At 38.5% G+C, this 60,948-nt stretch overlaps 5 protein-coding genes across 16 annotated transcripts; 3 read left to right on the top strand and 2 right to left on the bottom strand.

Moving 5' to 3' along the window:
• Positions 1-1,199: 1,199 nt before the first annotated feature.
• Positions 1,200-13,154, top strand: hps1 (HPS1 biogenesis of lysosomal organelles complex 3 subunit 1). Of its 6 annotated transcripts, none has more exons than XM_053621219.1 (18): positions 1,202-1,420; positions 1,963-2,079; positions 2,198-2,332; positions 2,660-2,802; positions 3,336-3,444; positions 3,897-4,057; positions 4,513-4,615; positions 5,079-5,148; positions 6,305-6,360; positions 6,457-6,624; positions 7,730-7,909; positions 8,049-8,125; positions 8,866-8,997; positions 9,106-9,174; positions 10,048-10,189; positions 10,343-10,456; positions 10,638-10,720; positions 12,337-13,154. In XM_053621219.1, the coding sequence occupies exons 2-18, from the start codon at positions 1,963-1,965 to the stop codon at positions 12,497-12,499; spliced, it is 2,022 nt and encodes a 673-aa protein (XP_053477194.1). In that variant the 5' UTR covers positions 1,202-1,420; the 3' UTR covers positions 12,500-13,154. The 6 variants fall into 6 exon arrangements, 4 of the variants coding, with proteins under 4 accessions (XP_053477197.1, XP_053477196.1, XP_053477194.1 ...); XM_053621220.1 differs by having other exon boundaries at positions 1,205-1,289; XM_053621221.1 differs by lacking the exon at positions 10,638-10,720 and having other exon boundaries at positions 1,201-1,420; positions 12,337-12,490.
• A 99-nt stretch (positions 13,155-13,253) lies between these two features.
• Positions 13,254-18,271, bottom strand: st3gal7 (ST3 beta-galactoside alpha-2,3-sialyltransferase 7). Of its 5 annotated transcripts, none has more exons than XM_053621226.1 (7): positions 17,577-18,270; positions 17,233-17,411; positions 17,000-17,123; positions 16,207-16,532; positions 15,273-15,459; positions 15,032-15,172; positions 13,254-14,819 (listed from the first exon to the last, which is right to left on the bottom strand). In XM_053621226.1, exons 2-7 carry the CDS (start codon positions 17,361-17,363, stop codon positions 14,583-14,585), a joined length of 1,146 nt encoding a protein of 381 aa, XP_053477201.1. In that variant the 5' UTR covers positions 17,364-17,411; positions 17,577-18,270; the 3' UTR covers positions 13,254-14,582. The 5 variants fall into 5 exon arrangements, with proteins under 5 accessions (XP_053477201.1, XP_053477203.1, XP_053477199.1 ...); XM_053621228.1 differs by having other exon boundaries at positions 17,000-17,120; XM_053621224.1 differs by having other exon boundaries at positions 17,000-17,411; positions 17,577-18,271.
• Positions 18,272-18,735: 464 nt separating this feature from the next.
• On the top strand, positions 18,736-22,217 carry ankrd2 (ankyrin repeat domain 2 (stretch responsive muscle)). 3 transcript variants are annotated; one of them, XM_053621217.1, is made up of 10 exons: positions 18,736-18,827; positions 18,948-19,017; positions 19,616-19,723; positions 20,238-20,384; positions 20,537-20,641; positions 20,713-20,811; positions 20,897-20,995; positions 21,194-21,292; positions 21,401-21,499; positions 22,134-22,217. In XM_053621217.1, the coding sequence occupies exons 2-10, from the start codon at positions 18,949-18,951 to the stop codon at positions 22,215-22,217; spliced, it is 909 nt and encodes a 302-aa protein (XP_053477192.1). In that variant the 5' UTR covers positions 18,736-18,827; position 18,948. The 3 variants fall into 3 exon arrangements, 2 of the variants coding, with proteins under 2 accessions (XP_053477192.1, XP_053477191.1); XR_008385577.1 differs by lacking the exon at positions 18,736-18,827 and having other exon boundaries at positions 18,843-19,017; positions 21,405-21,499; positions 22,134-22,214; XM_053621216.1 differs by lacking the exon at positions 18,736-18,827 and having other exon boundaries at positions 18,843-19,017.
• A 299-nt stretch (positions 22,218-22,516) lies between these two features.
• morn4 (MORN repeat containing 4) lies at positions 22,517-28,851 on the bottom strand. Its single transcript, XM_053621218.1, has 4 exons — positions 28,667-28,851; positions 27,975-28,085; positions 27,674-27,783; positions 22,517-25,468 (listed from the first exon to the last, which is right to left on the bottom strand). The coding sequence occupies exons 1-4, from the start codon at positions 28,762-28,764 to the stop codon at positions 25,320-25,322; spliced, it is 468 nt and encodes a 155-aa protein (XP_053477193.1). The 5' UTR covers positions 28,765-28,851; the 3' UTR covers positions 22,517-25,319.
• Positions 28,852-42,607: 13,756 nt separating this feature from the next.
• On the top strand, positions 42,608-44,713 carry nkx1.2la (NK1 transcription factor related 2-like,a). Its single transcript, XM_053620175.1, has 2 exons — positions 42,608-42,776; positions 43,983-44,713. Exons 1-2 carry the CDS (start codon positions 42,608-42,610, stop codon positions 44,711-44,713), a joined length of 900 nt encoding a protein of 299 aa, XP_053476150.1.
• Positions 44,714-60,948: the final 16,235 nt, after the last annotated feature.

Here is a 60,948-nt window from a genome sequence, read left to right as displayed (position 1 = left end):
TGATATAACCCTTGAGGATTTCAGAAGTTTTATTGTGAAATGTGTTGGGTATTTTGTTTTATTAATGGTAAGACAGCTTAGAAAATGTAGACTTCAAAAACTTTCCCCATATAATGGAATGTGTTTGTGTGTGTGTGTGTGTGTGAGAGAGAGAGAGAGAGAGAGAGAGAGAGAGAGAATGTAAGCGTGAGCGCATGGCGCGTGAGTTCTAATGCCTCTGTGTAGGGTGTGTGTCATGCGCTTCTAAGCTGTGCCACATGATTTCCCGGCCTGATCAACTCCTGATATAATTCCTCCCGTAACAATCTCCTCTCTCTGTTCTCTAATGAGACTCCTGTGATGTAGTGATGTGTAGTTGGTGAATGACTCGTCTTCTTAAACCGACTCTTTTAGGTGAGCCTTGAGGCTTTTTTCCCTGTTGACAATTGTCCTGCTTATTGAGATGTAATAGCAAGGGTTCTCCCATTTAACTTTTGCATGTCCAAAAAATTCAAGCTTCTTTACAGGCCTACATTTTAACGCTGGATGCATTTTTATCATAAGATATCCTCTTAAAATTTACCACATACCAATCGTGATAACGCGGTTAATTTTGCAGTGTAATTTAATCAAAACGCTTTCTTGGCAGCTGCTCGTTAAAATGAATGGTAAATGATCAACTGTGTAGCTATATGAGGCCTGACAGGGAGGATTGCTGCTTAATAAAGATGTTCAGTATATACTAGTCCAGTTTATTACGAGAGGAGATCAGTGGTTATAAAAATAAACTAAAATGCATCGTCTTAATGAAGCACGAACACAGCTAGCAACGACGTTAATAGGCCTACAGGGATGTTTATCAAGTTCTAATGCCATTTGAAGTGCTGATTTAATATTATAATTATAATATAATGCAAATTATATATATATATATATATATATATATATATATATATATATATATATAATTAAATATAAATTTTATATCATTTTAGTTAATAATTATTAAGCATTTTAGCATCATTTATGTCAACATTAGCCTATTTATGTAAGATGTCAAACAATTTCAGTCATTTAGTCAAAGAAGAGTTATTGGTCAAAATATCGCAGACTTAAAGACCTATTTGATTGAGCCGTTTGGAATCCCAAAGAGTCGGTTCATATTGGTGAGCTGACTCGAATGATCTGACTCACTAAAAAGAGTCGGAATTCTCATCACTCTTGCGGATCTTCCTTGCACTTGGTAGCGTGTAGCGGTGTCACGTGATCCCACAAAGTTACTTTACGGAAGTGAATTGTGTGCTGGAGCGGTGTGTACATGTAACCTATTAACTATTTTCAAGCTTTTACTTTGATTTAGGTTTTTGGACTCGTTTTAAATCTGTCTTTGTCTCAGCGGAGGAATTATGTGGAGTGTCGGCTTCTCTGATAGACAGTAGGCGTAAGTGTTTTTGATGTTGTTATAGTTCTAGTTATAGTTGTTGCACCGATTGTAAAGATCAGCTAATGCCATCAACTAGCCCAGCTAGAGATAACTATGAGTTTATCTCAAATTATTAAGCTTCCACAAGCGATGAAAGTTATTGATCTCCCACCCAAAGCGGTTACATAATATTTACTGATTGTCCCAGTGATTTTATAAGATTTCCTTTATATATTCACACTCATTGCATGCACTAAGGCGTATAGTAGGTTATGGCTTTGAAGTGCTTTATAGGTCTTCAAAAGTGATGTAATCAAAAGCTATTGTAAAATCAGGATCATCATAAATGCACACAACATTCATAAATATATGAGAGAGAGAGAGAGAGAGAGAGAGAGAGAGAGAGAGATAGAGATAATCCAGTTGAGTGAGATATAAGTTGGGACAAGGACAAAACTCCTTTCAGACATCCAAGAGAAAGTCTTAACTAGGAATGGACAATATCCAGAAATGTCTGAACAGGTGCTGACTAACTGATAAACCTTTGCATTTGTGTCCAGATGAAGTGTCTTCTGGTTGCCACAGAAAGTGCTGAGGTCCTTTTCTACTGGACTGACCAAGAGTTTGAGCAGAACATTAAGAAGCAGTATGGGATGTCGCAAGAGGAGAGCGGAAGAGTAAAAACATTTTCTATAATAACATATTGTGAGATGGAGTGTGTAGGGTTAGGGCATTAGTTCTGCAAGTTCCTGACCCATGATACAGCTAAGTAAATTTACTATTGTATTTTCTCAGCCGCCAGCCTTTGCGGATAGTATCAACACATTGTTTGCCCCAATCATCATCTCCTGTAGCACTATGATCGACCGACTTGGGGACGGCTACATGTCTTTCAGTACGGAAAATGGTCACATTTATGCACTACATCAGGTAAGCCGTTCTAAATCTCACTGCATTAATCTACTGCAGAATGCAGTCATCTGGCTGTAGATTAATAACCAACATTCCACTGCTACTTTGTTGCTAATGAGAATAGTTATCCATTGATTTTAGAAAAGCAGGATCCTGGGCTGAGAGGATATCTGTAATAAAGCAGTGGTCTAACTTAACAGCAGTGTTAGGCAATATTGTTTGAGTCTCTGATCTATGCGATATGCTGTACATTTTAAACATACATGCAGATTGTCGTATTTGAAGGTATAAGTGTAATTCTGTATAAAAAAATCTGTATAAGTAGAATGCATTCTGTTTCCACAGTTTGAAGAATGTCTATATATTGCTGTGAATGGGGACGGTGAGGAGACTTATGAGGATCTAAAGAGGAAGATCTTTGTCATGAAGAAGTTCACAGAGATCCTTTTTGGCATGGTTACACTCAGCAGCTCCCTCTTAAAGAAAGAGTAAGAACTTCATGCTTGTTCACTACATGTTCTTTACTAATTCAATACAGTGGCACTGTAATGGAGAGTTACAGACAAACCCATTGGGCTTTAAATAGTGAAATTAAAACCTCTATCATATCTGGAAGCATGTAAGTGAATTACCAATCATTAGATATGTGTCAAGTGAAATCCATTAAAGCAACATCGAGTTTACTTACTATCTGGGAAATAGCATACAGTGTAAAAAATTATAAGCCAATATTCAGTAAAGTCGACTTATTGATTGTTAGCGTGGTTCTTAAATATTCATTCAAAAGAATAAGAAATGTTGAAATAACAAGATAGTAACTCAAAATAACAAGTTATCAAGTTGTAATACTAAAATATTAAGCTATTAAGTCAAAATAATGAGATATTCCATTTAAATAATGAGATATTCCATTTAAATAATGACATAGCACTGCATGATGTTTTTCACAACTTGTGGTTCATGATGTATGTTACCACTTTATCATAATTTAGTTTTTTTCTTTTCATTTTCTCATTCTCAGATTGCGGCCTCCAGACACAGAGCAGAGAATCCGTATATGGAAGAAGCTACAGAGACTCCTTGAAACGTACAGCCGCTTACGAGAGCAGGACCAAAGTTTTCTAGTCGAGGTAGCTTTCATAATAATATATGAAACCTTAACCAACAGCCTCCACGGGGCAGAGGTGAAGGTTTCACAATCCACCATTTGAAAAAGACTTTGAGAGCAGAAATATAGAGGCCATACCACAAGATGCAAACTGAAAACAGAAGCATTTGCCAAAGGGGGTTTACTGACTTTTGCACATGCCACAATTACTATTTTTGTTTTCAAATATAAAGTAACTATGCTTTAATATTTGCAGAAAAATGTTTGTTGAGTTTGTTGAATGTTTAAGTACTTTATTGCAGAGGTTGTGTTTACTTCTTTTCACTTAAAAAAAATCAGAAAAATATGTAAAATTGTTAAAATTGACAATTATCATTATATATTTTATAAAATCTGTTTGTGTAATTAAACTGGAATTATAGAGAAAAGCTTTAGTTTGTATGCATAAAGCATGTTTTGCTTGACTTTCATTAGGCAGTTGAGAGGCTGATCCACCCCACGCTGTGTGAGCAGTGCATTGAGTTTTTGGAGCGGAGACTGGTGCAGCAAATGAACAGCAGTGGCGAGAGAGCAGGAGAAGAGGTGCTGCATGCCTTCATCCTGGTGCACACCAAATTATTAGCTTTCTACTCAAGGTATTGCATGTGCTCACTCAAACCTGAATTATGTAACATTATGTTTGAGTCAGAATGACCAATCAAATGAAAAATGTATATGGAAAATATGCCTAATATTTCTAATGAAGACAGACAGTTGGAATCATGTTTATTTTAGAGAGATTATTTTAAGAATAATTTTTGTCTGATACTAACATTGTATATTGACTTGTTCTTGTAAAAGACAATTTGTTACCATACTGCATCTCTCGTCTGCCTAGTTCCATAAATAAATTGTTTGCTTTTTATTTGTTTATATGGATATGATAAAATAAATGTTTTACACATTTGCATTGTGTAGATGAACGAGGAACAATTTGTAGGGAACTGAACAGAAGGATTAAGAAATGGCCTGTCTGTTCTGCACCAGCTTGTGAAATGCTGCACTGAAAGGAGTGCTGACGTAGCTTTGTGGTTTGCTTTTTCTTGTGCAGTCGTAATGCCAGCACTCTTAGCTCTTCTGACCTGCTGGCACTGATCATTATTGTACAGGATCTTTATCCCAGCAACCTTGAGCTTGATGAAACTCCTTCTGAGGTTGGTTATCTACTATTCATAGTGAGTCATAGTATAGTATTTTACTATGTATATAATACTATATATAATATATAGCAATTTGGCGAATAAAAAAAAAACAGTGGTGTGTCCTGTTATATGAAAGTATTCATTAACAGGGCTGTGTGATGTAGAGGTGACTATTTTTCAATAGCAGCATGTCACTAAGTGTTTTTATTCATCTTATTGCATAACAATTGCATATTTTCTATTATTAAAGAATGACACACTATCCGTTTGTGGTGATATGAAATGTTGTGGAATATCTACAAAATCAATTTTTATTCCATTCAGCATCACATGCCTTGTCATGAGTCATGCTGTTATAGAAAATTAAACAACACCTTCTGACTAATCAGAACTGAGAATTCAGAAGTCATTCATGAGAATTAAAGTGGTTTAAAACACGTTAATGTATATCGATTGTACCTGGTGGTGTGTTTAGGAGGTGGACAGTATTTCAGCTCCTGACATCTTCTATACTCCAGAGCCTTCTCCTATCGAGCGAGACTCAGGTGAGTCACATTTTAGTATTTCAGACAAACTCTGCCTTTAAAATGCGAATGAGTTTACTTAATTCAAGAAAGCAAAAAAATTATTACAAATAAGTTTCCATTGTCATATGCTTCCATGTAAATATATGTAGTTGGTAAACATGACATTAATTCTGAACGAGTTCTTTGAGTTAATAAAATCAGTACATCATCATGTTTTAATTCTTATTCTCAGTAGAAGGTTTTGATCTACTGTATGAACCATTTGTAATGGTTTTCTCGTATAACAATGATAATCAGTGTAGTTTTATCTCTACTGCCACTATTGCTAAAAATGTAGTAAATAACAAGATTTAGTATAAATACAGTACATGTAGTTTTTATTACAGTACAATGTTTATTGACCAGAAACTCATTTGTGTGTCTCATTAATAGCTATTATTAATAAAGTCTTTTCTTTTTTAGTTTTTTAGTGAACATCTCAAAGGCTAACAGACAATTTTTTTTCTACTTACATCTTGATAAATGATGTGTATAAACATTGTTACCAGGGTTTACATTGGACTTTAGGTTAGGAAGCCCTACTTCTTTCATTTGTGACAGTATTGTTCAGCATGTACATTATTATATGGGGTTGGAAATGTGATTTAAAATGTTTTGTCTTAGCTGTTAGCACGTTTGCCTCACACCTCCAGGGTTGGGGGTTCGATTCCCGCCTCCACCCTGCGTGCGTGGAGTTTGTGGGGGTTTCCTCCGGGTCCAAAAACATGCGTTTGCATTCCAAGAACATGCGTTCGCAGTCCAAAAACATGAGTTATAGGCTGATCCATTAGGCATTTCCAAATTGGCCATAGAGTGTGAATGTGTGTGTGATTGTGCCCTGCAATGGGTTGGCACCTCGTCCAGGGTGTCCCCCACCTCGTGCCCCAAGTCCCTTTCGATAGGCTCCAGGCTTGCCGCAACCCTGTGTAGAATAAGCGGTACAGAAAATGGCTGGATTGATGGATATTATTATCACTATTATGCTATACTATGATTCATATTTCTTTGAAATTATAGTACCCATCTCCACTTTCTGACCGAAGGTATTATATTATAAAAATGGTGTAAAGTCACCAGGCTTATGCTGAACCTTTTATCACACAGTTTCATAAAAGTAAAGCATGAATCCACACAGGTCACCTGAGTAGTGACAGTCCTCCTGTCTTCCAGTTTGTGGATCCTGATGTTCAGGTAAGTCATCACTTGGCCATGTGTATCATAGAATTTTAATATGTTATATTCTTTAATATAATGGTTCTCACAGTGCTACGGTTTGTTTGATTTCAGATGGCTGAAGACAGTCTACAGACTCTTCAGCTACCAGTCTCTGACCCCATGACTCCAACCAGAGTATTCCTGGAAGCAACATTTAAGGAGGGCTTCTTTCCCATGATGCCCCACTCCATGTACTGTTTACCTCTGTGGCCTGGCATTACTCTAGTGCTTCTGACCAAGGTGACATGTCGTATTTGTGCTCTGAACACTATTTTGTTTATCTTGGACATTTGTCTAACCTATGAAACACGACACACAATACAATACATGGTCAGGTGTCCACTTACTTTTGGCCATCACACTTGTATGTGGTTCTTCCCCAAAATGCAGCCACAAAGTTGGAAGCACACAATTGTACAGGATGTCTTTGTATGCTGGAGCATTAGAATTTTCCTTCACTCGAACTATAGTAGCCAGCATGATAATTGCCCCGTGCACAAAGTGAGGTGCATGAAGACATGGTTTGCCAAGGTTGGTGTAGAGTATCTCAAGTTGCCTGCAAAAAGCCCTGACCTCAACACCATTGAACACCTTTGGGATGAACTGGAACACTGACTACACCCCAGTCCTCCTCGCTTGACATCAGTACCTGATCTCTCTAATGCTCTTATGTTTGAATGGGCAAATACCCACAGCCTCATTCTAAATCTAGTGAAAAGCCTTCCCAGAAGAGGGGAGGTTAATACAAGGGGGAAACTAAATCTGGAATGGGATGTTCACCAAGCACATGTACATGTGATGGTCTGGTGTCCACAAGCTTTCGCCATGTAGTGTATATGACAACATAAAACCCTATAGAATTTTTTTAACTCTGTTTAATGAGGACTTGTTTAATATGTAGCCGTAGACATTTTCCTGTAGTCAGTGTAAAATATAGTCATATTTCAGCCTAAATTATTACTGTAGTAAAACCTGCACAGTTTGCCAAGCAGAGAGTTTGAAATAATTCAGTGAAGCAGGATCATTTCTGTTTTGTCTAGTAGTTGCAGGTGTAACAAGACTGAGAGCCACTAGGTGGCACCACTTGCAGAATGCTATATTACATTAACACTTCAGTGTTTTCCTGATTTAACAAATCTTGAGAAATATTGCATGACAGCTGTATACACTGTAAAATCTGGTTCCAGTATAACAATTGCTTTCCAGTGTGCAATGGAACTTTATTTTGTTTGGATCTGTAGGATTTCTTTCAACACACAGACTTTACATGTTCAGTTTATTTTTAATGTTTGGATTTTCTGAGGATTCGATCAGAGACTGTGGCTGTTTCTGTTTGCTTCCATAGATTCCTAACAGCCAGGTGGCCATGTCAGTCTATCAGTTACTGGAGGCCTTTACTAAGCTGGAAAAGAGGCTGAGTGAAGGGTTAGAGGGGACAGCAGCTTTGCGCAGTCAATCCCCAATCCAGGAACTCCGTATCAGAGTGGACAGGTTCATCAGAATGCTGGCCAGCATGGACATCCTGGTTAGGATTCAGTGAACTATTTTTTATATATTTAATACTATATATTTTAACATTTGTCATTTAAGCTGTGGAAGATTTATAATTGTTTTTTCATTGTGTAGTTTTTTTTAATCATTTAGTTTCATTATTCCATATTTAGACCTCACAACTTCAAAACACCTGGTCAGAGTTCAAGAACAAGGCTTTCACTCGGTCAGGACCTGGCATCACAAAAGCGTGAGCGTCTGTTTTTCTAAATCTAAACCAGGGCTTGTCAACTGAATGACCACGGTCCACATCGTATTTTGCTAAGTATATCAGTGGACCGAACAGAGCAATTGGAAAAAAAAAAATTGGCATAGTTAAGTGACTCTAGGTTTCAAAACATGAAACAGTTTGGCTTTTGTAACACATCTTCTGTTGTGACTTATCTGATCACACATAATTATGTAAATTTTATAGCTGAAGGCAGCTCATCAGACCAAAGACTACTACAGGGCTACAAACATTGGGTTATTTTATTTACCATCTCTGGTCATTAGCAAACTGATGCCAAGGTAAACAAAAAGCATTATCCTATATCAAATTCAAAATAGATGTCTCATCTGTTCACTGTTCATGGTGTTAATAAAAAAGTGGTTAACTGAATTACCTCTATGAAACAAAACATAGCCACTTCATGTTGATGTTCATGTTATACATATATACTTATATGTGCTAATCATTAATGACTATACATTAAAATGGTAATTGTCAACATTTGGTGATGTTAGTTGCTTATCCTTGATCCAAGGAACAAAGTTTAGCTGAAACACTTGGTCTAGGCAATCGGATGATCCATGTAAGTCACTATATTATGGGAATTATGGCATCCCTGAATTCTCTCTCATTTGATCCCTATGTTTGGCAAGTGACCTTATTTAATCTAGAATAGTGCATGATTTAATCCCTGTGTTTTATGGCTTATGTTTGTGCAGGTTGGTGCCTTCATGTCGTAGCATTAAGACTCAGCTGTGCGGTGTGTACCAGCAGTGTTTTGCAGCTGCGTGTATGGGGACTAATCAGTGTCTCTCCACTACGCTTCAAGAACGGGCGCTGAACATGGTGCAGTATGTCCCAGTTTGAATTTTATATCTAGAATTCAGTTGAAAATGGTGCACTTATTTGCGTCATTTCATTCAGGACTCTGTCTCAGCATCCTTTCATCTCTGTTTCAGAGAAAAGCTTATAGACTGGAAGGACTTTCTGTTGGTGAAGAGCAAGAGAAATATAACCATGGTGTCATATCCTTTCTTTCAATGGCACTATGTTGCCATTTATGAGTCCATTTCTTTAATAGACCAGTGTGTTCACTGAGCTGAGATCTGTCCTGGGGTTTCTGTACACTTGGTGCCATATTGACACATTTGAGGGTGAAGAAATGTGCTCATACAGATGCAATTAAAATTCACCCGGCAGAAAAGGAAATTCACTGAAATGGGAAAGAGATGTGGAATGTAAAATACACACATGCACACAGGCTACTTTTACTTCACACTGACTTTATCTAGGTGAACACTGACCTTTGAGTTCACAAGCTGCTGTCTCGTGAGCCAACAGAAAGAAAAGTGGTAGTGGGACTGTGGGCTCTTTCATCCGGGAAAAAGTGGAGGAGCTGCTTATTAGTAAGTGGCAATGACACTGGACTTCACCTTGCTGTTTCATTAGTGTTGCTTGCCAGACATCTGACCAAAAAAGGAGCAGTCTCATCCACTGACATACACGAGGGTTCTGTTGGATTTTTTTTTCTTCTCTTTTAGAAATGTTGGCATATCTGCCATTAGGATGTGATGAGCAAATAGATAGGCATATAGATGATGACTTATGTTAATTCTGGATATTTTGCACTTCTTGCATGATTTTAAAAACAGACATATAACATACCATGTTTTGTAAGATTAAAAAAAATCATAAGAACAGTCCCCTTAAATCTGTTTTTCTGTCTGCTCATAATCAATTGCTGTGTGCTTACTTTGGAAAGTAGATAGATAGAAGAAAAATATTCCATGTGATTAATTGAGTACATATGGACTGCTTATAGAACAAGTATGCAGAAATGATGCATTTGTAATCTTGTTTCTTGTGTTTGGATTCATTTACTTTAACCATGTTCTCACATACCTGGAGGAATTCCCTGGTCTTGTGCATTTCATTTATGTGGATCGCACTGCAGGACAAATGATTGCGCCATCTCTCAGTGTGACCGAGGGCTCTGCTTCAGAGCTGGGAAAAGGCCCCATAGCACACTTTATTAAAAACAAGGTTTGTGTGAAACCTACCATGCTCTGCACACTTGTTCCGTTGTGTAATTTGTATGTAGAAAGCATGTATGGGACTGTGTTTATTTTGAACCCTTTTTGCTGTGTCCTGTACATTAACCTCTGTCATAACTTTACATCCTTTGTTTCCTGACAGCTGTGGAGTCTTGTGGCAACAACAAGGCATTATTTGCAGAAAGGCTATACTACTGTGACTCTACGAGATGGAGACTTCTACTTCTGCTACTTCTTATGGTTTGAGAATGAAACGGTATGTGTAAGATTCATCATATTTTTTTTAGCATCAGTGTTTCTCTGAGGTACTGCAGAGGAGGAATAATTTGCAAATGATATTCCCATACACTTTAATGAATCAATCAAACAAAATACAAGACACTAAGAGATGAGATCATTGTTCAAATGAAGTTAATTTGTGTCCTGATCCATGGCAGGGTTACAAGCTAGAGGTGGTAGATATTCCTAACCTTCCTGATGACTCAGCTCCTATAGGAATGCTTGCCTGGGATTATTACAGGTAATGTGTTTAGCTAACATCATTCTAGAAATTGAATGGGAAAAAAAATCCTTCTAGAATGGAAAAAAATACACAGAAGCATATGTAATATTACATTATATAATATTAATGTTATAGGAAAATAATCAACAATGGGTGGAGTGATGCGTTATCACTCCGAAGCTGATTATTGCCTAAAAACAGCATGTCCTGCAGTGTCTTATTCCTCTTTTGCCTCAGCAATTTGCCAGTAATTATCATTTTTAATTCATTAATGAATGGCACACCTTTTACCAGGCTGTCTTTTTTTCCTCTCTTGAAGTTAATATGATAAAAAAACAACTTAATGTAAAATCCTGTTGTGTTACCAAGAAACGGGAAAGCGCAAAATCCTCTGTTCTGAAGACTCTCCCATGGTGAAAAACATACTCACTGTTACAAAGCGCTAACACTTGAGATTCAAGAAAGGTTACATAAATGTCTCCTTATAGAACGATTCACCATATAAACAATTATATATGTTTTTCTTTGTTAAATTACATATTTTTAATCTTTGTCAGCTGTAATTTGCCTGTAAGCCAACACTACTGTTAGAGCTGCTATCATAATCACTATTCGGACGGGACTAGTTTTCCAGGGGGACGGTAAAGAAATCTGTGCTTCAGAGATGTACTTCGCGATTTTAATCCCATCCGAATCTGCCAGGCCTGTGTTTTTCTCACACAACCTCTGTAAAAATTATAGAGCAAATTACCTACTGTTTTTCGGCTAACTCTGTGATCCTCTGAGAAATCTAATCGAGTCTGAATGTGAATGCTGTGATAATATTTTTTCACAATGCTTTTCCTTGTGTGTTTTGGCCAATGTGAACAACCCTAGAAGCTCTTGCAGCGTGCAATTCAGTATGGATGTACATGCTTTTGCTACCTGGTGAAGAAATAAAAAATAAAATCAACAAGAAGATCCAAATCACATAAATTGTTAAGACTGGCCACTGTAATATCAGTGTCAGGTGATTCCTCACCATCATTTCTGCACTCAATTATATAATGTTTTAATTATATAAGTAATCGCGTCTTTATTTCAGTGGGTTTATTATAAGCAGCCAGTTCTATAAAATCATGTCAAGTTTATTTTTGTAAGTTTTTTTTAATAACTAATTTTAATAAATTAAAATCAGTACATTAAGAAATTTTACTTTGTAAATTTAAAAGTACTTATGCACGCAATAGACTCATCCAGAGCACGTTATCTTCTGTAACGCCCAGATGTACAAAACAGACATTCCCACCTCTGTAGTAAACACAGAGATGTTAGTCCCGTCTGAATTGGTACATGGAATCACCGAGGTCGGGTGATAAGAATTGTAACTCAAACTACGTTTAGAAAATTAGTCCCGTCCGAATAGTGCTGTAGAAAATGAAGCAACTTCTGATCAGTGGTTAATTCAACAGCATTATATAGCAAATAAAGAAATAAAGATAGAATTCTATGAGGAAATTAATATTGTCTCAAAAAAAAAAAGAATAGTTGCGTATATCAGAATAATTCTGTTTTATAAACCTAAATAAGTTTTATTGAGAAAAAATTTAAGGCTTTTGGCATGCAATATCATAAGCAGCACTTTTGTCCTACAGGAAGCTGCTGCGCTACTACAGTAAAAGTCACCAGAATGAGCTGGTAAAGTGCTATGAGCTGCTGACCGTGCACCTCGGCGTTGTCCCCACTGAGTACATCCTGCAGCATTGCAGCCAGCTGGCCCGCAAGCTATGGGAGCCATCACGCATTCCGCTCTTATGAACACCTCTGAGTGCTTCCTGTGTGCATGCGAGAGCTTATTGAGGCCATCTTTATTCCACAGCTGCTGGAATGCTCTGCCCTGAGCCACTGAGCATTCTTCCGTGCAATAATCTCTCTCTGCTGTGTCCATTCCCGAAAAAGGATTCTTGTTCCTGCACTGCTTTGAGACAATAATGATTAGGTTGTATGGAAAAATGCGTCTTGATGTTGATTGGTCAAGATCAAGCCTCTTTCCAGATTATTGCACTGAAGCTTTCTAAACAGGAAATGTAGTATGATGATGTTACTTTGCTAGTGTTGGAACAATACTTAACCCATTGCGTGCCTTTTTTACCATTTGTCATTTAGGATAATATTGTGCGAGTAAGCACTCAAAAACGTTGTTGTGAATGTTTATTGAAAAACCATCTCATAATAACATCTGCTGTCATACTGTAGCCTTTGCGTAGTTTCTAATAATATGTGTATGTTGCTTTAAATAACGATCTGTTCATATCTGGTTACTGGTTAAAACTTTTGACCTCATATATAAAGTCCAGGATTTTCACATTCTTTTCACAAACATGATAAATTTTGTTTTGAAAATGAAGAAATGACTATACTGCTTTGAGTACTTCATTATATCATGCTATATAAATATGTTCACCTTTTCCAACATCTGTGACTCATAAAATTGTTTTTGAAATTCCTATTAGAAAGCAGTGCTATTGTAACAGTGTGGGGTATATTTCTTGCATATTGGATGGTTAACAGAATCAGTGTTTGTTTAATTAAACTGATTTACGTAATGTGTATGTGTGTATTATACACAAGACCTTTGTCATTTGTCTGAAGAGTGGATCTGGAAAATACTGCTTTAAACAGATACACACCATCAAAACTGATGTACTTAGCCCAATGATTCTCATACTGTGCCCAGAGAGCAGCCTAAAAATGTTTTCTATTTAATTTTGAATTTTGTCAAAATATAAACAATGGTACAAGTTTATAAATTATAGATGTCATTAAAAATGTTTAAAATATGTGCCAACCAATCACAATTCACAGCCATCCTGTCTCAGCTGTATGGGTTAGCTGTAATATCACCAGAACAATTCTACATGTAAGAGATACCTGTTGGGGTTAGTATTAGTGAAAACTGCAATACAGGATACTCATAACATGTCTTGTTAATGTTTTTACTTTTGATTTTTTGGATATTATACCTGGAGTGTTTAAGTTGGCACATTTGTTCACTTTGTTTTACACCTTTTCAATGAAATCTAATCTCTCACATGTTCTAAGAATAGCCTCAGATTGGAAGTAATGATATTCAGTACAAGCCAGATTTAATGTACAAACGTTGGGCCTCATTTATTATCATTTTTAATAAAGTTGTGTGTAAGTGGTTTCGTAGACCAAACCAAAGTAAAAAATCAAATAAATGAATCTTGCCAGAAGTGTTGATAACTCAGATTTTCTTCATCTTCACAGGCGAATGTTGATAAAATGCCAAACACCCGTAAAGTACCAAATGCGTTCATGACACAGCTGGATTACCTTTAGTAACACCCACAGTAGAAAGGCTAAAAGCTCACAGAGCTGAAAACACCAAAATGACAACAAAATTATGAAAATAAATCATCTATGTGCAGTGTCTGCAAAATCGTCCAATAATGCAGTTCAGCCATTGTAGTGTGTCGGCTACCACATGCACAGTCTTTCTTTAACTCATTTTATAGGCCGTCATTTCTTTTGTCCTCTTGGATCACTTTCTTTCAAGTCATTAATATGAAACAGCCAAGTCACAAAATATTCATTAAATTCATGTGTGCAAGTGAAATAAAAATGCCATTTAAGCTAGACAGCGTAATCTGTATATAAATGTGCAGTAACTCATTGCCAATTATATGTTTTGAAGCTGAATAATTGAGGTTTATATTAGTGTCTCCTTATACACAAACTCGGGAACTCTCATAGGATGCAAACATTTTAACACTAACAGGATTTTTATGAATACACAATTTCTTGTGCAAACATTCTTGCGAACCTTGTATTAATAAAATAGTTGATATCCCGTTTGATAAATGAGGTCCACTGTTAATCACAGTGCACCTGTGACATCACGCACGACTCCAGATTTGACAAGGCCCCGCAGTAAACTGCGCTCTGCGCTGACATCGTGCACAACTTGTGCCATCATGTGGTCCATGCGCACTGTCCCATAGTAATGCAGCAGTGATCCAGGATGTTTAAAGTCATAGCCAAAGCCTGCCATGCTGACTTCATCACACAGCTGTAGTGCCACCACAACGCCAGTGAAGCCTAGAGTAGGCACCGTCTACAGCAGAACACAAAGCACACTTAAGTGTTAACCCCCTTCTGTAGATTAAATTTGAAGAATACTCACTCGCTTCTGTGACAAAAAAAGAAAATAAGAGAAAGATCTCCAACCAATTTGCAGACATGAAAAGCATTGGAAACTATTTTAGAATTCTGGTGGGAAATATTTTTAAGGTTTAATAGCACATATCTGCATGCAACTAGCCCTACCTTGCTTTCATGTTTTCCATAATTTTGCATCACATGCCATGTCCGGCTGAGTATTTCAGGGTTCAAGATGCGAAAGTTTCCTGGCTGAAGTGGAATATCACTTACAACATCTCTCCAGAACCACAGTTTAGACCACCAGCTCTGGAGACAGGGATCAATTTTCATTTCATTTTGTTTTCTTTCAATTACATTTTGATATATTGGAAGACAGACTGGAAGAATAAGCACCTATGATGCTCACCAAAGGCTTTTTTGTTACAACAGAGGTCAACCACTCTAAATCCAGCCTCTTGAATACAACTACAGCTACTATGTCTGTGTTCTGATATTCTTGTTGCAAGAAGGATGCTGCTTCAGGATATGTCAATCGAATTGTGGTTCTTGAGCCTGCATCTTCCTCAAATCCAAACACTGGTGCATTGTTCATTCTAAAAGTGTTAAAATGACAAAATGTTTTTAGATTAATTATCTATATGTACTTTAAACAGTCTGTACAGGATTTCGCCAAGTTGTTTTGTGATTGTTACAGCCAAAAATGTTTGATTTTGCTGCAGATTTTTTCAAAAGGTGCAATGTAACTTGCAGATTTTGTTTGTGCTCTTTTGCCAAAAACTACTTGAATTGCACAAAAATGTTTTGCGTGGCCTTTCGCATACATCGTGGTCTTATGTTTGTTGTTAAATGAGACCTCTTTAGCTGTACTAATGTTTGGCACACATGAATAAAAGATGGCTTTGGCTGAATGCGCGTTGTGATGCTGTCACATGATGTGTCTTGGCCCAAATCTGCTGAAAAACTGTGGTCATTTTGAAAAATTGCAAGCTCCTTCAAATATTGCAGAGTTTGCTTGATTTTACATTCATTTCTGTGATCACAAAATCCTGAAACGCTGGAGGTACTGATTGAATACATGAAACTTGTGACATTATTATAATTATAAATAAAATGGAATGAAAGTAAAATAAAAGCAAGCATAAATCATTTGCTTTAATTTGATGCTATAAATTTGATAGCAAACATACAAATATTCATATGCTTAACATTCTTTATGCAGGACAGTACAAATAAATGTATATAGTAAATTTACTTTTTACTTCCTATTCATACACTGATATGAGATTTAAAATATGAGACAGTATGCAGTTTATAGTATAAATGGTGTTAGCTGAACTAACCTTATAATGATGTCATATTTATCAATATGGGCTCCAAGATGTTTGGCATGTAAGATTCCACCACTCCCAACCACCATACATCTTCTACACCTGTCTGGCACAGAGGGCAGTCCAGAGTGAGGCAGAACTCTAAGTGTCTGTGCCAACGTACCCTCACTGCCTAGCAGACCAAGTGGAGGTGCCAGTTCCCAGTGTCTGGTCTCATTCTGCAGGAACACAGGAATCTGAAGCAGGCTGTCCAAATTCAGCACTTTCTGCAGCTTTGTCTTGGTAAAGCCGCTTATACATGGCCGAGACAGCAGATCTGCCGAGCGATTCAATATGTCCTGGAGGAAGAGTGCGACATGCAGAACACCTTTAGAGTTCTTATAAAATCTTTTTTCATTCATTCATTCATTCATTCATTCATCTTCTGCTTTATCCTGCTCAGGGTGGCGGTTGATCCAGAGTCTGTCCTGTGGATACATCCTGGGTGGGATTCCAGTCCATCTCAGGCCACCATGCACACACACATTCACACATTCATTCACACCTAGAGGTAATTTATCTTAGCCGATTTCCCTAGTGGCATGTTTTTGGGAAGTGGGAGGAAACCAGAGAACCAGAGGGAACCAACACAGACACAGGGAGAACATGCCAACCTCCTCACAAACAGTAACCCGAGCTCAGGATTGAAATAGAGATCCTGGAACTGTAAAGAACAACAATACTTTCTGCACCATCTTACCACTTCTAGAGCCTGTATTAAATATAAGAAAATGTCATGGAATGAGTATAAACACTAACTCTGTACCAAATAGTCTTCTGTGGAGCTTTCAGTCCAGGTCAGTTGTTTAGTAGGCAGATAAGCAGGGACAAGGATTGCTGAATAACAGCTCAGGAGTAGAGTGAAGCTCAGGCCAAGGTTTTTCCACCTTCTTGGAGAGAATAGACATTGCTGTATTCTACTAACTAATACTCTTCTATATTTTACAAAAAATAAAAAAAATAAATACATATCCTTCATATAATCCATGTAAAACTCACTGTGTGAGGAAGAATTGACTGGACTCTCTCCAGTGTTTAATGCCTGGGCTCTTGGCACTGTCTGCGTCAGCCAGCAGTGGAACATCATTTCCCTCATGCTTCTTCATGCTCAGGTGCTTTAAAGTCTCCATGTAGACACAGGATCCCAAGCTTCTATGAACACTTCCTGAGCATTCCTCCTGTAATTAGCATAACAGAAGCCTCCACAGTAAAAGCAGTAAGTCTGGAAGCATTTCAAATCCCCGACTCACAAAAGAGCTCCCGTCACATTCCTTCCATGTGGGGAGTAGCAAGGGGATTAGATAACATTGCAATAACATTTCCAAAAATGGTTACACACTTACTTCGCTTTTCAGATCTTATTTGTGATTCTTGGCCTAAAAGAGCAGTCAGGGTTGAGCAGAAGAGAGACCGGTGACAGTTCAACTCTGTGACTCTAAACAGCAGTTATGCGAGTGTTTATCTCTGACTGATCCTTGACAGTCAGGGTTAATGATTCACCTGTCATTGAGGGCCCTCCTATACAAAATACGTTTCATAGTTGCATATCTTCATTTCAAAATACAGGTATTAGTATTTTGTTCTTTAATGTTTTAAATGAACTGAGGATTTTAAAGTCTAATTCTTATTGCAGAGTCCCCCAAATCCCAATTTTGCCTTTACAGTCTCACATATTAATACATTTATGAATTACTTCCATGAACTGCAAAGCTGCAAAAAAGAAAAAAAAAACAAAACCAAAATCTCGTGTCATTAGAAACTGTGGTATTGGTAAATTCCCTTATAGAGCGAACCTCATCTATATCTAATATTTAACATTTCCATATGTTAAATATGAGTATTATATACAGCTACTATTTCCATGTAACCTTTAAGCAGAAGTTTAACATCTGTCAAGGATCTGTCACTCAGAACATAAATCATTGTTAATTAGAAAACCAGGTTATGTCATCTTTCTGTTAAAGTTTAACATTGTGACATATTCACTTGTAACAGATAATAAATTCAAATAGCATTGTGATGAAAGTCTCTGACAGAACCGTGACTTTTCTCATCCATTTAAACAATTTACATCTGCACATTAATTAGAAGAGTAATGACAGACTGTGTGGTGATATACTGGATGAATAAACAACCATTATTATTATTATTATTATTATTATTATTATTAGCTTATTAGTATCCAGATACTCAAACATGCTTTTGCATTTTATATAGTAAGTGTGAGACAAAGCATGGCCCTGGATCTTTGGTAGTAATGGGTTATTATGTGGTATGACAGTAGTGAGTAATTACAAGCTAACACTTGACACCAATGAAATTATTACAAATAACATAATCCCCAATACAGTGTGTTTATTGAGCAGATACTCTTGTAATAAAACTAATAAAAAAAATGAGCACAGCGCAAGTGAGTGGCACTGGAGAGTGTCATGTGTCAGGTCAGTATTGAGTCCAGCTCCTGATCACACCTGTCACACAAAGCTGGCTGTGGGCTTTGCATGCCTGCTGTGTGGTATAAGAGCACCCATACCACCTTCCATTCTTTATAGCCTTTTTTCCCTGAGCGCACTCAATAGGCTGCTTATTTATAGGTGTCTTTATTATCATTCATAATTAAATATCATTAATATAGAGGAAACTTTGCTTGAAAGAGTTTCTTGAAGTTTCTAACTGGAATAATTTTGCTTATCTATATTGATTCATTTTATCAGGATGGATAAAGATATCCTGTGGGCCACCATGATAGTGGACAGAAAAGCTGAGTTTGACCAACAACAGCAGGTATGGCATATTTTCTGAGATGTTATGACATGAAATTAAGTTTCAGATATGGAGCTTTATGAACGCATTGACAAAATTTCAGTAAACTAGTTTGGGCTCAGCTGGTTCTGAAAAGGTTAGGGTAAAAGTCAAATTCACATTCACAAATTGTAAAAATAAATAAATGGGGGGGGGGGATCACATCTCTTTGATGTACATCAGTTTTCCTCAAATTTTCCTCACAGATAAAATGTCCTCATTATAAATAAAGCAAAATCAGCACTATTAACATATTACATTTACTCTTACTAGCAGATTCAGTTTGCCTGTGGGATTGTTCAGACTCAATAGATTAAAATTGTTTATATAATTTATATTGCTTTATTTATTTCAAACTTGAGTTGATACACTGGCTGATCAAAATATTATTTAATTATCCCAGAAGACATTTGTTTATATTTAAATGTTTATGAGGTTAATATTGAATTTTGTAGTCCTCTGTTCTATTTCTGTTGTCAAATTAGCAATTAATTTGTTACACAATCATATCAGTTTATTAAAAGCTACATGCCTCAAATGTGATCTTTTGACTTATTTCAACGGAAATAATTGTTTTCAGAAATGCAGAACGCGTGCACGGAAGCTGGGAATTTTGATTATGGATGACACTAAAGATGGAAGAGATCTGAGCAATGAATCACTAAATCCGAATTTTGCAAATATTCAGGTGAGTGTTCGCCATGAATTACCATGCATATCCATTTAAAGAAATGAAAAATAACATTCTCTTATTTCTGCAGGGAGGGAAATAAAAACATTAGAAAGCTAAGAAATATAATCTACATTCAAATTCTAATTGATCATAGGAGTAGAATGATATCATTGGCTTTTTTTGGATTATAATAGAGTTGTCTCATGTGGTTAGAGAACTCTCAGATGGTCACTTTTAGTCACCGCCTTAATCCAAACTCAACACCATGGCATCTCATGGTATTACAAGCTTAGAGCTTGGAACCAGCATTATTAGAGATCAGAAATGAATGGACTCCAGCAAAGATTCTTCACCGTTAACTTGCAGTGTGATCGTAAACAGGAGAGGAGAATGTAAAACTCATAGTAAAATTCATCAACATTTTGATTGTTTATTTATACATGAATGTACATGACTTTGTACATTACAGCAGCACTTTATGTATACCTACAATATAGTATGTCATTGATATGAGTGGTGATGTCATTAGGTGGAGGAGCGGGTGAGGAAGACCTCGTCTGATCTTAGGCATGAGATAGTGGAGCTAGGTGGTGCTGAAAATATTACTGAGCTCCGTTTGAGGAAAAAGATGAAGAATAAAGCAGCAAAATTGAGTAACCTAACCAATATTCATGTGGTAAGGTCATTCAAGCATGGTAAACCATTCATTAATACCTATTTCTTAAACCTATGATTAGTGTTCCATAACCATTTAATAATACTTTTCATTAGTTATTTACATTTATTTCAGTTACAGTTAAATTTATTATCACTGCTTTTATCATATAGGGTCCTCTGGATTGTGAAAACTTCTTAAAGGCAGCCACAAATGGAAACCTCAAAGTGGTGGATAAATTCTTAGAAGATGGAGGAGACCCAAACACTGCTGATGAGGTATTTCTGATGTCCTTTACACTTACATTTCAATGATGATATTTCCCCCAAAAAATAACTTTTTTTTTTAGTTCAGAAAATCAGGACTTCATAGGGCTGCCTTTGAGGGTCACGTTAAAATTGTGGAGAGATTACTGGATAAGGGAGCAAGCATCGACTTCCAAGACCGGGTGAGAAAATTTGAGTCAATGTTCACCAGATTTTTCTTTCATTTATGGCACAGTCTTAAATGCTATGTTTTGGATATTTTCTCAGTTGGCATGTACGGCTGTGCACTGGGCCTGCAGGGGTGGAAGTCTAGCTGCTCTTAAACTCTTGCAGAGCAGAGGAGCTGATTTAAATGTCAAAGATAAAGTAAAAGACCTTTACAAAATTGAGATATACTGTATGACCAAAAGTTTGTGGACACCTGCCCATATGGTTTTCCTCAAAAAACACATAGGTGTGATGGTCAGATGTCCACAAACTTTTGGATATATTGTGTATAAATAAATGACTGTAAAAATGAAAGTAAATTCTTATATGTCAGTGCATGGTTTCTGATGCTCATAGCTTCTGAGCACGCCATTACATGTGGCTACCAGAACAGGCCACTGGGAAGTTGTGGAGCATCTTGTGTCCAGTGGTGTCCGGATTAATGCCAAAGATTGGGTAAGAACTATGAGGTTTTCAGCAAATCGAATTTTTTTTATAACTTTAATCAGTGTGTAAATGTCATGTATTCTATTATACCATTAACATTACTCACTTTGTTTTAAGGAAGGTGATACTGCGTTGCATGATGCTGTGAGACTGAACCGATACAAAATAGTCAAGTCGCTAATATTGGCAGGAGCGGACATGAAGATTAAGAATGCTGTAAGTATTGCAGAGCTCTTGAAGTGCAGGGAAACAAATTTGTTCTTGTTGTATATTAGTAGAAAAAGGTCAAATTAATTTTAGATACACTATATGGCCAAACGTTTGTGGACACCTGACCATCACACCCATATGTGGGTCTTCCCCAAACTCCTGCCACAAAGTTGGAACTACTCAATTGTCTAGGATGTCTTAGTATGTTGTAGCATTGCAATTTTCCTTCACTGGAATGAAGGGGCCAAAACTTGATCCACCGTAATAATGCCCCTGTGCAAAAAGCAAGTTTCATGAAGACATTGTTTGCCAAGGTTGGTGTGTAAGAACTCAAGAGACCTGCACAGAGCCCTGACCTGAACTCCACTGAACACCTGTGAGATGAACTGGACCACCGACTCCACCCCAGGCTTTCTTGCCTGACCTCATTAATGTTCTTGTGACTGAAAGGGCAAATCCCCACAATCACATTCCAAAATCTAGTGGAAAGCCTTCCCAGAAGTGTGGAGGTTATTGTAGCAGCAAACTGGGCACTGGAATGGGATGTTCAACAAGTACATATGGGTGTGATGGTCAGGTGTCTAAATACTTTTGGCCATATAATATATACTGTACTAGAGTGCAAATCCTTCTTTCTCAGGAGGGTGTTACAGCAACGGAGCAGGTGAAGATGTGGCAGTGTGACACTAAGGAGATGCTGGAGAAACTGGAGCAAATGAAATAGCATGACCTGGCTTGAAGGTCACATTTTATAAAGTACAGTTGATGACACTGGTGTCCTCACATGGCAAGATTTATGCTATTTCACTGGAATAGAATTACTGACTGATATTTATCTGCAGATTACACATGGGTGTGTTTAGAAATCGCTGCATCGCTGTGCTTTACAGTAAAACTGGTAACATTTAAATTCCATTAAAATGGTCAATTTTTTCATATCTGAGCCACAGGTGTATAACACAGATGTGGATACAAGATTGATTAAAAAAAAAAAAAATCACTTCTATTACAGCAGCTTACTGAGTACTTGCTTGAATAAAATCTCTCAGGATTGTTTTCATTAAAATCAATTTGGTTAATAATCAACATATTTTACAATACATTACAGTTTCAAGCATTTTAAGCAAGACCACATTATTGAGTAGAACATTGCCATGCTCATGTAAAACAGTAACTGGCATTATTAACTCGTGTGCAATTCATCTTCTGTTGACATTGTGATTGAAATGGTGTCTTATGCATGCAAAGTCATGTTTACCCACATTAATGTTAACTGCATTAAAGCACAAATGTGCCAGCCTTCTTTTATAAATACATGTCATGTTCCAGGGACACAGGAGAAGCAGTGTTAGGATTTCTGTTTTGTCCCTGACTTAACAGTAGGCTTTGTGAAGAGGCATTAGTGCATAGTTTCCGGTTAATATCAGGGGTTACCCTTTTACACAAGTGATATGGATATACTGTACCCTTGCCAGTCACATGGATCAGCAATATCATGCTTTGTAATGTTGTAATTAAAACTTAGCGAAATACACCCGTTGCTCCATCACATCATATGCCAAGAGTGCCCATTAACCAGAGACTAAGTGTGTAAATCAATATGTGGGATGGTTTTGTAAACATTACATACAAATACGCGCATACACACCCACACACTGTTGAGGTTTCCGGAGAGTGGAAATTTCTGTATGTGGCTCTGCTTACATGTGACCTCTAAGTTTCTGGCACTTTGTCTGTGGTGAGAGATTGATTTCCACCGCCATTTGTTCAAGCATTTAAGCAAGCTTTAGGATTCTAGAGTAGCATTTATTTGCTTTTTGCTAATCTTATTGTCAATATGTGCATGTGTTTCTGAATGATAAATGATGTCTAAATTGGAAGATTGTTTGAATCTTCTTTTGCACTGTAAAAATACATGTTGTGCCTTAACACATATCTACATAAAAAAAACAAGAAAAAGAAATAAAATAAAGAAAATTAATTGAGATTCTCATCATGAAGCAAAGAAGAGTGATTACCAGTGTCATTCCTTTGACCCTTGCACAGTCACTATCTCCATTACAAATACAACACACCATAAAAGAATGATCAATAAAACATTCTTAAAAAAAAAAAATCTAAATATCGTCTTGCTGATACACTTTAAAAAAAATAATAATCAAATTATAGGAGTAATGTCTTTTAGAAATTTAGGCCTACTGTAAATTTTCCATGACTCTGTATGCTAACTGCCAGTATGACCAGTAGAGAGCGCCGTTTTGTGAAATAAATCCTGTCCTGCCTCCAGTGTTACATTAAATTGTGATTTCTCCACGCATTATTGAAAGGCAGGTAATTTTGTGGATGAGCTGAAAGTCAGGAATTGATATTTCTCTTTGCACAGAGTGATTCAGCAAATAAAACACTCGATTAGCACCTCATAATTTTTCTTTTTTATTATTATTATTCCTGTTGGGTTTTTTTTTTTTTTTTTCCTGAACAGGAAAACAGATTCCAAACTTTTCAAGTAAATACTGAAGTTAATACACATTTGGTGTCAGTATAGAAATAAGTAATGAGTACAGCTCCTCTTCTGGACATTGCACATGGTAAAACAGTGTAACTACAGTTAGCACAACAAACAAAAAGAAATTAAAAAAAAAAGTTAAAAAATATTCGTTGTAATTGTGTATCGGTTATAATATCTTAAATTATTTTTTTGTACACACACACACACACTTTTGTTTTTGTTCCTCCCCCTCCCAGCTTTCCAATCGACTGCCATTAACTGGATGATAAAAACATAATTATTACATGAATTGCATGTTAAGAAGAATACACCACTGACAGATGGATTTATGGACTACAGCCAAACCCATGGTTATGTTAGTTCTTAGAAGATACCCACAATTACTGGATGAATGCTATTACGGTGAAGATAAAGAGGCAAACTTTCTAGTCCCTCTCACACCATTCTTAATAAAAACAAATCAGATACATGCTTTTACAGTGCAGTTACACTAATTAAAGTCAGCAAAGCCTGACTACACCTTTCTGTCCTTACATGTATCAAGAAAATACTAGACAAAGTGCATGAAGATAAATGATACACACTGGTGAGAATACACACATTCAGTAGGATCACCTGCGTGAACTACTCATTGTCCAGACTGCCCGATTTCAATTAAAAGCACATTATCGGCTTTGTACTCAAAATAAGTCCACCACATGTATAGGCTTCTGATTATCTCGAACATCAATACTGGATATACAATGCTGTTTTCCATGAGGTATATACAAATCCAGACATTACATTGTGATATGCATTTAAGAGAATTTAAATTTAACTCAGATTGTTTTTACCAAAACGGAAAAAGTGCTTGAAATAACATTTAAATAAACATGTTAAATAAATAGATAAATAATAATGAAAGGTACACAATCACGGTCTCACAAAAGGCAAATAAACTCACTGTTGCACAGAGACTCCGCATATAGAACACTCAGTAGCCCCATGTTGTGGATGGTGACTTTGGTTTTTCCATATCTAAGACGAAGTAGTTCACATTGATGCAGCAATAATAACCTTGCCCAGTTTTTTTATTTTTATTTTAAATATATATATATTTTTTACGCTAGAGGCATTAGACGCAGACCAGCACTGAGAAAGAGAGATAGAGGGAAAGGAAACCCTGTTATCCATTCCTGAGGGTCTGCTGCAAGCCTATGTGAAAGAGAGCTCCTGAATCAGTTTCACTCTCGATGTTTTCCTGTGCAGTAGGAGTGGAGTTTGGGAAGCTGATCTGAGAGCAGCAGCATGGTGATTATCAGATCATCATTGTGTTGATCATACAGAGAGGCTGCGTGCCATGCAGGCTGAGCTCCTGGCCCTCTGCACCACCGCCTGGCTCTTCTCGCGCTTCAGCAGCTTGTTGTCAGAAAAGACCCCCTCGTTCCGTGGAATACCATGGGAACCATCCGGAAATGTCAGCAAGCCTGCAGGGGAAGCCAAAACAACGGACAATATCCTTATTCATTCTCAATTAAGAAATTTCGGCAAAATAGACCATTACTCTCAAAACAGTAAATGGAGCCATCAAAGGTTATGTAAATTATAGAAAAACATGGCGTTATAATATTTTAATGACTGAAAATTCTGAGTAGGACATGCTAAGTTATTATTGAGCTGCAATTACAATGTGTTAAATTTATACGGTGACTATAATGCTAACTCCATTGATGGCAAAATTACAATGCCCTCATATGCAGTGCCCTCCACTAATATTGGCATCCTTGGTAAATATGAGTAAAGAAGGCTGTGAAAAATTGTCTTTATAAACTTTTGATCTTTTGTTCACAAAAATACTCTGCTCTCATGGATATCAAACTATTGTAAACAAAACAAATATATTTGTTAAATATGTGTGCAACAATTATTGGCACGCCTATGAATTCATATGAAAAAAATATACTTGAATTATATTCCCATTGATATTTTAATTTTTTTTTAGTACACCTGGGTGACTAGAAACAGGAAATTGTTCAACCATGACTTCCTGTTGCACAGGGGTATAAATACAAGGTAACATCCATCCATCCATCCATCCATCCATCCATCCATCTTCAACCGCTTACTCCTTTTCAGGGTCACGGGGAACCTGGAGCCTATCCCAGGGAGCATTGGGCACAAGGCGGGGTACACCCTGGACAGGGTGCCAGTCCATCGCAGGGCAATACAAGGTAACACATAGGCCTAATTTCCTTAGTCATTCATACCAATAGTTAAGACCAAAAAATATAGCTGTGATGTGTGGCAAAAGGTTGTTGAGCTTCACAAAATGGGAAGTGGCTATAAGAAAATAGCACAAGCATTGAAAATGCCCTTTTCCACCATCAGGGCAATAATTAAGAAATTCTAGTCAACTGGAAAATAATCAACCTGGAATTGGATGTGTATCTATATTGTATCAATGCACTGTGAAGAGGATGGTTCGAGTGGACAAAAAAAATCTCCAAGGATCACAGCTGGAGAATTGCACAAGTTAGTTATGTCTTGGGGTCAGAAAGTCTCCAAAACTACGATCCGAATCACCACAAGTTTTTTGGAAAAGTTTCAAGAAAAAAAAGCCTCTACTCTTATACAAAAACAAACTCAAGGGTCTTCAGTTCGCCAGACACTACTGGAACTTCAAATGGGATCGGGTTCTATGATCAGATGAAACCAAAATAGAGCTTTTTGGCAATAAACACCAGAGGTGGTTTTGGCGCACACAGAGAGGTAGCCATAGGGAACAGTACCTCATGTCCACGGTTAAATATGGTGGTGGCTCTTTAATGTTTTGGGGCTGGTTTTCTGCCAGAGAACCTGGACATTTTATTAGAATACATGGCATCTTGGGCCCTATCAAATATCAACAGATATGAAATGAAAACCTGACTGCCTCTGCCAGAAAGCTTAAAATGGGCCATGGTAGGATCTTCCAGCAGGACAATGATCCAAAACATACATCAAAATCAACACACAAATGGTTTACTGACCACAAAATCAAGGTCCTGCCATGGTCATCCCAGTCCCCTAACATGAAACCCATAGAAAACCTGTGGAGTGACCTGAAGAGAAGAGTCTACCATCATGGACCTCAAAATTTGAAGGATCTGGAGAGATTCTGTATGGAGGAATGGTCTTAGATCCCTTGCCATGTATTCTCCAACTTCATCAGGCATTATAGGAGAGGACTCAGAGCTGTTATCTTGGCAAAAGAAGGTAGCACAAAGTATTGACTAAAAGGGTGCCAATAATTGTTGCACACCTATATTTAACAAAGATATATATTTTATAAACCTATGTTTTGTTTGCAATTGTTTGGTATTCATGAGGGCAGAGTATTTTTGTGATTTTTTTTTTTTAAACAAAAGATCAAAAGGTTAAACAATGAAGACAATTTTTCACAGCCTTCTTTGCTCATATTTCCCAAGGGTGCCAATATTAGTGAAGGGCACAATAAACCAACTAAATCTAAATTAAGCAGTGGCACATCTTTCATCATTTTCTGTATGAAATTAACAAAACCTTATACAAAATTCACATAAATACTACATCTAACAGTTTTATAACTACTCCAATATTATTTGAATTTGATAACATAATATAAATGAGTAAATATGTAAATAATTCATTCATATGGTACAATTTTTTTTTACCATGTCCTTCCACACGACCATTTTTGAATTCTCCTTCAAACTTCATCCCATCAGATCTGCTAAAAACTCCAACACCTTGGAATTTTCCTTGGGCAAATTCACCTTCATACCTTGAATTGAACAGTGATTGATTTTTACTGTACACATGTAACAGACAATAATCCATAAAACTAATCATAAAACATGCCTGTTCAATAATTATAAGATCTCTCTCTACCTTTACAACAAATTATGAGATAGATAAATGTTTAAATATCACTATGTTGCCCAACGATTGCAGTTTGATTACTTAATCTCTCACCTGGATCCATCAGGGAACATTAACACCCCGGAGCCATGGAACAGGCCATTCTCAAAGTGACCCTTGTAACAAGTACCATCAGAGAACTTCAGTTGCCCCACACCATGTCTCCTCCCTGTATAGGACACATAATGCAAATCTTTGGCTCCTAATTTGGATATCTGTGGTAACACAAATTGTAATCAAATGTTTTAGATGTTGGCCAGTGGCTTTTTCCTGTTTGAAAAGGTGTGGTGTGAATAATTCAGGATTTCCTTTCGGCTCATTTCCCAAGCTACTTCTCTCACTAGATTTCTTACTGCAGCTCAAGTCAAGACTACAATCCACTGTAAGCTTTTAAAAGCTGTCAGAGGAATATCTTCAGGGATTGAGTCAGAGGGTGGCATCTAACATTGAGCTTCTTAGCAAGTTGTCTTTGGAAAAGATACACACAGCAGAAAATACATAAAACATCACCCATGAGTTATGAACGCTCAAGAAATGCATTTCATGAAAATGTAAGTTGTAGTACTGTATATAAAGCAAAGATATACACTACACATGCTAATGCTGATATTAATCCTGAATGCGGTACAGAGCATACCTAACCTGTCAAGAGATTCGAGTCGAAACAAAATGTCAGTGTCAATAGTCTGGAAAAGCAGCATGAGTTGAGTTTAATAATGAAGCAGGAGCTACAGAGGAAGAATGACTTGCCTTCCTTCCATTCACCACTGTACTCTTCTCCAGTTGAGTACGTGAAGGAGCCTCTGGTCAGTGTCATAGCTCGACCACCCTGCCAAAACAACATTAACCAACATAAAATGATTATTATAACTTACACGTTCATGAGTCTTTCACACTCTAAATGGGGCGGCTTGTACTCTACAAGGGGAGGAGAGAATGTTTAGACATATTACTGTAGACTGGAGAATATGTTTGAATGAAGACACTCAAAGCTGTCTCGACGGTGAGGTTAACCGTGGCACCGTTTTCAGTCTTGAATTTTTTACGTGGAGAGACTAGACAGGAAATTCTGTCGTCGCCTAAATCATTTACAATTAATTAGCAAGTAATCGCAGTGTCGCCTGTGTTTGTAGCGCACACACAGCAGGCTAGTGCAGGAGAAGACTTCAGGCTAGCCCTGACACCCCGCCGCCGCTCTGCTCCGGGGGACGAGTCGAAATAAAAACGCGTTTACCTGTATAATGTCCTTGTTGTCGCAAAAGCATGAAAACTCCTTTGAAAATGTGTGATTTTATCGGTTTCCTGAGGAGGAGCAAACAAACCCAGAGGTATCAAGCTCTCTGCGGCAGTCTCTAGCGCGCTTCTCCTCTCGCGTACTGCTCTCCTGGCAACGCAACCTGCACAGTGCACTTCCTGAAGAACGGTGTGTTTTATTGGACGCTTTTCTTAGCTATGCATTCAAACCGCGTGCTGATTGGCTGGCTGTGGAAACGACTGGAACGCCGTTAACCGTTACTCAGTGGAGTGCTCGTCTGTCTGGAAATCTGATTGTAGATTCATTTCTGGGAAGGTGTTTAAACCGATAACGCGTGAGGTAAGATATTCCTCTAAATAAATAAATAAATAAAGAAAAGATACTGCTGTGACTCATGCAGCCTATTAACCTGAACATTGACCCTGATGTGAACAGTGAAACGGTGAGAAATGCTGACAGAAAATTAGCCTAATGTGACTGATACTACACGTAAACGTAAACATGTGTCCCGCTCTATCTTGTTTTATTCAGTGTTCCGACATTCAGTCATTACAGATTTGAGTGAAAACCCCAGGTTATGTTGTGTTGTACGTTTATCAGGTGGACATGCACACACCACAACCAGAAAAAATCCAGCTAAAGCCAGGTTCACACTGTACGCTTTTGGCCACGATTTGGTCGTCTGAGAAATTTTGAGAATCCTGAAAGATTCCTTTAATCCTAGGTCAAAATCTGTAGTCTTTGATCGCTAGTTTGACATGTTCCCCGACAGCCGATTAATGACTCTTGCGATCAGAATTTTCCTCTGATTAAAATCTGCCCATGTTAGAAGATTTTGAGGCACAGTCCTGTAGTGTGGCTTCTACTACACCGTACGAGTCTTCTTGCATGCGTCCGTTTTCCGCATCTTGACTGTCGTACAGTCTGACATTAATGACATCTGAGATCCTAACAGTGTGACACGGCTTACAGCAGGGATCGTGTTCATACAGTCTGACAGAAAACAGTCGCAAAGGACTATTAAAAATCGCAGTGTGGACTCGGCTTTAGTCTGACCATCTACCAAACACACTCAAACTGGTAGACCGTGTTTGCCAGCCGGCAAATTACTTTCCAGCTTCCTTGTTACTTGACCAAATTGATCAATAAATGTTTGAGGTTTTCTTATTGCCTTACTGTAAAAAAATAATAATAACTTTGTGAACTAGTGTGCAATTAGTCAGTCCGTCCAGGATTTTGCAGTCATGGAAATGAACACAAAATCAAGCAGACGCCGCTATAATCTGAGGAGCTTGCAATTTTTCTAAATTACCACAGATATTCTGCAGATTTGGGCCAAGATGCGTCGTGTGATGTCACCACAAACGCATATTCAGTCAAAGTCCTCTTTGATTCACGTGCGTCGATCATGAGTACAGCTAAAAGGTCTCATTTACCAACAAACATCATTGCGAAAGACCGTGCAAAACAATTGTGTGCAATTGCAATTTCACCAGTTCACGTAGTTTTCTGCAACAAAAAAAAAAGCACAAAAATCTCCGCAAGTTGCATCTCACAGGGTTCCCACAGGTCATGGAATTTCTGGAATGTCATGGAAATTTAATAAAGTCTATTCCAGTCAGGGAAAGTCAGGGAATTTTATCATTTTGGGGTTGAAGTTAGGGAATATCAGGGAATTTTGTTTGTAAATTTTTCAAATGTATTAACTGAAATTTCTATCTATCTATCTATCTATCTATCTATCTATCTAGCTATCATCTATCTATCTATCTATCTATCTATCTATCTATAGATAGGTAGGTAGGTAGGTAGGTAGGTAGATAGATAGAGAGACAGATCAGTCTTTTCTTTTTCTTTTTCTCTTTTCTTACAGTGTACGGTACCTTGTAAATGAAGTGGTTTTATTTCCATTAAAGAAATATATTTTCTTTTATTAGGACCATTTTGTTTATGATGGGTAAAGAGTAGTCATGAGATAAGTATGTTCTTTTTATGCAATGAAAACTAAGTTTTGCACTGAAAATGTCTGTTAACCAGGGCGCGTGGTGGTTTAGTGGTTAGCATGTTTGCCTCACATCTCCAGGGTCTGTGGTTCGATTCTGGCTGAGGCTGTGTGCGGGGAGTTTGCATGTTCTCTCCCTGTGCTGCAGGGGTTTCCTTGAGGTACTCTGGTTTCCTCCCCCAGTCCAAAGACATGCATGTGTGTCTAAAGTGTCTGTATTGTATGAATGGGTGTGTATGTGAGTATGCCCTGTGATGGACTGGCACCCTGTCCAGGGTGTACCCTGCCTTGTGCCCGATGCTCCAAGAAATTGAGTTTACAGATTTAACGGGTTAAAATAGTTAGCTGTTTTCTGCTCAGTACCCAGGCAATTGTACCATTCTTCGTACAGTAGGTCATGGAAATTCAAGATTTTGGTCAGGGAAAGTCAGGGAAAAGTCATGGAATTTTACATTTGACTTGGAGTGAAATGTAAATCTCAAATTTGTGATCTCAAATTTTGAAAAAATAAAGCATCTTCAGCCACAAAAATCTCTCTCACACACACACACACACAACTCTGTGAAAGCACGTATGGACTGATTAGTAGCAGTAATTCAGAAACTGTTTTCATCTACAAGCACTTATCAGCTTGCAAAAATGGTCTACAAGTTTAACCAGCTTGACTTATGTGGTAGTTGGTCAGACCAAGCTGGATTTTTCAGCAGGGACACAGTGTCCTGTAAACAATCCGCAGATCCATCTTGACCCTTTATGTCATAATAAGGTTTGCATCCAGACCTCCATCTTAATCCAGTGTCATGTAAGTCTCCTTCAGAAAGTTGGTGAGCCTATTTTACAGTCTATCTGACCCACTGGCTTGTGTGACACTCAACTCAACACATCTGACAATTGATCTCTTCATCCTACACAGACCCATCCTGATTTTGAACTGGAGAGGATATTTATGACAGTCTCTATAAACCTGAAGAGTCGGTAATGGGAAATGTCGATAAAAATCGCTCCCTTGAGATGTATTGCTTGTAATACTGAGCATGAGTTGTTCTCGCTGTAGAATGGCCGTGAATTATATGGGGCCGTAAGTCAAACAGCATCAACATTGTCAGAAAAATGACCCGCCATCACAGGAGCTAATATTCCAAAGAAGAGGCGTTATATTTTGCAAAGATTTGGGCTATTAAATACCCTAATGCAGCCTAATAATTTGCTCTTTGACTACCACCACCTGGTTAAATTAAGCTTGATCAATTTATTTCAAACACATACACACAGAGGGAGAGCGTGTGAGAGACAGCAGGGGAGAGAGAGAATTTCTCTCTCTTTGACCTTCAGTCCTTAGTCATCAAGCCCATAAGTACAAGTACACACGCACACACACACACACACACACACACACACACAAAACTAGGGACTAATTTGGCCTCCTTTAGAGATCATTGCCCTTTACTGGTAATAAATCAGCATTGTGTTCATTCTCAAGGGAAATGGACGGTCAATCCCATATGCCCTATAGTGACAGGATGGGTTGTGCAAGCACCACTACACATAAGCGCCCATTTAGCACCACATAGCACAGACACACACAAACACACAGAGAGAGAGAGAGAGAGAGAGACTACACAATGAGGTGAGTGTGCTCTCCTTGCAAGAAAAATCCCAAAGGTCAACTTCTAGTAGATGGGGGTGGAACACAAGTTGTTGATGGTCATCTCTCTCTGTGGCTTAATTGACCCATAATTCTCTGTATGCCAGATCATATGATGAGAGTTGTATGAACTGTACGTTCAAAACCAAGGTGAGCAGGGTTATAGTTTCTCATTGTCATACTCACCACTGCTAAATTTTCTAGTCTAGAGTGCTGTAAACTATGACATTATATAAGCGCAAATCAAATAACTGTGGGGCATTACCTACTAATTATTCTATGTGAAAATGTTTTAACATGGCATTCATTCAATTATTCATCTTCAGTACACGCTTTGTCCACTTCAGGGTCTCAGTGGATCCAGAGACTATCCCAGTAATGCTTGGCACAAGGCAAGAGAGTTCACCCCTCGGATGTGATGCCAGTCTATCACACACCACACACACACACACACACACAGGCTTAGGGGCAATTTATTGTAGTATTGTAGTCTGCCTACCTGCATGTTTTTGGACAGTTGGAGGAAACCAGAGAACCCACTGGAAACCTGCACGGACACATGAAGAACATGCAGAACTCCATACAGGCAATAGCTTGAGCTCAGAATCTAACCCTGGAGCAGTGAGGCAGCACTGCTACCCACTACACCACTGTGACACACTTTAACAAAGCTTTTTTCCCTGAAAGATTCAGGTATCTTTCAGGATTTTTATTTAACCTGAAATCATCAATGATAATAATCTGATGCAGGTTAATTATTTATAAGTAAAAAATATTACTATTGGCAAATAGTATTGTACTTATTTCAAATAATACCATATGATTTGCCTTGTGATTTAGATCATTAGGTTAGGGTTAGGGTTTAATAAAAGTAATATTAATATGGTTTGCATGACTATATAGCAGTCCCTCAGGATTTTGTGATCGCAGAAATTAATGCAAAATCAAGCAAACTCCACAGTATTTGGAGGAGCTTGCAATTTTTCAAAATTACCACAGATTTGGGCCAAGACACATCATGTGATGTTATCACAACACGCATTCAGCCAAAGCCCTCTTCGATTCACGTGCGTTGAAAGTGAGAAGTGAGTACAGGTAAAATGTCTTATTTACAAACAAACATCACTGCAAAAGACAATTTTGTGCAATTGCAATTTCACCAATTCAAGTAGTTTTATGAAAAAAGCACAACAATCTCCACAAGTTACAGCTCAAATTTTGAAAAAATGCACAGCAGAGTCAAGCGTCTTTGGCCTGTCCTGTCCATTTCAGTGGAACATTTTAAAATATTTAGTACTCGTTCAGGTATATGAGATTCAGAACAGCCTGTGTGGAATAGTCTTATGTGGGCAATTCGTAACTAAAGATTAAGAGCAAAATGGTTCTTGACAAATGGGATAGTCTGACATGGTATGCAGTGCTACCATAAATTGAATACCATATGTCAATAATGTGTTGGTAGAGTACTTTGCAGTCCTAAGGCCAAAGAGGGATATAGAGTTAAAATGGAACATATCACACAGGGACACACACACACCTTGCTCACGGCACAGAACCTTGTCGGATGAAAAAGAGAAATTAGGATAGAAATGAGGGGAAATCACAGGGGAAGCGGACGATGAAGACTTTATTGATTAGTGAGATTTGACAGATCCAGCTTTCACTGTAGCAATTACACTGAAGTCATTAAAGACCAGTGCTAGAGAAGTAGCAAAAATGATTGTCTAAACAGAAAATGATAGCAAAGTTAGCATAGTTAGTCTTCTCTAAAAACCGATTAATGAGCAGTTTTTACACAAGTTAATAAATGAATTGAAATTAAATGGAAGCTTTTTGAAATCAATATTTTTGATCCCAGGGTATGTCTGACATGCTCTTCTGTGTGTCAGAGACCTCAAAAAAGAAATGAGAAAGTTTGAGGAGGAATAGGATGGATGCCACTTTGGCATTAATGTCATTACAGACATCTCTGATGATATGTGATGTGTAGTGTAGTGTGTAATATGCAATTTTCACATAGAATGCACACTGAAGCATAACTGGCTAACATGTAGACTGTGGAACTATTATAAGCCAATTAGATGTAGGTTTCTAAGCTAGCTAATTTTAGATGAGAGGAATATGCATGTGACCATGGTGAGCAAAAAAAATAAAATTAATAACATACTCTGCAAACAGTATGCATGGAATGTATGATATGTCTATGCTATATATGGGATCATTATATTTAAAAGAGCCAAGCTGCAAGAATACTCATGTAGAGAAAACTATAATACAAAAATACAATAGTGGAAACACAAATTATTATATTTTACATTGGAGTTTATTTGGCTATTATATTATAAATTGATGCACTATTTTCATTTTTTTTTTCTATGCTAATGTCTTGATGCTTATCTCTGTCTTGATCTTAATTTGTTGAGCATAATGAAAATTCAACATAGAGTACCACAGGGCTAAAGTCCCACCTTAAGCAAAATAATTTTGTTGTCTTACTAAGTAGTAACTAGTAATAAGTAATAATCTGGTTAGTAATAAGTTACTAAGATCAATAAAAATACTTTATGACACAAAAATATAATACAAACACTAATACAAAGGTTTCTGCATCACACAGAAGGAATATACTGTATTGTTTTCTGTTGGCTTTATCCCAAGGGGTGTATAGCCCTGGAGTATCCTTTCTTTAGCTTTTCAAATACAAGGCATATTGTGGTCAAAATGGGCAAATACACTAGTATGTAGGTCTTCCCCAAACGGTTGCCACAAAGTTGGAAGCACCGAATTGTCTAGAACAGAGGTGCCCAAACGTTTTCCTGCGAAGGTCCAAAAACCCAACTTGATTGAGGGACATAGGCCGAAAGTAAACGCTGCATTATACCAAACTAATTTATATTAAAATTAAAGTTGCCATGGTTCCCCTCATTTACAATATTTAAAAATTTATAAATAAATAGAAAACATTACTCTTTAATCTGCTTAACTAAGGCAGGTTTATTTTCCAAGTTTTATAGTTCAATGAAACTTAAAGTACAATGAAAACATAGAAACAATCCCATGTATAGTACAGTAGAGTTCAATGCCCAATAATTCAAGCTATAAGCAATACAGCCATATTCCTGCAATATCAGTGACATCTAATGATAAGACATGAAGCTGGTCCTTATTTTTCAAAAGTTTTTTCCAAATTGTGCTGCAGCTAACTTACTGACAAAGTCAGGGTATTATTTAGGTGAGAGTGAGTTAGTTTGCTTCTCAGTTTACACTTGTTTAAGTTCATCAGTCTGAAAGTCTGCTCACAGAGGTAGGTATGCCAAACAGAGACAGCATCACTTGTGCCTGTTTGCACATCTTTAGGGAAGGGACCTGAACTTGTGTTTGAGTTCTTAATCACACTGATGCTCAATTAGATCCATCTGAAGATCACTGACTGTGTCCGCACTGATGGTGAAGGGTTGAGCAAACAACACAAAGTCATGCATCACATCCACAAGCCTGATGGATTTGGCACATCGCTGTACTTGATGTAAAATACAGTAGTACTTTACCACTTTCCTCCCACATTCACTGACTGAGACACCAAGGTGTCATGGCCAGATTTCCTCCCTACCATTGCCGGGACTCCATCAGTTGTAATACCAGCCATATTCTCCCAGTTTAATTCATTCTTTTTCAACACTTTCCCTCTTCTCATGTATGGCATGGTGGGCCAAATCAAAAGTCACCACGGGCCAACTTTGGCCCGCGGGCCCTAGTTTGGGCACCTCTGGTCTAGAATGTCTTTGTATGCCATAGCACTAAGATTTCCTTTCACTAGAACTAAGAGACCCAAACCTGCAGCATGATAATACCCCTGTGCACAACGTGAGGTCCATAAAGACAATGCTGGTAAGGAAAAACTTGAGTGGTTTACACAGAGCCCTGACTTCAAACCCACTGAACACCTTTGAGATGATTTGGAATGACTACTGTGTACCAGGCCTTCCTGCCTGACATCAGTGCTTGTGGCTTAATGGGAAAATCCCCAAAGCCATGTTCCAGAATCTAGCGGAAAGTCTTCTCAGAATATTGGAGGATGTTACAGCAGCAAAGGCGGCAAAAAACAATATTAATACCCATGGTTTTGAATGTGATGCGCAGGTGTCCACATAGTTTGGGCCATATAATGTATGTTCTCTATTAGCAACACCGCAGTTATTGGTAAGTAAAAGTAGGTCCTGATTAATATGTTTTAAGATGAATAACCAACTTAAGATGCATGGGGTTTATATAATAATATGTATGGATAATATGCATGGGCTTTAATATTTACACATGAACACATCACTGTTCATAAGTGAATAAACAGAATAGCTATGAGTACAGAACTTTCAGAACTAGAAACATGAACACCAAGGACAGTAGGATGCACGGGGAGGTTAGTAGAGAGTGAAGCGGCGTGTGTTAAAGGGACAAACACAATCTGTTTCGTGCCTAAATAGAGATGAATCCAGCTCTGCTTCCTTTCGCTCAATCAGCCATGCCTGGCCAGTTTTGCCATGCCTCGCTCCCTCTAAACACCCATAACCATTAATCCCAGAGATATTATTTATATTGTCTAATTGTAAAGAGGATGAATTATCAATTATCGTTAGTGTTTAATTGCCCTTCATAAAGTTAGCTTCCCCCTGGCTTTAAAGTAGGCTATTTAAACAATGTAACTAATAACCCTATCCTTTACATGGAGAATACATCTTCATTGTTGAGTCCAGCGGGTGTGAGAGTCACTCCTAATTTAACGGGCAATCGAGGGAAGGCATGCAGGTGGCAACAGGGGACTCATTAGGCGTTAATAAATTAAGACACGACCTTCTGAGAACATTGAGGAATTAATGCAGCAAGTGACAGACAGAACCTCACATCTGCCTAAGGCCTGTATCCCATGATCCTTTATAGGGTAGTGTAATAGTACTTTACAGTGTCTTCAAAGCACTGACACGTCAAGTGACACATGAAGTCTTGGAGAGATATAGTGAAGGACAGAGTCTTCCCTTTTAAGAACAGTGAGTTTCCCTTTTTTTGTGAATAACATTTTTATCGGTTTAATACATTCCCCTTGTTCTAAAAACTAAAAATATAGTTTCCTCACTCTTTCTCCATTTCGTTAATAATATTAAATTTACCACTGAAGGTTGTAGAATGATTGTAAACCTTTTTACGGTAGTTACTGGAGTAGGTGAACTGACCTTTACCTGTGATTCTGTTTGTGTATGTGTGGGTGCAGGCAGGGATAGTGGTCTGTTAGTGAGGGAATGACAGAGTCCCTTGGTGTAATTACCCTCTCTTTCAATGATGCAGCCCTTTAACAAATCGCTCAGCGACTTTCCACATCTGCTCCATGTCAGCATCTGGCAGAGGCACTCAGCCATCCCGAACGCAGTGGAAAGCCATCATTAGAGCCACTGCTGAACAACTAGAAGTGCTAGGACAATTATGGGGCAATGAAGCCGTCCTTGTACCCACCTCAACACCCTAAAAAAATTTTTTTCATTTGTAGTAGAGGGCTGCAAGAGAGTCTCTACTGATCTCCACATTCATGAAAACTAGACTATAACCTAACACTCAAGGAATTTATTGATGCTTCTACACAATTAGTTCTTATTGTTTTGATGACATACACCGATCAGAAATAACATTAAACCCACCTGCTTGTGTATGTCCCCCTTGTGCTCCCAAAACAGCTCTGACCCATCAAGGTATGGACTCAAAGTATGGACAAGACTTCTGAAGGTGTGCTGTGGTCATGTGTCATAGGACATTAGCAGCAGATCCTTTAAATCATGCAGGTTGTGAGGTGGGGCCTCTATGGATTGGACTTGTTTGTCCAGCACGTCCCACAGATGCTTGATCGGATTGAGATCTGGGAAATTTGGAGGCTGTTAGATTTCCATGTATCTCAGGAATGTCCAAATCTCAGATTATGTCTTTCAGACCTCCGTCAGCCCTTTCAGCCTGTTCTACCATTACTTCTATTAACTTTTAGTTCTGTGCTGCTATGAGCTAGAAAGTGTGGTTTACCGCAGAGTTCAGGCCTGGAGAGTCCGAATGAACACACTGACACGTATGAATATTCACAAAGACTTCTGGTTTATTCATTCAAAACAGGACTATTTATACACATTGTACACATTGATAACAGCAGATCGTGGACGGTTTCTACTGGTGCAGGTGCCAGCCAGATAGACAAAACAAAACACACAGCACACTATGAAAATAAGTCTTTTCAAGAGACAGAAAATACATGTGCCAGCTATAAGAAAGATGGCAGAGCACATTATCCTGCTGAAAGAGGCCACTGCAATTAGAGAATACCGTTGCCATGAAGGGGTGTACTTGGTCTGCAACAATGATTAGGTAGGTGGTACGTGTCAAAGTAACATCACATGAATACCGGGATCCAAGGTTTCCCAGCAGAACATTGCCCAGAGCATCACACTGCCTCTGCCGGCTTGACCCATAATGCATCCTGGTGCCATCTCTTCCCCAGGTAAGCAATGCACACACACGCCCAGCTGTCCACATAATGTAAGAGAAAACATGATCCATCAGATCAGGCCACCTTCTTCCATTGCTCATTTAATTTAATTTCAAAAGCATGTCTACATGCCTTTTTATTCCAACCAAAGAAAGCAGGCGAGTTCATTCAGGATTTCCTGTTCTGACATTTCAGACTTCAAAAGATAGACATGGTGGACCTTCTGTTCTTTTGTCCAGACATACTTTGGACATGAACAGAAGGGACATGGGCTGACAAAGGGAATAGCTCTGTCTGTGACCCCACCCAATGATGTATATCCCACCATTATACAAATTATCCAATGTTTAGCACACTGCTCCAATCTTCCTGGTGTGCCACTGATTTTATGGAAGTGGGAATGCAGAAACAGTGGGTGGGTTAAGTGTGCCCTCTCCACAGGCTCCCTTGCTCCCTGGCTGTGAGCTCTTCTGATCTCTGCTGCCTGGAGCATCACTGTGTGGACATAACTGCTCCCAGCAGCTGCTGCTCTTTTTAGGCAGCCTCCTTTTCCCCTTGCAACTTTTGTGCTAACAATACCTGTATCTGCATTGTTACTGAGACACACTTTTGTTTCCTAGCCCTATGTAAACAAATGTGTGTGTGGTGTGGGCCACAGAGAGGAAGTTGTAAACCAAAAATAAGAGCTCATTCATATGGAGTTTCTCAGTTACTAGTCTTACATATGCTAATGAAGACAAACAGCAAACTCAGTGGGGACAGAGACTGGCTCATGTTTGACCAGGTTGCAATCAAGAAACATGGTGGGTAACTGACTACTGGGGAACAAGTCAGAACAAAACCCCATGGGACAGGAGCTTAAATCGGTCTATAACAAATCACAAGTGAAGTGAGGAAATATCAAGCTCAGTGAAGTGTGCAGGATGGCCTGCAAACTGAATTTTAGTCTTTACTATTTAATTTGATCATTATTTACAGACATTTCATCCAAATTGACTTAAGGAAGAACACAACTCAACTATAAAATGAAGATTTGAAAGTTTTTGCTCAAAATGGCCTAGAGTAGCTATTTGGCAGTTTTGGGATTTTAAACTCACAACCTTCACTAGCACTAGCACATAGAACCATAGAATTTACTGAGTATATCTACAATATGTTTATTATACTGTTGGCTTGCCTGGTAGATTTTTACATTTTTGAGATCCATATTTAAAATATTTCAGCACTCCAATTTTCTGTTTTATAAGGATTTATAAAACATTAGAAACATCCAATACTTTTCACTGATCTGTACTGAGACAAGTTCAGGATGTTAACCATCACACCAATCAGATACTAACCTTTAATTTCTGATCATGTTGAAATCTGATCGAGTGAAAGCAGCCATATGAAAAGCTATATGGTACAACATTTTAGACATTGTATTTAGTAAGTGTGGTAAGTGAACTACCTAATCGGACAGTCACACGATTTGATGGTTCAATGGTAAACCCCTCTTTAGTGAGACCAAGCATTATTGGGCTCTTTTTATCAGTGTTGGACACCTGCTGAGTGCATTGATCCACAATGTAGGTGACCCGAGTCCTAGCGGTAGTTACATTATAAATATGATTAAAACTAGTCAGATAGTGCAGATGGACTATTACCTGACAACGCAAAGTGATCATAATAAACCTGCACACAGTGCTAGATGTAGTAGATTCAATCACTGTGAATAATAAAAAGGAGTGTGTTCTCTTTCATATTCCCTGACTGAGGCATAATACACTCACAGAAAAGTCACATGAACAAAATTTATACATGAGGCTTTTAGAGATTTTCCATGTCATGTTTCACACATTTGTCACATGTTCATCATTGACATGCAGTGTACTGTGATTTTTTTTTACTAATTAATATATCTATACATGTTTTTCACAGTTTTTACATGTGATAACACATTGTGTTCTTGAGTTCACATGATGCAGTTTCGGTGCAAAACAGGTTGAAATGTTTTTTCATGTTTCTCAGATAATACTCAAAAAGTCCCATGTGAAAACATACTCAGATGTGAATTGTATGTGATTCTTCCATAAGGGTAATTTCATGGGAGCTGTAGTTTTTCTAGAAAAAAATTCTTGAACTTTTTATATTTAACTATTTTGGTGTTCAGAATGTTAATACGTGAAAAGGAAAGCGAAATCAATGGAACTGGATGGTTATTATTTTCACATCTGACTGTAGAATAAGCTAATTAGACACCAAATTGTAGAAGAGTCTTAGAAAAAGGGGTCTTCAGTGGTTCCTCATTGGGGTCTTATGTTCCAAAAAAAAGGTTCTACTTGGAACCTTTTCTGATAGGGAAATATGCTACTGTTGTGGGGTTCCTCCAGAGGGACAAATATAGAACCCTTTAGAGTTCACCATTTTCTAAGAGTGTACTTATTTTTTTAAATCCTTTTTTGTTCATATATAGACTAGTCTGTGGCAATTAACTGTAAATAATACTTTTTGTTCACAGAATTAACAAAACACATGGCACAGCTAAATTTGGGCATAATGAAAAATAATGTTATCCAATGCTTTGATTTACTTGCGTTGAGGACAGTTTGTAAATTTGACTTAATTTCTATTGATGAGCTTAAATGGTCCAGTGCGCTCGTCTTGCCACCTGCCACTCCGGCCTCCCTGTGGAGCAGAGCATTTTATTGATTTAAATGTGCAGGAATTTAACTGCTGGCTTGTTTAAACCAATTAACAGACCGGCTTAGCAACTAACTGTCAGCTTGACGGTCACGTGGGTTGAGAGTGTGCGCGCGCGCGCCTGTTCGAAAGCGGCTCACAGTAAAGAGCGTGCGCCTCTCCGTCTATACATTCCGCGGAGTGCACACACCTCTCCATCCACGCGCGCACCGGAAAGAGCTCACACACCACTCTATTCACACACACTTTACCATCCACAAACGTACTGGGTATAGCTCACACACCAACACACACACGCACGCACTTTACGATCCACAGACGCACCGGGAAGAGTGTACACACCTCTCCAACTACACACACCTACACACACACACACGTCCATTCACAGGCAAGAGCCGCATCTGCGCACTAGTGTATTTCCGACGTTAAACAGGAAAAGGTTTATAGGAGCGCGAGGTTAAAGGAGGCAAAAACTCTAAAGTGCCAAAGTGCCCTGGTGTCTTGTGGGCAACGCGCCCGACTCAAGATGTTTGAACACCAGGACCCCGCGCTGAAAACAACGACCGGTCATAGAATTTCCTTTTCAATCATGGACATTTTGGACCCTCACAAATTCACACGTAAAAAACTAGACGGACTTTCCACAGCCTACAGCGAGACGCCTTTCCGGAGCACAGAGTTTGGAAACATGTCCAGTTCACCCTGTAGCAGAGATTCTCCATCTCCAGCTGAGTCATTACTTATAAACAACAATCCAGGTAAAAGCACATGCTCCTCTTTCTTAGCTGATGCACGCTTTAAAATTCAGACTGTTAAACTATGTGCAGGTGGAATTGCATTAAAGATTAATATGCTCTGTCAGGACAGTTTTACTATTATAAAATGTCTTTCTTTCTTTTTGTTTCATTTTTATTTTAGTAAAAATGTTAAAAGGTACCCCCAATGTACTGCACAGTTGTTGCACGAGAAACAGCCGAGTGTGCAGGCGTGCTTTATTATTTTAAAATTATTATTATTTATTTATTTATTTATTTTTCATTAGGCCTACTACTATTTTAGACATTACAGGATCTTCACTCGTTTGTATATGACCTTCCTCAGTCACAAAAAGGCGCCCTGCTGCAGCTGAGTGTGTGATTGGCATAGGGGCAGGGAGGGCAGATAATTGTTTAAAACGTCCCATTGAGGATGCCTGCGCTCACTTTGATCGATATTCCATTACTGGATCCTGCATATCTCCCTCCAGCACCTTGCAGGTAGCTGCAAACTTTAAACCCCCTTCCATGTCTGATCCCAAATATCGCTCGATTAAAACTTCCCTTTAAATAGATGACATTTATCGATTTGCCGACAAATATGAAACTCTATTAGCACGTCACGGGTAGATGGTAGGGCTGGATTTAACCGGGATTTCTCTCCGCGACATGACATTTGAGACGATGTGTGATTTATAAATTATTAAGGGATTATAGCCCAATCCACCCAAGTCCCCTTCTTAACCTTCGCTTCGTTGCTCGCACATAACTCTCGATCTATATCTTTACCCCACTGGCCCATGGTCCTGGTCCTGGTCCTGCACTACGAGGAGAGCGTTTCATTACAACTAGACTGATTTAATAGGGAGATATGTCTCATTTTTAGCTCTCTGATTGTTTGTTGGTTTGTTTGTAAATACCAATGTATTTTGATCGAACAGTTTTTTTTTTTTACATTTCTGCTTTATTAACAGAATACTCCTTATTTGTTAAGGAATTGTTTTAATATAATTTTCTCCATCTCCAGCACTTTGTGCATTTGCAGTTAATTGTGAAGCACTGAAATGCAGTTTAAGGTCATATAAAGTAAAAGGTTTAACTCTGAAGATCAGTAAAAGAAATTAAATGCGCAAAAAATGTTCAACATTACGCTTAAAATCAGGATAACTCTACAAAATGCTTAACTGTCTTAACAACTCAATCATGGGTGTAATCTACTTTGGAAGAGTTTGGATTCCTTGTGTAAAAGTTATGAGTTGTTGGAGAGAGATCGAGTTGTTCTAATAGTAAGTGTTTGGATATTAACAGGTGAGTGCACAGAGGAAGAGCAGTGTAGCTCGCCGCTCACACCTGATGTGGAGACAACCCTCGCCCTCCGTGACACACACTCTCGGCTCTCATGTCCCAAAGACCCGAATGAGGTGGATGGCGATGAAAAAAGCAGTAGCGTTAACTGTGTTGCAGACGTATCCAACACGGAGGATCCCGCGCGCCGCCGCCGTCGGTCCCGGTCCGATCACGGGAGCGCGCGCCCCCGACGAGCCAGAACCGCGTTCACCTACGAGCAGCTGGTGGCGCTGGAGAACAAGTTCCGCTCAACGCGCTACCTGTCCGTGTGCGAGAGACTGAACCTGGCGCTGGCACTCAGCCTGACAGAGACCCAGGTGAAGATCTGGTTTCAGAACCGCAGAACGAAATGGAAGAAACAAAACCCTGGGGCTGCAGACAGCATCCTGCAACCGCCGAGCGCGAGCGTGAGTCCGGGTGCGGGACTGTGCGTGTCCGCCGTGGCGGGATTTCACTCTTACCCGCCTTTCAGCGAAGGAAATCGTGTTTTCCACTCTTCCAGCGCCGTAGCATTATCATCAACTGGTGCGCTCCTGCGTCCGTTTTTTTCTACTGGCTACCTGCAACCCACCTTCTTCCAGCCTCATTTATAAAAGGCAATGTGACCTGCTAAATGAAGGGAAGTGGAATGACGAACTTAAAAGTTATGAAGTAAATCTAACAATCCATAATCACAGGATTTCATAGGTCTTTCTTGTGCGATTCTGGTAAATCCAGCAAACCTGACTCTGCAGAGCTACGGACAATATAAACGGGCAAAATCTAAATTAGTTAACCTATTTTAGGACTGAGAGATTAACTACAGCCCATACTGTAACTCAGTCATGAGTCACATTTTATGAATTTAGATCAAACCTTGCTAATACTTGATACAGCTGCAACAACATATTTATGTTGTTATAAGATGCATTATTGGAAGTGTACATTTCAGTGATTTATATCATGTATGTGCCATAAATGTCATTAAATCCAACTATTTAAACAGAACATTATGTGGAAACTGTGTAGAAAGGAAATGTATAATTATATAACCAGACTGAATAAAGTGGTGTGAATACTTAATTTCATTCAGAAATGTTTGGTCTAACAGCAAGATATATTAATACACACACACACACACACACACACACACACACACACACACAATATGGGTATTTAATGTAACAATGAAACAATATCGCTAAGGTGAAAATGTAGTGTACACTCTTAAAAATAAAGGTTCTTCAATGGTTCTTTACAGCACCACAGGATCTGCAAGGAATCTTTTTCTTGTCAAGAACTATTTTCCTTGTATAGGGTTCTTGAGTTGAGCTATATGGTTATTTGGAGATTAAATATGTTTTTTTTATATTTCATTATAGGTTCATCAGAGTACTGTACTAGTTCTTCAAGGTAAAGTGAACACTATATATAAGATTCTTTGTGGCACTGGAAAAGGGTTTCTTGGCATCACTCTTAAGAACCTTACTGTGGTTCCATAAAGCACTAAGGTTTTTTTTTTTTAGAGAACTTATGATAACATAGTTCCTTGTGGCACTGCTGTAAAGAACCATTTCTGGATTCTTTAAAGCACCCGCAAATAAACGGTTCTCTAAAGAACTTGAATAAAATGTTCTTTGTACAACTTAAAGGGTTCTCCTATGGCATCAGGCTGAAAAACCCTTTTGTGATCTAATTGGAGGCTATATTTTGAAGAGTGTATACACTGTAAAGTATTACACAGTCGGTTTTAGTAATATGAATAAATATACTACGCTTCAATATTAGCATGAATAACAATAATAAAACCCTTAAAAGTAGCACGGAGACTCTACAAATCTACTGTGATCCAAAACAGTGGTGGTTCCATTACACAGTGTTCCCACTGGGTGGCAGTACAGACTCATTTATATTTAGGCTATCCTACAAGAGAACATTTCATTTACTGTAACACAACCTACATATACCCAGACATTTGATCCAAATATTTGAGTTGCAGGCCTTACTGTACATTATAACTATGAATATTGTAATTCCCGATAATCATACAATAATGACACATACAATTCAGGTCATTGAGAGGGAAGGCCTTAATATAAGTGATAAAACATAATGGGCAGTGAGGTCATAGGAAAATAATCAACCATGATGTGGTGTGGAGTTTACCACCCTGAGGTTTATACCTCTTGTAGCAATGTTTCAAATTCATTAAAGAATGAGGTATCATAATTCTTCTTATCCATTATATTTAATGTGGTAGAACATCTGTCACATTCAAAAATTCAACTGTGCTAACGATTAAAACAAAAATAACAAATTAAAGCAACAAACAAAACATATAACAAAATATCCATCCATCCATCCATCTTCTATACCGCTTATCCTTCCTTCAGGGTCACGGGGAAACCTGGAGCCTATCCCATTGAGCCTGGGGCACAAGGCGGGGTACACCCTGGACAGGCTGCCAATCCATCACAGGGCACACTCACATACACATTCACACACCCATTCATACACTACGGACACTTTGGACATGCCAATCAGCCTACCATGCATGTCTTTGGACTGGGGGAGGAAACCGGAGTACCCGGAGGAAACCCCTGCACACTCCGCACACACAGGGCCCCGGCCGGAATCAATCCCCCAGCCCTGGAGGTGTGAGGTGAACGTGCTATATAACTAAATAACACAATGTATGTTTTCAAACTCTACTCATTAGTGTCTGTGTGTGTGTGTGTGTGTGTGTGTGTGTGTGTGTGTGTGTGTGTGTGTGTGTGTGTTTAATGTATCATTTTTATATATTTACATGTTTTTAAAACACTGTCAGACCCCCACCCCAACCAAAAATAAATCCAAAAGCCCATTCAGTCTTATACTCATTTCACTTTAAATAAGTACATAAGAAAAGCCCACAGTCCGGTTTAAAGAGTCTTCCTTTCCGCTGATGTCCATTTTCTGAGTCTGTATCTTCTGCGTAGTGAGAGTATGGTCATTTCTTGCAGCATTTTGTGTTGATTTAACAAATTTTGCCTTATCGAGGAAAGTAGCTGGAAAGTGGGATGTTCCTTGTTTTTTCCTTTTGTTTGTTCTAAAAAGAGGTTAATTTGTGCTGTGGTGTACAGATCTCCAGGCTGTTGGTGTGGGGTTTCTGAACTGTCAGATAATGCTGGTTCATCTGATTCAAGCTCTCCATCCTCCGTACAGTAGGCTATGTGTGAGATTTCCTCCTGAAGTACCTGTGCTGCACTCTGCTCCTTCACTCTGCTCCTTCACTCTCCTGCATCATAACAACATTCCCTGATTCACTGCAGTTCTTTGGTGTTACTGATGGATGTTCATCGTCTCCTTGCTTTCGGTTGTCAGCTTTGCTGTAGTGTCCTGTGCATTATCAGTAGGCCTGTTACTCAGTGCCTGTGGGTGCTCATGCTGCTGTTGTACGGGGTCAGAATCATCCTCAGTGCAGACATTAGGGACGGGGGCACTGCTAGGCCTAGTGCTATCGCCGGTAGCGGCATCGGGTTTGGCGCTAATGCAGTCTTCATAGTGAGACTTCATTATTTAGAAACACGTAAACTTGTCTGTGGAATGACAGGACGTGTTTAACTGCAGAGTTCTTACAGCCGATCGGAGTGGTTATCATGGGGCTGGCGAAATTTCCGAAGCGGGCCAGTTCCTTCATGATCAGCTCTTTTTTTAATTCACGGGGGCACGTTGGAGATGACGACTCGCGACGCCGGGGCATATAGAGGGGCAACGTCTATCATGACACCTTTTAATCATATTCCTCTTTCAATCAATGCACTGGCGGGTCTTTCCTTTTTTAGGAACACAACTACAGCTTTATTCATTCGGGAGGCAGAGTAGATGTTCTCACACCCGACCTGCTCTCCCACCGTTAGCAGCACCTCCTCCACCTGTGCTCCATTCCCCGGCACACACCTGACGCCATGACGGAGAGACAGCGTCTCCCCGCCGGCCTCAGAGGCTATAGCGTCCCGCTCTCTCTCACCCGCTCTCAACTTTTACCGGCCACTGATAACTCACTCATAACCTAATATTTAAGTGAATGAAAACAAAGAAAACAGCCTCGCAGAAAACTTGACAAGACAGCAAACAGCTCTCAAGCGCGCATGCGCAGAGAGAGAGAGAGAGAGAGAGAGAGAGAGAGAGAGAGAGAGAGAGAGAGAGAGTTTCTGACTACAGTTTGATTCGATTGTTCTTATCCAGTCTGTTCCTCAGTCTGGACGATTTTTCTCCCCTTCAGCCCACCTCAAGCTGTTTCATCCTGCCTTTAAAACCACCACATGATCGGAGGAGTAAAAGAGATTATATAAGAGAGATTATAGTTTAAATTTGTCTCTCTCTCTTTTTCTACACGTTCTTGCACACCAATTATACACTTAATCACAGAATCATTGAATTCTGAACTTTAGCAGTAGTAGATGATGTATTTGAGTGTGTGTGTGTGTGTGTGTGTGTGTGTGTGTGAGAAAGAGAGAGAGAGAGAGAGAGAGAGAGAGAGAGAGAAATTTAGACAGAGCCTAGGGGAATGCTGTCAGCTCCATATTGGGGCAACTGGGAAAAGATAAATGCGTAAAGTACTATTTGAGTTTGAGGATTTGAGAATTTCATCATGCCTCAGCACTCACACTGTGCTCTCTCTCCCTCACATTTTCATGGGTTGGTGGGAAGAGGGTACACTAAAAGGCTGCACAATAACTGATCAATATTATATCTATTTTTTGCACATTGCAGAAACAGGAGTGATGTTCTATGCTGTAGATCACCACATACTCTTGTTTGCTAATGCATAAAGATGAATAGCTTTTGCTCCTGTCTCTCAGTGTCCTCCCACATGCCTCACATACAAAGATGTGCAGCTCTCTTCTTTGAAATATGTATTGTCATTTACACATGTATGGGGACATCATGAATGCAAAGTTGTCAGTGGTAAAATCACAGCTCTATACACATAATGTTTGCTGGTGTGGGAAAACCAATTACATGGGTTTGGTGTGGCTGAATTCTGTCAAAAATCCATTCATATATATATATATATATATATATATATATATATATATATATATATATATATATATATACATATATATATATATATATATATATATATACATATATATATATATATATATATATATATATATATATATATATATATATATATATACCAAAACAGTGTAGAAATTATTCATGTATATGCTTTCTTGCCTTCTGACTGTGTAATGAAACGGATTTCCACTCCCAGAGTTTTCTGCACTCAGTATCCTCCCATTAATTGTGGATTTTGGATAATTGGCTTGAGTGTAGTAGAGGACATCTAGTAGAGGACAACGAGTAGTAGACAACACAATATCAGGGCAGGTAAACGCTCTGTACCCTACAAGAGTACTCATCAATTTGTTACTGACTCTCCATTGTAGTAGGGGAAACATGTCTGTTTTTGTCTCTTTGGTACATTGTTTTTCAATGTGACATGATTGCAGACATGTTGGTAACAGTATGTGTCATAACTATGGTTCCCAGGGATGTTTGTTTCTCTTGCTGTGCTGTCTCTATCTGATGTGTTTAGGATGGCAGCGATTTTTAAATTCCCCACATTAGAATAGCACCTGTCTCGTCTCATTGTTTGTTGGGACCACTTGCTGTGCTGGGATATCATTATTGTTTTAATGTTAAATTACCTTGAGGTTTAATTGACTAGTAATTTAGATTGATTCGCTGTTTACAGGTATTATTAAGCCATGGTCCTCCAGTGGTTTGCATAAAGTATCCACTAGTGCTTCATTGCTATTTAGCCTCTCTTTATCATTGTGCTGCAATCAGCAGCCCGGTGTCCCCAGTGTGTGGTTTGGCGCGAGCAGTGGTGTAGTGCATTTCCCTGATCTGATTTATTTGTGTTTACCCTTTTGTTAATTCTTTTGCATAATCTGTGTTTATTATTTTCTTTTGTCATTTAGCTGGATCTGTTGTTTGTTTTATTTGTTTCTGTGTTAATTTCTTTTGGTTTGTTTTCTGTAATTTTTGTGTTTTTTGTTTCCTACTTGCTTTGCACATTGTAGAGTATGCGCTGAATACAATCTTTTTTATTTTCTTTTTATTATTTGTCTCTAGCTACCCTTTTCTTTATTGGCTAAGCTATATATTACTCACATGTATGGAGTTTGAGTGCCCCCTATTGCATAGTCTAGTCTATTACATGTAGCACTCATTGTGTTGATTTTGGTTGTCACTGGCTTGTGCACACTAGTGTGTTGTGGAGTGGTCTGTGGGGTATGCCCCAAACAGCCAGCATCCCAGTGGTGGTCCACAAACCTGCATGGTAGTTTCTCTTAGCTTTTTGCATGTGATTTGTTCTTTTTGCTTTGTTCTTTTGTGATCCGTTTTGTTTGTGTAATTATTTAATTTATTTTTGTGTATTCCACTGCTAGTGCTTGATTCTGCTTTAACCTGATTACTGTGTATAGTGTGTTTATGTCTCTTCTGATGCCTGGTGGTTATTTTCAATAAGTCATGGTCCCCTTTTAATGGAAGCCATGTCTCCTGCTTCTTGATATAACAAACCTAAGCATCTTAACTGAATTAGTGTACTAATTGCATAACATTTCCCTGGGTGAAAGTCCCAGTGTGGTGTAGTCACACACTCACTCTATAGTTACAGCCCTTAAAGCAGTGGTCCGGAACCTATGGCTCGCGAGCCATATATGGCGCTTTCAGTGACTGCCTATGGCTTGATGGCAGGAAATAATAAATACAAATAATCACGAATCACAAACGCTAGTGTGTCAATTCAAATAAAACTCTACATATTACATATTTTAAAACATTGTTTTTCATGTGTACACCAACCAATTGTGATGTGGCACAACAAGCTCAAATTTCATTGGACAATGTGTCCAATGGAGCAGAGCGGTAATTTCCTGATCTAATTCATAAATTGGTTGAAAACTACATAGCCAGTCTGTTTTTAGGGTGTTTTAAAAAATAAATAAAGGTGAAATGGCTAAAAGGAAAAAAAGATGACGCGTATCGAGTATCCAAACGAACAGACAAATTTCTGTATTTGGAAGTTGCATTAATGGTAAGTAGTACTTGCAGTGCATCCAGAAACTATTCACAGCGCTTCATTTTTTCCACATTTTGTTATGTTACATCCTTATTCCAAAATGGATTAAATTCATTATTTTCCTAAAAATTCTACAAACAATACCCCATAATGACAACGTGAAAGAAGTTTGTTTGAAATCTTTGCAAATTTATTAAAAATAAAAAACAAAAAAAGCACATGTACATAAGTATTCACAGCCTTTGCTCAATACTTTGTTGAAGCACCTTTGGCACCAATTACAGCCTCAAGTCTTTTTGAGAATGATGCTATAAGCTTGGCACACCTATTTTTGGGAAGTTTCTCCCATTCTTCTTTGCAGGACCTCTCAAGCTCCATCAGGTTGGATGGGGAGCGTCGGTGCACAGCCATTTTCCGATTTCTCCAGAGATGTTCAATCGGGTTCAAATCTGGGCTCTGGCTGGGCCACTCAAGGACATTCACAGAGTTGTCCTGTAGCCACTCCTTTGTTATCTTGGCTGTGTGCTTAGGGTTGTTGTCCTGTTGGAAGATGAACCTTCGGCCCAGTCTGAGGTCCAGAGCGCTATGGAGCAGGTTTTCATCAAGGATGTCTCTGTACATTGCTGCAATCATCTTTCCCTCGATCCTGACTAGTCTCCCAGTTCCTGCCGCTGAAAAACATCCCCATGATGCTGCCACCACCATGCTTCACTGTAGGGATGGTATTGGCCAGGTGATGACTGGTGCCTGGTTTCCTCCAGACATGACGCTTGCCATTTAGACCAAAGAGATCAATCTTTGTCTTGGTCTTGGTCTTGGTCTGAGAGTCCTTCAGGTGCCTTTTGGCAAACTCCAGGTGGGCAGTCATGTGCCCTTTACTGAGGAGTGGCTTCCGTCTGGCCACTCTACCATACAGGCCTGATTGGTGGAGTGCTGCAGAGATGGTTGTTCTTCTGGAAGGTTCTTCTCTCTCCACAGAGACAACGCTGGAACTCTGTCAGAGTAACCATCAGGTTTTTGGTCACCTCCCTTACTAAGGCCCTTCTCCCCCGATTGCTCAGTTTGACCGGGCGGCCAGCTCTAGGAAGAGTCCTGCTGGTTAAAAACTTCTATTTATGGATGATGGAGGCCACTGTGCTCATTGGGACCTTCAATGCTGCAGAAATGTTTCTGTACTCTTCTCCAGATCTGTGCCTCAAGACAATCCTGTCTCGGAGGTCTACAGATAATTCCTTGGACTTCATGGCCTGGTTTGTGCTCTGACATGCATCGTTAACTGTGGGACCTTATATAGACAGGTGTGTGCCTTTCCAGATCATGTCCAATCAAATGAATTTACCACAGGTGGACTCCAATCAAGTTGTAGAAACATCTCAAGGATGATCAGTGGAAACAGGACGCACCTCAGCTCAATTTTGAGTGTCATGGCAAAGGCTGTGAATACTTATGTACATGTGCTTTTTTTGTTTTTTATTTTTAATAAATTTGCAAAGATTTCAAACAAACTTCTTTCACATTGTCATTATGGGGTATTGTTTGTAGAATTTTGAGGAAAATAATGAATTTAATCCATTTTGGAATAAGGCTGTAACATAACAAAATGTGGAAAAAGTGAAGCGCTGTGAATACTTTCCGGATGCACAGTATGCACTTATGTACTGCATTTTGTTTTGATTTACCATTTGATGAAACTCATATTTGGTTAAATGAAATCCACGTGCCAACTACAGGCCTAATAGGTGAAGTGCAGGCTGTTAGGTCAAGAAAACACAAAGTGTGAAATGGCCTGAATGGCCTGTGAAATGGTAATTATATTACCACTTTTTATAATTATGCAATAATAGTAACTTTTTTTTTTTTTTTTGCTTTTATGGCTCTGCTAACTGAAAAGGTTCCTGATCTCTGTCTTAATGTGATACCACCATGCCAGGATTACTTTAGTTTATTGCATCAGCTATTAATGTAATCTCTCCCCCATATTTGCCACATTTGCCATAGTTGTATACTTTCTTTCGTTTTGAGTATATACTAGGCCTATACTTGCAGCTATTAATGTAATTCCTCCCCCTTGTCTACACAACCATAGAGATCATGTTAAGAAGATAAGGACCCAGTTTAACAAATATGGAAAAATGATCAATCTACTTATATGTTTTAATTGCTAGCTTAATTGCTTTCCTCAAGTGAATGGGGGTAGCACAGTGAGTAGCATTACTGCCCTGGTTTGACCCTGGGCACCTGTGGCTCAGGTGGTAGAGCAGGTACGCCACTAATCGTAGGGTTGGTGGTTCGATTCCCAGCCTGCATGGCCCATATGCATGGTTCGATATACCTTGATGGCCCAGAACTGTTTCGGCAGCACAAGGGGGACATACACGATATTAGGCAGGTGGTTTTAATGTAATGCCAGATTCCCCCCCCCTCCCCCCCCCCCCCCCCCCCCCCCCCCCCCCCCCCCCCCTTTAGGTTGCTACTGTTTCAGTGTCACCACAGTGGATCACCCCTCCGTATACTGATTCTGGCACAAGTTGTACGCCAGATGCCCTTCCTGACGCAACCCTCCCTATTTTCTGGGCTTGGGACTGGCACTGAGAGTGCACTGTCTCGTGCAACCCTCCAGTGGCTAGGGTCGGTTTCCTGACCTGGAACCGACCCGGAGAGCCACTAGTCCACCAGGGAACCTGTAAATACCAGCTGTAATTACCAAATTATCCACAATGCATATACTGCAATCTTTGAATGCTAATTTAAAATGTGGGGAATTTAGCCAACAGAAGAAAACTCACAGAATGAATCAGTAATTGTTTCAGCACTGATATAAGTGCGAACAGTGATTAGTTCACACTTAACAATGAAACTCCGGTTTGTCAAATGCCATGACTGAACTATATATTCTTAGTTTAAATGATAAGACTAAAAAAAACTGATAAGGATGATGCTTAGTACAAAAGATTACTTTTGTTCCATAACAGATGTTTCATATAATGTTATATCGTGTGTAATGAAAGTTATTTTTCCAATAAATAGCTTAGGATGCAAATGTAGAGGTAGGCAGGGAGTTTACAAGAAATAGCCTGTTTTCTGAGGATAATACATGTATTAAATCAGGATAAGATAATTTTAATTGAGGTAATATAGAGATGACAGCAGAGTAACTGGGTAATTGAGGACACCAAATCTTTTCATTAGATATAATAAATTCTATTAATCTATAAAGGTTATTAGCCTTTTTCAACAACCAATCAATATATTACTGAGTGGGATTTCTGAATAGTCTATTAGTCTGTAGGTTAAGAATAAAAGCTTGTATAAAGATAGACCATTTTCATTTTCATGGTCATATTTATTATTTAAACATTTTATTACATTTTAAATTATCTACAAATTAAATAAAGAGCAGTTGCTTTTAGACAATCAGTGTGTTGGCATCTCTTAGTGTCATTAGAGATTAGAATGGAATATTTTGATGAAACTTTCTACTCCCTTTTTTGGGGCATAAGCATGTTTTAAAATTCTAGAACTTTACTTCTGTTTGATATTCATACAAAGGAAAAATATGTTGCACAAATATGTTGCACGCATTCTCTACAGGACATCTTTACTCTTTATGCACATGACTACAGAATATTTTACCCAGTTAAAACACAATGAATGTAAGGAAGACCCCTGGGGAAATACTATCTATTTTTATTAGTTTATTTAAGACCTACATTTTTATAAATCAGCATGTTTTTATTTTGGTATTGCCTCTAGGGAATACTCATGCCCCAGTCTCACAAGCCAGCATTTACCAGAGCAGGGGTTCTCAACATTTTTTTGGTCAGTGAATCAAACTTAAGATGAAAACTGCTCTTATCAAATTAATTCCAGATAACTCCAGTTAAATCCAATGCTGCTGTTTGCACATAAAAACTACCTACACATGTATATTGCACGTCACATTTAATTGTTATAGCCTACACTGACAGTGCTATTGTTACCAACAGTTGGGTTTGTCATTATACACAGCAAAAGATAGTGTTAATTTTGTATTTCTGTAGTTTTTCTAGCTTGATCCCATGAATGTGCTGTGCAGAAAAATACATTTTACTAATGCCCTGTGTAAATGGCACTTTATTGTACAATTAACATGAGGCTGCTGTGGCCTGGTGTAAGTAAGGCTCCAATATAAAAGAGGGTTTATGAAATTTTACTAATAATTGTCTGATCATTTCAATCTTGATTTTAAAAATTCCATAGATCATGAATAACAAATAAATCTCAACTGTGACCCTATCTTTGGTGACCACTGACATAATCATTGTTGAAATGTTCACAAGTTTCCTCTTGGAATCTTTACAGAAGTGCATATACTGTACATGGAAGTGCACAGAGATAATCATTTACATTTAGGGCATTTGGAGCAAGTTACATTTATCTATTTTATACATCTGAGCAGTTGAGGGTTAAGAGATTTGCCCAAGCAGGGCTGGGATTTGAACTCATAACCTTCCAATCAGTAGTCCAACATCTTAACCACTCTACCAAAATTGCAGTCTTGAGGATTCTGACAATTGCAGCCCATGGGCAAAATATCAGAGTAAAGTGTGTATTTTTTGTACAATTTTGTGTAATCTGGGGTCATTTAGCACTAGCTCTAGCTTATTCTTTATTGCCAATAGATCGCAGGATGTACAGTTGGTCATTATATATTTATTGTAAATCTTTCCACTATCTTTTCCTCTTTTCCTTGTACTGTGTCTTGCTCCCGCCCTTTCACAATCCCAACAAGTGACCTGCTCTCTTCTTCCATTGTTGTTCTTTTGATGATATCTCATTGTTTATTTTTTATACTTGCTAAATGGTATGCATTGTAAAATCGAGTAACAGATCATCATCAAGAAAACCTTTCAAGTATCCCTTAACTGTGTTTTCAATATCTTGCTAATTTTTTAATCATCGTTTTATCTGTGCTACATCAATAGCACAAACACATAATGTCTCTGCTACAGCTGTTGTCCATGCTTTAAGTCCAGACTAATGTAGTCAATGAGAACTGACTTTCAATGAGAATTGAATTCCGGCCTGGGCCTGGTCAGTGACCTTACAGAATAAACTCTGAGTAGCTCTGTCCTTTTCGGTATACTAGAGGTCAACAGGTTGAGAGGTAGATTGCCCAACTGTGCTATAATGTACCTTGCTGTATTAGCTGCTTGATCACATTCTCATATAGCTTCATTATGTGTCACTAAAAAACTAAGTCTTTTGAATTCAGAACTTGAATACCGATCATTATTTTGGGCTTGGCAGCTGCTTGTGAATTTCAGACTCAGAGCTATTCATATCAGTAGAACTGATCTATTGTTTGGGAGCATGACCTGAATATTTGATGTTGCACATTATGTTACCATAATAAGAAGATAGAAACGACTGAATGAAAAAGAGCCAAGTTTATGAGAGCCCTTTGTTTTTCATAAAGGTTTGTCTGATTAATAGGCTGGTCCTTGGACATGAAAACCATGCAAAACTTTCCGAATAAAGCCAGGGTCCTGAGAGACCTGAGACACAACTCAACAAGAAGTATGAGTATGTTTGACCTGTTTCAAGAAAGCTTGAACTTTATGCTGTTAGGTCTTTATGGGCTTGCAAACTCAGAAATCTATGTGCAGATATACCACCTTCTGTATATTCTACACTCTCCTCATATAAACAAGCTTTACACTGTGGAACATATACGCACACTTGTGTCTTGCACATTAATTTGGACTAGTGGCTGCTTTTCCATTTATGTTAAGCCAACATGCAATGGTGTTACCAACATCTACCAGGCAACCACTGGCAAACAACATAAATGGTAATGTACAAACCAGAAATTAAAAACAAATGGACTGCCTCTTCCATTATCATCTGTCAGAGACCTGAACTCAGCTCCATATGAGGAAATGACTCCCTCACTTGATTAGCAGGGAAGCACTGGATCACGTTGTTTTGCTGGAAGATTAATTTTGTACTTAGATTAGCTTAAGTTGACAGAAGATCATATTCTCTTTCCCATCTTTTCCCAAACCGTTAATTGGAGTGATTATAATATTACTTTTCTCTTCCCTGCACCTCAACCATGAACTGGTTACTAAAGACAGCACAAGATAAAGAGGACATGTGTGATTGTGTCTCTTTGTTGATCACTGCTGCTGTCACTTAGTTTCTAGTTTCATGCTGTGGAAGCCACTGGGGAAATATAGGATTTGAGAGGCCTGGTGAGATCATGGCTCCATTGACTGCCTCTCTGGGGACTATAACAGACATACAGATAAGGACACACACGTGCGTGCGCACACACACACACACACACAGACACACACAGACACACACAGACACACACAGACACACAAAGACACACAAAGACACACACCACACACAGACACACAGACACACACAGACAGAAAGTATGTATTCACAATCGTGGATGTACAGGCAGAAGAAAACATGGCAGTAGTAAAGTGAAAATGGGTTTGAAATGATTGCCCAAGCTGATAGATTAAAAAAAAAAAACTGAAAAAAAAAAATAAGTCTGAGAAAGTCAACACCCTAGAGATGGTATTGATCCACTGATTCAATACCCAGGATTGGTATCCGGCTAAAAAATTGTGGTTCAAATATTGGAGAAAAAAGAATGAATTATCTCAGAGCCTGTAAATTGGAAAAGATTGAATTTGGATCTTTTGGAACTGGAAATGTTTACATATATTCTTATTTGCATATTACATGTATACTACATTAAAGAGGTTAACTGAATAAAAAGCTTAGGGTTGTTTTTTTGTTTTGTTTTGTTTTGTTTTTGTTCTTATCTGTTTTATTTTTTCCTGGCATTTTTGTGAAGTGCTTCTTAAACATATTTGTTAAATATAATTTTAAAGCTTAGAATTTTTTTTAAAGACGCTTATAAAGGTTTAAGTATTGATATTATCATCAGAAAAGAAAAGTATCCTACATATATAGTTGATGTAGAAAGTCTAGACACCCCTGTTAAAATAGTATGTTTTTGTGACATAAAAATGAAACCATAAATGATCATAAAGTACAAAAAAGGAGAAAATGGAAAACAAGAAAAATAAAGAACTTATAATAACCTGGTTGCATAAGTGTGCACACCCCTTAACTAATAATTTGTTAAAACACCTTTTGCTTGTAATACAGCACTCAGACTGACGTTTTTCGATAAAAGTCTGCCAACAAAACACATAACACATAGCACACTCTTCCTTGAAAAAAAAATACTCCAGCTCTTTTTGAATCATTCTACAGGCTTTCGATAGGATTTACATCTGGGCTCTGACTCGGCCTGGTCAACAATTTTTTTGTTGACCAGGATTTGTGCATTGGGTCATTATTGTGCTGGAAGGTCAAATTTTTCTTCACCTTTAGCTGTCTAACAGACGCCTGCAGTGCTTGTGCCAAAATAGATTGGTGCATGGCGCTATCCATGATTCCCTTTATCTTAACTAGAGCACCAGTCCCAGCTGAAGAGAAACAGCACCATAGCATGATGAATACGAGAAATTTTCACATGCAGGGAGTGACCAATACTTTCCTGATATTCCTGCAGTTCCTTTAATGTTGCCGAGAATCCTTGGCAGCCTCCCTGATAAGTCTTCATAAATTTTGGACAGACGTCCTGTTCTTTGTAATGTTACTGTGGTGCCCCATTTTCTCCACTCATTAATGATGGCCTTGATGGTGTTCCATGGCACATCTATTGTTTTGGAATTTTTTTGAAAACCCTCTGATCTATTCCTTTCAAAAATTAGATCTTGTACATGCTTTGTAAAGTCTTTGTGCACCATGGCTTCAGCCGTCAGATGAAACCAAGAAAATCCTACCAAAAGAAAATTCAAAAGAAACAGCCAGTCTTTATTTGGGGTTAATCACAATCACTTCCTTGATGACAGGAATATGTATAATAATTACTTTTGAACATGAATTGGAATATGATTGGTTAATTCTGAGCATAGTGGCATGCCCCGTCTTACAAAGTGTCTTTGAATTATTCAACACATGGTCAACTTTACTACTCACTTATTTGTACCTGAATGTGAAAAGTCCCCCTCCTCATTTAACATGTCTGCTTTGCGGACATTTTTATCCTCCCACCACCCCTTAATTATACGTTTTTGGTGAGTTTTGCAGGTGGTGAGCCTATGGAATGCATGGCTGGAGGGGGCAGAGCTGAGGTCTGAGGTCTCTGCAGGTCATAGGACTGTTTTGGGCACTAAACCACCTGGTGTGCAGTTCACAGAGAAAGGCATGACCAATGCATTTCAACACAGGGGTCAGCCCTTCACTGCTACTGACAAGAGAACAGTAAAACATGCAGTCTTGTTTTCTTAAGAAGGCACTAGATAGCTTGATGTTTTTATTTGGTTTGGGTGGGATTAGTGATGTCATTAAGGAAGCCGCAAAAACATATGGGCATAGGTTTAAATCCACAACTGAAGTGTGCAGGACGTACAGTGCTAGTTTTAATGGAGCTCTTATGGTGGTGATTTACATCTGCTCCTGGAGTCCCTTATAGCTATCTTTAGCCTCCTGGACTTTTATGAGCCTGAGCTGATGACCATACAGCACAGACACTGCTTTGTGTAAATAAACATAACCAGCATACCTGTGTCCATGACTCACACACCAGCTAACAGAAACATACTTACTCCTTTCTGGTTGCATCATTCCTTGCTACTGAATCTTTTACCTTGCTCATGAGTGGAGTTGAAGCAGTTATGGCTGCAAAACTTTCCTGAAACAAATTATTGTAAATCACTGTCAAAATAAAATTGTATTATATATTTAGCACAAATTACAGTAGCATATTTTTTCAACTGGCATGTAAACTGTCCTCTAGCTGAACTCATGTCCTGACCTGTAGTGGGTGGGTTGTAAATCATCTGCCCTTTTTCTGTCTTCCCTGGAAGATCAGAAACTATTAGTTCTCACTGTCTGCAGATGGGGTGGACTGCTAGTGATTAGAGCTTAAAATAATCCCTGCTTTAGATGGATGGCATGATTTTAGATTGAAGTAAAGATGTTATTTTAGTAAAGTGAAAGTGCACATTTAGGTGCATTGCCATAAATCATAAATACGGTGCAATACATTGCAGATTATTGCAAAATGACACCGTCCTTAAATGGTTTTCCATCCATCCATCCATTTTCTGTACCGCTTAGCCTGGAGCCTATCCCAGGGAACTCGGGGCATGAGGCAGGGGACACTCTGGATGGGGCACTGATCCATCGCAGGACACAACTGCACACACTAAAACAATTTAAGAATGCTGATCATGTCTTTGGACTAGGGGAGGAAACCAGAGAGAGGCAGAGGCAGGATTCAAACCCCCAACTCTGGAAGTGTGAAACGAACATGCTAACCACTAAGCCATCATGCCCTATTAAATGGTTTTCAACAGATCCATTTTGAAGCAAACTAGCCTATATATTTCCAACGTATTTAAGTAAAAGTGGCCTGCAGTAGTATAGTAATCTGTTATCTTAAGTTCAGCTCAAATGGAAATGATGTGTCCCTCTGGAATTGGGCCTATTCCACTATAGAGCCGAGATAGTATGTCCTTTAGAGTCATCAATGGGCTATTACTTTTTCCCATTTGGTTCCTGCTCTTATATTACATTATTATTTTTGGCAACTTTTTGTAACTAAGCCCTACAACTAGAACTTTTTTTTTTAATGAAACATGCACATATTTACACACACACTACATGCACACATTTACTGAGGCT

This window comes from Ictalurus furcatus, chromosome 3 (genome assembly GCF_023375685.1).
Source record: "Ictalurus furcatus strain D&B chromosome 3, Billie_1.0, whole genome shotgun sequence".
Taxonomy (NCBI): domain Eukaryota; kingdom Metazoa; phylum Chordata; class Actinopteri; order Siluriformes; family Ictaluridae; genus Ictalurus; species Ictalurus furcatus.
This window is presented reverse-complemented; position numbering and strand designations above follow the sequence as displayed.

Bases quoted from the DNA above. Each gene is read 5' to 3' on its own strand.
- nkx1.2la (XM_053620175.1), top strand. From the start codon at position 42,608: ATGGACATTTTGGACCCTCACAAATTCACACGTAAAAAACTAGACGGA. The intron at 42,777-43,982 runs GTAAAAGCACAT...TCAATCATGGGT, and splicing joins ACTTATAAACAACAATCCAG to GTAATCTACTTTGGAAGAGT.
- ankrd2 (XM_053621217.1), top strand. From the start codon at position 18,949: ATGGATAAAGATATCCTGTGGGCCACCATGATAGTGGACAGAAAAGCT. The intron at 19,724-20,237 runs GTGAGTGTTCGC...TGATGTCATTAG, and splicing joins CGAATTTTGCAAATATTCAG to GTGGAGGAGCGGGTGAGGAA. The intron at 20,642-20,712 runs GTATTTCTGATG...TTTTTTTTTTAG, and splicing joins ACCCAAACACTGCTGATGAG to TTCAGAAAATCAGGACTTCA.
- morn4 (XM_053621218.1), bottom strand. From the start codon at position 28,764: ATGTTGTTTTGGCAGGGTGGTCGAGCTATGACACTGACCAGAGGCTCC. The intron at 28,086-28,666 runs GTCATTCTTCCT...CTATACAGGGAG, and splicing joins GGTGAATGGAAGGAAGGCAA to GAGACATGGTGTGGGGCAAC. The intron at 27,784-27,974 runs GTGAGAGATTAA...GTTCAATTCAAG, and splicing joins ATGTTCCCTGATGGATCCAG to GTATGAAGGTGAATTTGCCC.
- st3gal7 (XM_053621224.1), bottom strand. From the start codon at position 17,329: ATGAGGGAAATGATGTTCCACTGCTGGCTGACGCAGACAGTGCCAAGA. The intron at 16,533-16,999 runs GTACAGAGTTAG...CTCTTCCTCCAG, and splicing joins GCTCCACAGAAGACTATTTG to GACATATTGAATCGCTCGGC. The intron at 14,820-15,031 runs GTAGGGCTAGTT...GTTCTGCTGTAG, and splicing joins ATGGAAAACATGAAAGCAAG to ACGGTGCCTACTCTAGGCTT.
- hps1 (XM_053621219.1), top strand. From the start codon at position 1,963: ATGAAGTGTCTTCTGGTTGCCACAGAAAGTGCTGAGGTCCTTTTCTAC. The intron at 2,333-2,659 runs GTAAGCCGTTCT...CTGTTTCCACAG, and splicing joins ACATTTATGCACTACATCAG to TTTGAAGAATGTCTATATAT. The intron at 4,616-5,078 runs GTTGGTTATCTA...TGGTGTGTTTAG, and splicing joins TTGATGAAACTCCTTCTGAG to GAGGTGGACAGTATTTCAGC.